This window comes from Dysidea avara, chromosome 2 (assembly GCF_963678975.1).
Source record: "Dysidea avara chromosome 2, odDysAvar1.4, whole genome shotgun sequence".
Taxonomy (NCBI): Eukaryota; Metazoa; Porifera; class Demospongiae; order Dictyoceratida; family Dysideidae; genus Dysidea; species Dysidea avara.
The window spans coordinates 27,055,532-27,116,479 of NC_089273.1; the positions used below are offsets into that span (position 1 = coordinate 27,055,532).

At 39.4% G+C, this 60,948-nt stretch overlaps 2 protein-coding genes and 2 long non-coding RNA genes across 4 annotated transcripts in view; 2 read left to right on the top strand and 2 right to left on the bottom strand.

Moving 5' to 3' along the window:
- LOC136246985 (uncharacterized) overlaps positions 1–265 on the bottom strand; it is a 23,696-nt gene extending 23,431 nt beyond the window's left edge. The window contains exon 1 of the mRNA XM_066038583.1: positions 19–265. The gene's annotated coding sequence lies outside the window, so the exon portion shown is untranslated. The remainder of the gene's footprint in view (positions 1–18) is intronic.
- Positions 266–34,132: 33,867 nt separating this feature from the next.
- LOC136244047 (uncharacterized) lies at positions 34,133–34,738 on the top strand. The gene is made up of 4 exons (XR_010695044.1): positions 34,133–34,227; positions 34,292–34,376; positions 34,431–34,570; positions 34,625–34,738. It is a non-coding gene; the product is annotated as an uncharacterized lncRNA (long non-coding RNA).
- Positions 34,739–45,625: 10,887 nt separating this feature from the next.
- On the top strand, positions 45,626–48,617 carry LOC136246988 (uncharacterized). The gene is made up of 9 exons (XM_066038588.1): positions 45,626–46,062; positions 46,120–46,200; positions 46,258–46,338; positions 46,405–46,482; positions 46,576–46,641; positions 46,707–46,772; positions 46,861–47,063; positions 47,118–47,228; positions 47,307–48,617. Exons 1-9 carry the CDS (start codon positions 45,801–45,803, stop codon positions 47,883–47,885), a joined length of 1,527 nt encoding a protein of 508 aa, XP_065894660.1. The 5' UTR covers positions 45,626–45,800; the 3' UTR covers positions 47,886–48,617.
- A 4,350-nt stretch (positions 48,618–52,967) lies between these two features.
- On the bottom strand, positions 52,968–55,772 carry LOC136247003 (uncharacterized). The gene is made up of 6 exons (XR_010696998.1): positions 55,524–55,772; positions 53,853–54,209; positions 53,656–53,745; positions 53,321–53,599; positions 53,206–53,267; positions 52,968–53,156 (listed from the first exon to the last, which is right to left on the bottom strand). It is a non-coding gene; the product is annotated as an uncharacterized lncRNA (long non-coding RNA).
- Positions 55,773–60,948: the final 5,176 nt, after the last annotated feature.

A 60,948-nucleotide genomic window follows, 5' to 3' on the forward strand; every position in this document is an offset into this window, starting at 1 on the left:
CACTGACTATAAACTTACCAGCTTAGTTATCCCATACCCACTTGGTTATTCAACTCAAATGTAATGCTCAAAACGTAGTCTAGCTTGCTCGAGACTACCGGAAACACAGCTCTTATTACACGCCTTGACTTTAATTAATCGAGATCAATCCGGGTCCCATTTGGGTCATATCCAGGTCTGATCCAGATTGCTTTCCGGGTCAGTGGGTCATCCAGGTCAGCAGTAGTAACCTGGTTTTAACACTGATATTTGACTGAATTTTGGAAAATCATCCATATGGCGCGCGTGACATAATTAGAATTTCCATATTTAGTGTAGAGGTGTACCGATAATCGGATCGGCTATAATATCGGCCACCAATATGGCAATTTTTACCAATATCGGTATCGGTACAGAACAGCAGGAGGACCGATATCGCTACCGATATTTATACACTAGCAATAGTTTGTACATAAACGGATTGTGCATTGGTTTTCTACATTATTCATGTGGCTCTTTAGTGCCAGTGGCTTATTATTCACTCTGAAACAAGCGCTACGCTACGAGAAGCCATATAAATACACGCGATTCTACTATCTGTTGCTGGAAAGCTTATCACAGTCTTTATAAATGAAGCAGTTATAGAGTACCTTGTAATAAAAATAAGGGTCACAGGATAACCAAGGAAACTTGCTGTACCAGCTTTCTCACAAACCATTAGAATGCAGAGTAATGTAAAAAAATATCCGTATAAGGCTTCATGGGAGTATACATAAAAATGTTTGTGGGTGCCTAATTGTCTGGATTGCACAATAGAAACCCAAGCTGTGTACCACCACAGGCAGAGTATAGCAATGAATACATGCACATGTTGTTGTAGGGTAGGTAAATGTACACTTTTAACTATAATGCAAATATCGGATCAATTATCGGTTATCGGCTTCTTTTGGTGACATCAATATCGGATATCGGTACATGCAAAAAAACCACATCGGTACACCTCTAATTTAGTGTGTTGCTAATAATATAAGGGCAGAGTTTTAAAATAGTTCAAAAATTTTCTTTTAATTTAAGGTATTGAAAATGGCTTACAACTATTAACAAATAGATTCACACTATGAAGTTTGCGATTTGATCAGTAAATATTTTAGGTGTCAAATGCACCCATATGGGTGATTTTCCAAAATTCGGTAACATATATCAAGACAAATGGTAGTGTGTCGTGCGGCCCAAGAAGCCGGCGCGTAACACCCGTGAGTTTATTGATAGGAAGAAAGAAAACGCAATTTTCGCACCTCCGTAGCTCTGTGCTGCCTTGATGAGACAAGACGATATTTGCTGTGGACACTCCCTCCAACTTCAGCACTCCACATTCAACGAAATCGCTTCAAGCGTTCCCGAGATATGCGACTTCAAAAATTGGCTTAGTTTCTTCGTTTTCTTCTTTTTCTTCCTCTTTTCGCACACTTACTAAAACTGCTATAAAACGCGAACGCCATACAACATCGCCTTGAAATTTGGCACACAGAAGGGGGGTATAAAGGCGCATCTGTATCAACTTTGGCTGGAATACGATAAACAGGCAAAGAGTTATGAGCGATTATTCATGAAAATTAACACCAATATGTTGTCACGCCTACAGGGTAAATCGCGTATGGGTAGAAGCTGAAAATAGGTGGGTGAATAGGTTAACTATTGAACCTCAAACCTTTTGGGGTTTGAAAGAAATCGAGCTAAAAACCAGGAAGATACAACAAAAAAACCAACAGTGTGTAACAATTACACAATCGAGATTAGCTAATAAAAACGACTACTTGCCACGCCTACCAGATAAACCGCTTGGGGTAATGCTTTGAAAATCGCTGTACAGATGGAGTTATCATCTTAGAAAGGCTCTTCAATGTTGTAGAAGAATCAGATTTAAAGCCACGGAGTTATAACACGAAATCCAACTTAGTGTAGCAAGTGCGAGATCGAGATACTCTAATAGAGCAGTCATCCTAATAGAGCAGTCATCCTAATAGAGCAGTCATCCTAATAGAGCAGTCATACTAATGGAGCAGCCGCCCGAAGAGAATTCAAGAGATCAGCTAGAAACAAGTAACCTGTAGAGAGATCAGCCACAAACAATTCACCCTGTAGAGAGATCAGCTAGAAGAAGTTACCTTGTAGGGAATTCATGCAACTATAGAAAGAGATAATTCAGCTAGAAGAAATCACCTTGTAGAGTTCAGCTACAAAGAAACCATCATGTAGAGAATTCATTTACAAACTAGTGACCCTGTAGAGACATCAGCTAGATGAAGTTACCTTGTAAAGAGTTCAGCTACAAAGAAACCATTCTGTAAAGAGCTCAGCTGCAAACAAATCACCTGTACAGAATTCAGCTACAAACAAATCACCCTGTAGAGAGATCAGCTAGAAGAAGTTACCTTGTAGAGAGTTCAGCTACAAAGAAACCATCATGTGGAGAGTTCAGCTGCAAACAAATCACCTTTACAGAATTCAGCTACAAACAAATCACCCTGTAGAAAGATCAGCTAGAAGAAGTCACCTTGTAGAGAGTTCAGCTACAAAGAAACCACCATGTAGGGAGTTCAGCTAGAAGAATTTACCTTGTAGAGAGTTCAGCTACAAAGAAACCATCATGAAGAGAATTCAGCTGCAAACAAATCTCCCTGTAGAGAGTTCAGTTAGAAGAAGTTACCTTGTAGAGAGTTCAGCTACAAAGAAACCACCATGTAGAGGGTTCAGCTGCAAACAAACACCCTGTAGAGAACTCAGCTACAAATAAACATGACCTGTAAAAAGATCAGCTAGAAGAAGTTACCTTGTAGAGAGTTCAGCTACAAAGAAACCACCATGTAGAGAGTTCAGCTGCTAACAATTCACCCAGTAGAAAGTTCAGCTATGAACAGATCACCCTGTTGAGAGTTCAGTTAGAAACAAGTCAATCTGTAGAGAGATCAGCTAGAAGTATCACCTTGTAGAGAGTTCAGCTACAAACAATCACCTGTAGAGAGTTCATGCAGCTACAAACAAATCACCATGTAGAGGGATCAGCTAGAAGAAGTCACCTTGTAGAGAGTTCAGCTATAAAGAAACCACCATGTAGAGAGTTCAGCTGCAAACAAATCCCCTGCAGAGAGTTCAGCTAAAAAGTCACCCTGTAGAGAGATCAGCTACAAACAAATCACCCTGTAAAGAGATCAGCTAGAAGAAGTCACCTTGTAGGGAGTTCAGCTACAAAGAAACTACCATGTAGAGAGTTCAGCTGCAAACAAATCACCCTGTAGAGAACTCAGCTACAAACAAATCACCCTGTAGAAAGATCAGCTAGAAGAAGTTACCTTGTAGGGAGTTCAGCTACGAACAAATCACCCTGTAGAGAGTTCAGCTGCAAACAAATTACCCTGTAGAGAGTTCGGTTACAAAGAAACCACCATGTAGAGAGTTCAGCTGCAAAAAATCAATCACTCTGTAGAGAGTTCAGCTAGAAGAAGTCACCTTGTAGAGAGTTCAGCTGCAAATAAATCACCCTGTAGAGAATTCAGCTGCAAACAAATCACCCTATAGAAAGATCAGCTAGCAGAAGTTACCTTGTAGAGAGTTCAGCTACAACGAAACCACCATGTAAAGAGTTCAGCTGCAAGCAAATCACCTGTAGAGAGTTCAGCTAGAAACAAGTCACACCCTGTAGAGAGATCAGCTAGAAACAAGTCAGAGTTCAGCTAGATTGTAGAGAGTTCAGCTACAAAGAAACCACCATGTAGAGAGTTCAGCTGCAAACAAATCACCCAGTAGATAGTTCAGCTATGAACAGATCACCCTGTTGAGAGTTCAGTTAGAAACAAGTCATCCTGTAGAGAGATCAGCTAGAAGTATCACCCTGCAGAGAGTTCAGCTGCAAACAAATCACCTGTAGAAAGTTCAGTTAAAAACAAATCACCCTGTAGAGAATTCAGCTACAAACAAATCGCCCTGTAGAGAGACCAGCTAGAAACAAGCCACCCTGTAATCAGATCAGCTAGGAGAAGATACCTTGTAGAGAGTTCAGCTGCAAACAAATCACCCTGTAGAGAATTCAACTACAAACAGATAACCCTGCAGAGAGTTCAGCTAGAGTCAAGTCATCCTGTAGAGAGAATCCTGTAAAGAGTTCATTTACGTACAAGCAAATCACCCTGTAGAGAGTTCAGCTACATTTCTAGTCCCCCAGTAGAGAGATCAGCTGCAAATTATCCTGTGGGGATTAATTGGCATGTAATAAATATGTGACCGGATCTTGGAAAACCTACCTTTTGGGCACAAGCAAACTTTCTGGGAAAACTCAAATGAAACTTTCAACACTTTTTTTAAAATTCTTTTTTTTTGCACATTTGGATAAAGCAACTATTAGACCTTCTTGCTGTGAAGTTTCACACCCATAGCTTCTTTTTCCTAGGAGATATGGATGATTATATCAGACCATGTAGTAATTTCACATGCGTGGGATAACAATTAACTTACAAATTGGGTGATTTGTTCAGGTGCTGGAATGGCTAAAATTTAGTCTTAGACAATGATACATGGCATTTAATTGCAGAAAAGTACCAATACTACTTTATTAATCTATCAGAAATGTATTTTAAAGTATTTTAGATGGTAACAATGGAATTTTGGTAAACAAAGTGATTTGTCACCATTTGTCAACCTAAATCACTCACAGAACTCAATACATTACCATAAAAGTTAGCTTGTAATGTACAGGACAGAAAATTGGCCGTATCTCAGGAATGCTTCAAGATATTAAGCTGAAATTGTAACACAAGATAGATGAGCACCCAGTACCTCATTTAAGCTACAAAACAGAAAATTGACCAATGTGCCAAAAAGGTAGGTTTTCCAAGATCAGGTCACATATATGCATTATATATATAATTTGTACATTTACTGATAAAATCAGAATGAGTTAAAGTATTTATAAAATCTGCTTCATCTTTTTCTTTTTCCTGTGGTAAAGAAAAATATATAGGTTAAAAAGCCCCAAAGCTGGCCATAGGCCGGCTTTGGGGTATACAAATACAAAAAGAAGTGAAATCTAATCAAAAACAGCCAAGCTGTAAAAAAAAGGAGTGCAGCCCTTGAAAAGGCTATGGAAAAAAAAGATGTGAAATCCAAGGTGGCGGCCAAGAAATGGCTGTGATGGTAGGTTAATGGTAAAAATTTTAATAACGACAATTCAGGTAAATTTGGTGCCACTTGACCCTCACCATAGCCTTTTCAAGGGCCGCATTCCTTTTTTACAGCTTGGCTGATTTTGATTAGATAGTCTATATCTAAACCAAAACAGCCAAGCTGTAAAAAAAGAGTGTGCCCCCCAAAAAAGCCAGGATGAAAAAAGATGTGAAATCCAAGGTGGCGGCCAAGAAATGGCTGTGATAGTAGGTTAATGGCAAAAATTTTAATTACAACAATTCAGGTGAATTTGCATTGCCTCTTCCACTAGGATTCGGCACCAAATTCACCTGAATTCTCGTAATTATTTTTTTTGTCATTAACCTACCATCACATCCATTTCTTGGCCGCCACCTTCGATTTCACATCTTTTCTCATCCTGGCCTTTTTGGGCGCTGCACTTTTTTTTGCAGCTTGGCTGTTTTAGTTTAGATATCACTTCCTTTTGTATTGCAAGCCACAAAACCAGCCATTAACTGGCTTTGGTGCTTCCTTCTAACTTGTTTTTTTTCTTTTCTGCAGGAATTGTGGAACAAAGGAAGAAATGTTGTGTACAGTTATTGTCTGATTAAAAATATTTGTATATTTAACACTGAAACACCGTGAAAAAAGAGGGATATAAGATGGTATTTCCAGTGGCTTATTGAATACAAAAAAGCTTGATATGACCTGTAGTATACTAACAATCACATGTAAGGCTTTAGTTAATGTGTTAAACATACTGAAACCATATATGTGATGGTATAGTGTGGGCATTATATTTGATATAAGCTATTTTAGTTAATGTGGTAAATAAACTGAAACCATATATGTAATAGTATAGTATGCATTATACTAAAGTATAACATGAGTATAATATAGGGTTTATATTAAGGCTTATTTGTATTCAATAAGCCACTGGAAATACCATCTCATATCCCACTTTTTTCACAGTGAAAGATAATCATACTGTAGGTAATAAAGTGACTTCTTATACATAACTGAATTGTAGCTGAAACTCCCATTGTTTGTAGCTGAACTCTTTTCAGAGTGACTTGTTTCTAGCTGAACTATCTAAATGGTGATTTGTATCCAACACATATTTCTAGAGGGTGATTTGTTTGAACTGATCCCTATAAGGTAACTTGCATCTAGCTGATATCTCTACAGGGTGACTTGTTTGTAGCTGATCTCTCTACAGGGTGATGTGTTCGTAGCTGAACTCTCTACATGATGGTTTCTTTGGAGCTGAACTCTCTACAAGGTAACTTCTTCTAGCTGATCTCTCTACAGGGTGACTTGTTTGTAGCTGAACTTACAACTTGATGGTTTCTTTGTAGCTGAATTCTCTACAAGGTAACTTCTTCTAGCTGATTTCTCTACAGGGTGACTTGTTTGTGGTCGAACTTTCTACATAATGGTTTCTTTGTAGCTGAACTCTCTACAAGGTTGCTTCTTCTAGCTGATCTTTCTACAGGGCAATTTATTTGTAGCTGAATTCTCTACAGGGTGATTTGTTTGCAGCTGAACTCTCTACATGGTGGTTTCTTTGTAGCTGAACTCTCTACAAGGTGACTTTATAGCTGAACTATCTACACAGTGATCTTTTCGTAGCTGAACTCTCTACAGTGTGATTTGTTTGTAGCTGAACTCTCTACAATATGATTTCTTTCTAGCTGACCTCTCAATAAGGGTAACTTGTTTGTAGCTGTACTATCTACAGGATGGTTTCTTTGTAGCTGATCTCTCTACAGGGTGACTTGTTTATAGCTGAACTCTCTACAAGGTGATTTGTTTGCAGCTGAACTCTCTACAGGGTGGTTTTTGTAGCTGAACTTTCTACAAGGTGACTTCTAGCTGATCTCTCTACAGGGCATTTTGTTTGTAGCTGAAATCTCTACAGGGTGATTTGTTTGCAGCTGAACTCTCTACATGATGATTTTTTGTAGCCAAAATCTATGCAGGGTGATGTGGTTATAGCTGAACTCTCTACAAGGTGACGTTTCCTAGCTGAGCTCTACAGAGTAACTTGTTAGTAAAGCTGAAGTCTATACATGGTGGATTTGGGTTGTTAAACTCTCTGCATGTAGACTGGTTTGTAGCAGAGCTTCTACAGAGTGAATTGTTTGTAGCTGGACTCTCTACAGGGTGCATGACTTGTTTATAGCTGAACTCTCTTCAGTGTGACTTGTAATGTTCTACATCTCAACAGCAACATATTTGTAGCTGAACTGTCTATAGGGTGACTTGCTTCTTGCTGAACTATCTATAAGATTAACTGTTTGCAGCTGAACTCCCTACAGAATAACTTGTAATGTAATAGAATTCTATAATGGAGTAAATAAATTAGCTGAATGCTCCATTAGTGACTGTTCTATTAGAGTATCTCGATGTCGCATTTGCTACACGGAGTTGGCTTTCGAATCATAATTCAGTGGTTTCTAATCCTATTTTTCTGTACTACTGCAAGGACTTTCTATGAAGATAATTCCAGCTATACACCGATTTTCAGCTCATTGCTCTAAGCGGTTTGCCTAGTAGGCGTAAAAACTAATACATTTTTATTCATAAAAATCGATCGCGTAATTGTGACACAGGTTGGGTTTTGTGTCATATCTCCATGGTCTTTATCTCGATTCCTTTTAAACCACCAAAAGGCACTCCTACGATGGTAACTCCATCTACATAGCAATTTTCAACTCATTCCATGAAGCGGTTTATCCTGTAGGCATGACAATAAATCAATCTTGTCTTACGCGAATAATCGGTCATAACTCCCAAACCATTCATCGGCTTTGCACCAAATTTGATGCTAGGATTTGCCTTTAGACTCCCTTTCCGTGTGCCAAATTTCAAGGCGATTGGAGTACGCATAAGCATTTTATAGCAATTTTTGCAAGTGTGCGAAAACACGAAGAAAGAAAAAGAAAACCAAGAATAAAATCGAAATTTGGCAGCTCGTATCTCGAAAAAAAAATTTTAATTAATTAATTAATTTTTGTTTTTTAAATCAAGACACACGATAGTGTGTCGTGCGGCCCAAGAAGCCGGCGCGCCACACCGTGAGTATATTAACAGGAAGAAAGAAAACGCAATTTTCACACCTATGTAGCTCTGTGATCCCTTATCCGATTGGAACCAAATTTGCTGGAGACGTGCCGCCCAGCTAGGGTAGTCTACATACCAAATTTGAAGAAAATCGCTCCAGCCATTTCCGAGATACGAGCGAACAAAATTTCGTTTTAATTTCTTCGTTTTTTTCTTCTTCTTCTTCTTCTTCTTCTTCTTCTTCTTCTTCATCTTCTTCATTTCGCACACTTCGCAAAATTCGCCATAAAACACGAATGCGTGCTCGGATTTGGCTGAAATTTGGCACACTTAAAGGGCTCATTAAGGCGGATCTCCGTACCAACTTTGGTAGGAATCCGATGAACAGTCACGGAGTTATGACCGATTATTTGCGTAAAATAAGGTCGAAGGTCTGTCACGCCTACAGGGTAAACGCCTTGGAGGAATCAGTTGAAAATTGATATGTAGATGGAGCAACCATCGTAGGAGTGCCTTTTTGTGGTTTGAAAGGAATCGGGATAAAGACCATGGAGATATGACACGAAACCCAACCTGTGTCAAAATTACGCGATCGATTTTTATGAATAAAAAAACTATTAGTTTTCGTATCTACCAGGCAAACCGCTTAGAGCAACGAGCTGAAAATCAGTATGTAGCTGGAATAATCATCATAGAAGGTCCTTGCAGTAGTACAGAAGAATCGGATTACAAATCACTGAGTTATGATTCGAAAGGCAACTAGGTGCAGCAAATGCGAGATCGAGATACTCTAATAGAACAGTCACCCTAATAAAGCATTCAGCTGCATTTATAATTTACTCAGTTATATTACATTGTAAGTTATTCTGTGGGGAATTCAGCTACAAACAAGTCACCCTGTAGTCAGATCAGCTAGAAGAAGGTACCTAATAGAGAGTTCAGCTACAAATAAACCATCATGTAGAGAGTTCAGCTCAAATAAATCACCCTGTAGAGAATTCAGCTACAAACAAATTGCCCTGTAGAGAGATCAGCTAGAAGAAGTTACCTTGTAGAGAGTTCAGTTACAAAGAAACAATCATGCAAAGAGTTTAGCTACAAACAAATCACCCAGTAAAAAGTTCCGCTATGAACAGATCACACTGTAGAGAGTTCAGTTAGAAACAAGTCATCCTGTAGAGAGATCAGCTAGAAGAAGTTACCTTGTAGAGAGTTCAGCTACAAACAAATCACCCTGTAGAGAGTTCAGCTACAAACAAGTCACCCTGTAGAGAGATCAGCTAGAAGAAGTTACCTTGTAGAGAGTTCAGCTACAAACAAATTACCCTGTAGAAAGTTCAGTTACAAACAAGTCACCCTGTAGAGAGATCAGCTAGAAACAAGTCATCCTGTAGAGAGTTCAGCTAGAAGAAGTTACGTTGTACAGAGTTCAGCTACAAAGAAACTACCATGTAGAGAGTTCAGCTGCAAATAAATCGCCCTGTAGAGAGTTCAGCTACAAACAAATCACCCTGTAGAAAGATCCGCTAGAAGAAGTTACCTTGTAGAGACTTCAGCTACAAACAAATCACCCTGTAGAAAGGTCAGCTAGAAGAAGTTACCTTGTAGAGAGTTCAGCTACAAACAAATCACCCTGTAGAGAGTTCAGCTAGAAACAAGTCACCCTGTAGAGAGATCAGCTAGAAACAAGCCACCCGTAGAGAGTTCAGCTAGAAGAAGTTGCATTGTAGAGAGTTCAGCTACAAAGAAGCTACCTTGTAGAGAGTTCAGCTGCAAACAAATCGCCCTGTAGAGAATTCAGCTACAAAAAAATCACCCTGTAGAAAGGTCAGCTAGAAGAAGTTACCTTGTAGAGAGTTCAGCTACAAACAAATCACCCTGTAGAGAGTTCAGCTTCAAACAAGTCACCATGTAGAGAGTTCAGCTAGAAGAAGTTACATTGTAGAGAGTTCAGCTACAAAGAAGCTACCTTGTAGAGAGTTCAGCTGCAAATAAATCGCCCTGTAGAGAGTTCAGCTACAAACAAATCACCCTGTAGAAAGATCCGCTAGAAGAAGTTACCTTGTAGAGAGTTCAGCTACAAACAAATCACCCTGTAGAGAGTTCAGCTTCAAACAAGTCACCATGTAGAGAGTTCAGCTAGAAGAAGTTACATTGTAGAGAGTTCAGCTACAAAGAAGCTACCTTGTAGAGAGTTCAGCTGCAAATAAATCGCCCTGTAGAGAGTTCAGCTACAGACAAATCACCCTGTAGAAAGATCCGCTAGAAGAAGTTACCTTGTAGAGAGTTCAGCTACAAACAAATCACCCTGTAGAGAGTTCAGCTTCAAACAAGTCACCATGTAGAGAGTTCAGCTAGAAGAAGTTACATTGTAGAGAGTTCAGCTACAAAGAAGCTACCTTGTAGAGAGTTCAGCTGCAAATAAATCGCCCTGTAGAGAGTTCAGCTACAAACAAATCACCCTGTAGAAAGATCCGCTAGAAGAAGTTACCTTGTAGAGAGTTCAGCTACAAACAAATCACCCTGTAGAAAGGTCAGCTAGAAGAAGTTACCTTGTAGTGAGTTCAGCTACAAACAAATCACCCTGTAGAGAGTTCAGCTAGAAACAAGCCACCCTGTAGAGAGATCAGCTAGAAACAAGCCACCCATAGAGAGTTCAGCTAGAAGAAGTTACCTTGTAGAGAGTTCAGCTACAAACAAGTCACCATGTAGAGAGTTCAGCTAGAAGAAATTACCTTGTAGAGAGTTCAGCTACAAACAAATCACCCTGTAGAGAGTTCAGCTACAAACAAGTCACCCTGCAGAGAGATCAGCTAGAAACAAGTCATCCTGTAGAGAGTTCAGCTAGAAGAAGTTACCTTGTAGAGAGTTCAGCTACAAACAAATCACCCTGTAGACAGTTCAGCTACAAACAAGTCACCCTGTAGAGAGATCAGCTAGAAACAAGTCATCCTGTAGAGAGTTCAGCTAGAAGAAGTTACATTGTAGAGAGTTCAGCTACAAAGAAACTACCATGTAGAGAATTCAGCTACAGAAGAAGTTACCTTGTAGAGGGTTCAGCTACAAACAAATCACCTTGTAGAGAGTTCAGATAGAAACAAGTCACCCTGTAGAGAGTTCAGCTAGAAACAAGCCACCCGTAGAGAGTTCAGCTAGAAGAAGTTACATTGTAGAGAGTTCAGCTACAAAGAAGCTACCTTGTAGAGAGTTCAGCTGCAAACAAATCGCCCTGTAGAGAATTCAGCTACAAACAAATCACCCTGTAGAAAGATCAGCTAGAAGAAGTTACCTTGTAGAGAGTTCAGCTACAAACAAATCACCCTGTAGAGAGTTCAGCTTCAAACAAGTCACCATGTAGAGAGTTCAGCTAGAAGAAGTTACATTGTAGAGAGTTCAGCTACAAAGAAACTACCATGTAAAGAGTTCAGCTGCAAACAAATCGCCCTGTAGAGAATTCAGCTACAAACAAATCACCCTGTAAAAAGATCAGCTAGAAGAAGTTACCTTGTAGAGAGTTCAGCTACAAACAAATCACCTTGCAGAGAGTTCAGCTAGAAACAAGTCACCCTGTAGAGAGATCAACTAGAAACAAGCCACCCGTAGATAGTTCAGCTAGAATAAGTTACACTGTAGAGAGTTCAGCTACAAAGAAACTACCATGTAGAGAGTTCAGCTGCAAACAAATTGCCCTGTAGAGAATTCAGCTACAAACAAATCACCCTGTAAAAAGATCAGCTAGAAGAAGTTACCTTGTAGAGAGTTCAGCTTCAAACAAATCACCTTGTAGAGAGTTCAGCTAGAAACAAGTCACCCTGTAGAGAGATCAACTAGAAACAAGCCACCCGTAGATAGTTCAGCTAGAATAAGTTACACTGTAGAGAGTTCGGCTACAAAGAAACTACCATGTAGAGAGTTCAGCTGCAAACAAATTGCCCTGTAGAGAATTCAGCTACAAACAAATCACCCTGTAGAAAGATCAGCTAGAAGAAGTTACCTTGTAGAGAGTTCAGCTACAAACAAATCACCCTGTAGAGAGTTCAGCTAGAAACAAGTCACCCTGTAGAGAGATCAGCTAGAAACAAGCCACCCATAGAGAGTTCAGCTAGAAGAAGTTACATTGTAGAGAGTTCAGCTACAAACAAGTCACCATGTAGAGAGTTCAGCTAGAAGAAGTTACCTTGTAGAGAGTTCAGCTACAAACAAATCACCCTGTAGAGAGTTCAGCTACAAACAAGTCACCCTGCAGAGAGATCAGCTAGAAACAAGTCATCCTGTAGAGAGTTCAGCTAGAAGAAGTTACCTTGTAGAGAGTTCAGCTACAAACAAATCACCCTGTAGACAGTTCAGCTACAAACAAGTCACCCTGTAGAGAGATCAGCTAGAAACAAGTCATCCTGTAGAGAGTTCAGCTAGAAGAAGTTACATTGTAGAGAGTTCAGCTACAAAGAAACTACCATGTAGAGAATTCAGCTACAGAAGAAGTTACCTTGTAGAGGGTTCAGCTACAAACAAATCACCTTGTAGAGAGTTCAGATAGAAACAAGTCACCCTGTAGAGAGTTCAGCTAGAAACAAGCCACCCGTAGAGAGTTCAGCTAGAAGAAGTTACATTGTAGAGAGTTCAGCTACAAAGAAGCTACCTTGTAGAGAATTCAGCTACAAACAAATCACCCTGTAAAAAGATCAGCTAGAAGAAGTTACCTTGTAGAGAGTTCAGCTACAAACAAATCACCTTGTAGAGAGTTCAGCTAGAAACAAGTCACCCTGTAGAGAGATCAACTAGAAACAAGCCACCCGTAGATAGTTCAGCTAGAATAAGTTACACTGTAGAGAGTTCGGCTACAAAGAAACTACCATGTAGAGAGTTCAGCTGCAAACAAATTGCCCTGTAGAGAATTCAGCTACAAACAAATCACCCTGTAGAAAGATCAGCTAGAAGAAGTTACCTTGTAGAGAGTTCAGCTACAAACAAATCACCCTGTAGAGAGTTCAGCTACAAACAAGTCACCCTGTAGAGAGATCAGCTAGAAACAAGTCATCCTTTAGAGAGTTCAGCTAGAAGAAGTTACATTGTAGAGAGTTCAGCTACAAAGAAACTACCATGTAGAGAGTTTAGCTGCAAACAAATCGTCCTGTAGAGAATTCAGCTACAAACAAATCACCCTGTAGAAAGATTAGCTAGAAGAAGTTACCTTGTAGAGAGTTCAGCTACAAACAAATCACCTTGTAGAGAGTTCAGCTACAAACAAGTCACCCTGTAGAGAGATTAGCTAGAAACAAGCCACCCGTAGAGAGTTTAGCTAGAAGAAGTTACATTGTAGAGAGTTCAGCAGTTTAGCTGCAAACAAATCACCCTGTAGAGAATTCAGCTACAAACAAATCACCCTGTAGAAAGATCAGCCAGAAGAAGTTACCTTGTAGAGAGTTCAGCTACAAACAAGTCACCCTGTAGAGAGATCAGCTAGAAACAAGCCACCCGTAGAGAGTTTAGCTAGAAGAAGTTACATTGTAGAGAGTTCAGCAGTTTAGCTGCAAACAAATCGCCCTGTAGAGAATTCAGCTACAAACAAATCACCCTGTAGAAAGATCAGCTAGAAGAAGTTACCTTGTAGAGAGTTCAGCTACAAACAAATCACCCTGTAGAGAGTTCAGCTACAAACAAGTTATCTGGTAGAGGGATCAGCTAGAAGGATCACCTTGCAGAGAGTTCAGCTACAAACAAGTTATCTGGTAGAGGGATCAGCTAGAAGGATCACCTTGCAGAGAGGTCAGCTACAAAGAAATCACCCTGCTTCATCTTTTCTTCTTCCTGTAGTAAAGAAAAAAATGACAGGTTAAAAAGCCCTAAAGCCGGCCATAGGTCGGCTTTGGGGTATACAAATGCAAAAAGAAGTGAAATCTAATCCAAAACAGCCAAGCTGTAAAAAAAGAGTGCGGCCCTGAGAAAGGCTATGGTGAAAAAAGATGTGAAATCCAAGGTGGCGGCCAAGAAATGGCTGTGATGGTAGGTTAATGGTAAAAATTTTAATAACAGCAATTCAGTGAATTTGGTGCCGCTTGGTCTTGGCACAAAATTCACTTGAATTGTCGTTATTAAAATTTTTACCATTAACCTACCATCACAGCCATTTCTTGGCCGCCACCTTGGATTTCACATCTTTTTTCACCATAGCCTTTCTCAGGGCCGCACTCTTTTTTTACAGCTTGGCTGTTTTGGATTAGATAACTATTACAGTTACAAACAACTATCAAGACTCACGGTAGTGAGTCGTACGGCCAGTAAAGCAGAAACGCGCCGCAGGCAATAAATGACGCGACCACTACGTGAGGATTTTACAAGAACGAACATTGTCAAATTCGGCCTTCCTGTAATCCACCCGTCACTTACGCTATCCCTCTGAAACTCTGGAGTTGAACTCATCGTGTCACTAGTAACTACCACACAAGCAGTGAAGCAAATCCATGCCGATTGTTTCGTGATCGAGGTTGCCGACATCAAAGGGGAAGTTTCATTTTTTATATTTTTTTATCGCATGCGGTTAGACGCAACCGCAGGTGTATGCCTTACGTTCCTTTGTGCATTCCGAACATTGATCGCCCTGTTATCGCTTCAGTATTCACCCAATCACCTCAAGATTCACATCATCGATTTCACCATGCATGATTACCCTACAGTCGTGATTTCAGCACCAAACGAAGTTTCAGTTGTCCTCAGTCGACCTATATAGAGGCCAAATACAAATCCCAGATTGTTGTTTTCCGCAATACTCGCTTGGCATGTAGGGCAATGTGTCTTTAAACTGTTCTAAAAGTTTCGTTCAGATTGAAACATTTGTTTTCGAGAATGGCTAGTTTGAAATTTGAATTTAGTCGCCCCCACGTCATTTGCTCTCTAAGAATTTTACTCGGAATTTAAAGAATGACGCAGAGCACAACTGCGGTCACTGGGTATTGATGAACTGGCGCTCTTTGTAGTTAATCAGTACATATAGCTACCAAGAAGTGTGCTGCCATAGATTATAGTCTATAGATATAATCTATGGTGCTGCATACCATCCTTCGTTTTGAAATTAGTCGCCCCCACATAATTTGTCCTCTAAGGGCGCGGCTTAAAGAATGACACAAGAGTACAACTGCGGTTACCAGTTGTTGACACAAGCTGTGAGTAATTAGCACATGTAGCTAGCTTAAAAGGAAGTGTGCAAAATCGCCTAATACAATTGTCACCATGCATTATTGCATTTTATAGCACCCCCACACAAAATTACACATGTAATTACAACATACAGAGGAGACACATGAATACCAAACACTTTTCACAACAATATTGTCAGAATTGTACAATAATGACTGTAATATAACTGCTATGCAAATGTTTTCCAGTGGCCCGCCATGGTAGCAAGTCTCACATGACGGCATGTATATTCATCCAAAAACAATGGGACTAACGAGTGAGTATGATGACAACAAGTTATTATGACTCCATTTGTGGAATCCAGATGAGTGGGTGTGGCTCCAGTATGTCTAAACAGTTAACAAACATTCCTGTTATAAATACGTGCTAGAGTTGCAATATAATAGTATAGTATTTAAATGCAATAATACATAGTCTCCATTGCATCACTATCAAATGACACTAAGTGGAGGATATTGTTGCATCTCTAGTATGTACACTCTATCAGCACAACCTGTCTTAATGGCCACTAGTATAGAAAGACAACCACTCTTGAAAAGCCAATTCCAATTGAGAATTTATACACTGTTACCTGCTGAATGAGTGAAGGTGGCAATAAACAAGTTCCACCCTAATTTATACAAGTGATCTGATCCTGTATTATTCTGTCAGTGCACTTGGCCAGGACAAAATGTGACTCAACTGCCCTGGATGATCCATACTCAACCAACTTATGACCCAGTGGCACAATGGAAGTGACTATTTGTGACCGGATTTCACATAACAAGGCTTCCACACACACAAAATCAAACTTACGTTTTTACCAGAAATGGATTGCTGGCCTAATACACTATCACATTCCACACTGTACTTCCTTCAGGACTGGCAAGTCTGGTTTCTGTGGCAGCTTTCTTCCGACCCTGTCAAAGCCACGAGTGGGAGATTGGCGCCATTGAATGGCCATGGCTTTGTGATAATGGTGTGTAGTGAGCTGGGACTTCACAGAGAGCTCACCAATAGTGTTCTCGGTCAATTTGGAGTGATTTTAGGGCCATGGAGAGCCCAAACTTGGCCTCTGGATTCCAATCATCTTCTTACTCCATTTTATACCCGTATATTAAGACCACCATCCATCCCCACCCTCCCACCCTATTACTATCACCTGTGATATTATTACCCACTCGAGAAAAGCTGCCCAAAACAGGGATAATTTTGGGTATCAGAAATGTATACACCCACTCAGTGATAGCTAGAAAATAGATGCATACTTGGTGCAAATTTTGTTTGCACAGCTGTAGGCACTGGGAAGTTATTACACAATGATTACTTAAAATCGCCATATCTCCTAACGAAGTTTTGTGCGTCGAAGCCGGGTTTTGTCAAATTCAGTCACATTTATAGAGAATACAATTATATTTATTTCTAAGATGTGTGAATGTGGGACACATTACAACGCATTACATGTACATACAAGACATGCTACGTACTGTTTTAGAATTTCAAGTCACCACATTATACACGTACCAGTCAACAATGCTTCATAGTGCCCATCAGTAAACCTGAAGAAAAGTTTCGAAAAATAAAAGTACAATGAAACCTCATTAATATGGCAGGCTGTGGGACCAAAAACTTTGGCCTGAATAACAAGGTGGCCTTATTAATGAGGTCATAAGTAATGCTTAGCTATATTTGGGACCTACTAGAGGTGGCCAATATAATGAGGTGGTCTTATTAAACAGGTGGCCACTAAGTGAGGTTTCACTGTACATATAGTTCACAATATTGTGAACAATATTAATGGTTAACAATATACACTGAAACCTGCAGGTCACTTCTTGTGGAAGATTGCTCTCTACACAAAATGACACATTCAGAGATTGTATTTAGATGGATGATACAGTAACGCATTGTGATTTCAATACTCGTGATGTGTCACTGCTAGGCAGCAACCATATACACGGCACTGCCACATCGCACTTGCTCACACACACAATTTTGCTAAAGATTTCCCAAATTGATAATTAAGGGGTGTGGCAACTAGCTGTTTCACTCGCAAGACTGTGTGGCAGCTGTTTCCCTTCTGTACAAGTGACCACCAAGACAGGTCCACTGTGGATGAAAGCCAGGCATTAGATATTTGGTATTTCATGTGCTGAAGACATTCCAGGATTTCTGGTAGTCTCAAATCTCACCACAGTTTAACTCAGGCAGTGTTGTGGTCACCACTAAACTACTGGAATGCTGTGTTATGTTCATCTTATGCATGGCTACTATATTGTAGAACTGAAATGGATACTCTGAAAAATATATCCTATGGATAATGACTTCATCACTTTCTTCATCAGGAGCTTATAAGGACCAACAGTGAAACTTTTTACACGTGGGGCTGACAGTCAACTACCTATGTCTGAAGCAGTGCTTTTGGTGCTCTAACAGATTGGCTGCCCCCTTGCTGCCAGCACTCACTATCTCATACGCTGTCATACACTAAATCCATCTCTGTAGCCAGTTAGAACAGCATGCTTCTTACCTTTTTTAAGGCCGCATAATGCAGCCACCTCTTTAAAAGGCAAGGTCAGAATATTTTGTCCCTACGGCCTGAATAATGACCAGTTTTCACTGTACTATTAGTGATTAGTCATCATGGGGGATTATTTATTAAGACACTAAGATATACAAATGCTACAACCTCTAAATATAGCAGTATATTTTTTACCCTGGTCCAATGTCTCGTAATAATCGTGACTTCGTGAGAGACTCTACTGTGACAAATACATGTTTATCATGATATGTGCTAATCGCCTTTTTACAATTAAGTTTTACAACACAAATACATGCATAGTTAAACTCACCAATTGCGACTAAATCCCTTCAACAGGAAAAGACAAGTAATGAGACAACCTTGGAGACAACAGCCACACAAGCCTATTCTGGTGCATTTATTTAGTAGTAATATAAATTTTAAAGGCATTTATTTACAACAGGACATAATTACGTGCCCCTCTATTGTCTCTGTACATACTTGCCTTTTCTTTACTATTCTCATTTCATTTCACAAAATCTCTTGGCAGGGGCGTAGCTTCTTCACTTGAATTAGTCAATGCTTGAAGTAGATCGAGATACTCTAATAGAACAGTCACATTTCTACAAGTGCCATATTTTTATATTGCAAAGTCTGTAAGTAGCTAGTAATTTAAACTATACAATCCGATGCTAAGCAGAAGTTGTAACTATGCTAAATATTGATTGTTGTGTTACAGCTGTTTTGTGACTGCTCTAATAGAGTATCTTGATCGTTTCAATGCAGTACAAGATGAAAGGCAAAGTGTTGTTAAGGGTTTACTAGTTAAAATGGGTGTTAGTTGACTGCAGTTGCATGCCACTAACAGGGCCGTCCAGAGAAATTAGAGGGCCCAGGGAAAAGAGTTAAAGAGGGGCCCAGGGGCAAGGAAGGGTCTAGATCCTGACTGCTCTATTAGAGTATATCGATCTTTCTTTAAACAGGTATTCAAGTGGCCCCTTTAGGGCTGTGGTAGGGGGATAAATACCCCAGTTATCCCCAATGTGGGCGGCCCTGGCCACTAAAATTACAGTTATATTTTAATATTCTGTCACTGTAATCTGGGGTTTCTGTCAAAACCATGGAAACTCACCTACTGTTATCAACAGTGCATTGCTTATTCTAACAAAAAGTATTGAAATCCCATCCAAAAACAGCTTATAGCTGTAAAAAGTGTGCGTCCAAGTAAAGCAGAGTTAACTGCGACAAAAAGTAATGATATCATAATGCGGCCATGTGCGAGGTGTGCAAGTTGTAAAATTAATATTAGCTAATCAGATAATACAATGTTATTGTTAAAGTGTTAATGAGAACTATGTGATGCTGCTAGTTTTTAAGTGTGTGAGCATCTTCATAAATGCCACATAAATTTAATTCTCAATAAAGCAATGTGTATAGATTCTCTGATAGTAATAAATAGTTTGAGTTTGGCCGCCTTTCCTGTATACAGCAATGCTACGAACAAAGGAAAGGTGGCCAAACTCAAACTATTTATTACTATCAGAGAATCTATACACATTGCTTTATTGAGAATTAAATTTATGTGGCATTTATGAAGATGCTCACGCACTTAAAAACTAGCAGCATCACATAGTTCTCATTAACACTTTAACAATAACATTGTATTATCTGATTAGCTAATAATAATTTTACAACTTGCACACCTCGCACATGGCCGCATTATGATATCATTACTTTTTGTCGCAGTTAACTCTGCTTTACTTGGACGCGCACTTTTTTTTACAGCAATAACCTGCTTTTGGATGGGATTACAACTACATAAACTACAGCTAGCTACAGGGGGAAAACTATTACTAGGGGAAAGGGGGATTGTCATCATCATCCAAGCCCTGAAGGGCCCAGTACACTGTTAAAAAGTCTGAGTGCATTTCATACCGAAAATGTATGCATTTCATACTGAGCTCGTACACTAGAAGGGTATCAAACTAATCTGTGTGCATTGCATGCTTAAAATGTTAGTATATCACACGAATATGGTCATTATGGTGGTATGAAATAAAACATACCTGTGAGCATACCGTGACACAATGGTGATGTCATATCCACAGGAATAAGCGCCTCTTATCTGGAACATTTATGAATAGGCGCTTGCAAGAGTGCCAGCATCAGGGAGTGGGGGAGAACTGAATACTCAAAGGAGTAAGGCTTAGAGACTGAAGGATCATGGTTTTGCACTCCATAAAGGTACATTTAGGGATGCACTGTGTCTACGATATGGTTGGTCGCCCAATAGTCTACCTGCTAAGTGTGTCTGTGGTCATGACGGCTTACTGTTGATCATGTAATGAATTGTGCTACAGGTGGTTTCCCTACTCTACGTCATAATGAACTTAGGGACTTCACTGCTGCTGCTCTGTCTGAAGTATGTCATAATGTGGCCATTGAACCAGTGCTGCAACCCCTGTCTGGTGAGTCCTTTCGCTATGCCACAGCTAATGTGGAGGATGAGGCACGTTTAGATGTAAGTGCACATGGTTTTTGGGGAAGTCGTCATCAGAAGGCTTTCTTTGATGTTAGAATTTTCAATCCAACTTCTCCCAGTTATCGAAACACAGCGGTTTCTTCCTTGTACAGAAGGTTTGAAAGAGATAAACAAAGGATGTATGAACAGAGAATAAGAGATGTTGAAATGGGCTCATTCACTCCATTGGTTTTCTCCACTTTTGGAGGAATGGGTAGTGCAGCTACAGTTGCTTATAAGCATCTAGCTTCTATGCTATCTACTCAACGGGGCCAATCTTACAGCAGTGTTGTATCATGGATTAGATGTTCCACCAGCTTCTCTTTGCTCAGGTCAGCAGTGACCTGCTTGCGTGGAGCAAGGTCACACCGTAGCAGCCCAGTGACTATTGGAGCACTTGACCTTGCTATTTCGGAAGGCCAAGTGTTGCCATCTTATTGATTTTTTAAGTTTACAGTCTTTTTGTCCAGCACTTTTACCATCTGGTGCTGGGGATGGTGGCAAGGGGTGCAGGCACCCCGGAAAAAAAAGGATCATGAAGAAACGAGTCGACTGAATTACACGCGGACTGGTATAGTAACAGGGTGAGTTTTTAGTATTCGATATCCGTGTAGAGAAAATCTATAGTAAAACCGAGGGTATCACTCACACGAGTGGGATTAATAACAATACAGGCCTTCATCTAGGAAATGACTGGAGGTGGAGGAGAGGAATAACCGTGGGTGGGAAATAATTAAAGATCCACGTGTTCATTCTTATGCACACGCCACCTAGGATGTATCCTACACTCTCAGGTGCTTTGTCGTGTACCTGAAGATGACCATGCCAGTCCAGAAATTTTAGGCTTTCTTGATTGCCTCTGGTGCATTCTCGAGTATCTCAGAGTGATGAAATTTTTGTATTTTTGTTTCAGATTTCTTATGGTGCATTCAACATGCCATTTTATATATTTTAGACTCTAAGATTACCTGTAGTTCATTCTCAGGTACAAAGCCACTCCATGACATTTTTTTTGTTTTAAACTCTCGTAGGTGGCTTCTTGTGCATTCTCAGGTACCCATTCCCACATGTCCGCCATGAAGTTTTTGTATTTTAGACTCTCAGATAGCTTCTGATACATTGCTAAAATTTAAGGGGGTGAGAGTTTGTCAGCAATGAAGCCCCGGTTTATATGCCGTGTGTTAAACTGTTCTAAAAGAGTTTTTTTTAATAGGTGTTTGCTAACATTGGTTCCTAGAGGGCGAAGTCTGCAAACATACATGGAAACAGTAGAGATGGTTAGAATGAAGAGACTGGTAAGTTATTTTAATTGATTGATGCAATGAAAATTTAGATCTGGGACAAAAAATTGTTCTAGCTGGGTCATTTTCAGTCAAACCAAATTTGTTCAGAACTCTGGCATTCAAAATATTATTGATCACTGACCAAAACTGTGGACCTATCTTAGTCAACCAATTTTGTGTTGGCAAATTTTGGACAAGTAAAGCAGCTTAAAAATTGTGTATGCATACTTAGTCAGTGACCCCTCACTTTCATTTATTGTACAAGTTTCCTCATTTTGACTCCCTTAGGTCTTGCCATCCTTGCTTAAATCAACTAGCTACTAAATTACCCATTGCATGAAGATGTTTTATTGTTAGTAAATCACCATAACAATCAAGCAGTAAACTAACAGATGGGAAAATTTTGGTTACTGATCATTTACTTGCAGTAAACCAACAGAAATGTGATTTACTAACAGTAAAATGTGGTAAAACAGCCTTCTTCAAGCAGTGATCATGAATGTTAATGATACACCATGGGCCCATGGCCAGTTGATATCTAGTTACAATAACTGTAGCTATGGGGTACCGTATGCAAGGAAATGTTGTTTGACAAATTCATACTTCATTAGATTTGAATTACGAAAATCAAGAAATTGTAGATAAAAGCATGTACTTTTTACAATTCTTATGGATATTTGACATTTAATTTTGACGAATTAAACTGATTTGTCATTTTTCTTAGATCAGAATTTCCTTGCATACAACGACTGTATGCATGCTTGTAACACTGCATTGTCTATTTGCTCTACCATGGACTGAAGCAATGCTGCATTACATATGCAAGAGCTAGTTGTTGACCAGTTATAAAATTTGTATATGCTTAGATCGTCAGTTTAGAATGCTAAAAATGGTTCAGCCAGAATAAATTTTGTTGAATGTAATCAGTCTGACAGTCTGTCAAAATGACAGACCAACATGCAACATGGTTGGCCACTGGTACATAATAGTAACAGTTTATATACGCAGTGTATTTTTAAATGCCTATTTTGACAGGTGATAATGTTTGACCATTTTAATTTGGTTGGTCATTGTGACTTTTGGGTCGGAAAATGACAGATTACAGGCTGTTATTTTGAGCTCTGCATCAAGTTCAACCAGTTTAATATCCTAATTTAGTCTGTTTACCTGGACTTTTTGTTTGTTTTTGTGGCAGTATGTCACACATGCACACACCACACATGCATGTGTGTGTGTGTGCGTGTGTGTGTGTGCGTGTGTGTGTGTGCCTGTGTGTGTGTGCGTGTGTGTGTGTGTGTCCAAGACTAGAAATTTGCTCACTGGTTTTGAAGTCTGAAATACAATACCAGTTCTTTACCCATTCATGCATACTGTATATCGGGAGAATAATTCATGGAAGAAAACATCCTCTATCCTTTCCTCGTTTGTGAGAAAATGTTTGCAGTTTATTTGTGAAGTAATTTACGGATTGGGCGCACACCTACAACCAGTAAGTCATGGATGCACACTTGATTGTTAAAGTAGGGCTGTGATGTGTTGCATAGATGGCTGTTTTTCAGCAGAGAAGCAGATAACATTCGCAATATAAATGGGCTGGGGGTACATCACAGTGAAATAACCCCCATATCTCTTGCAAGATTATATAACACTGGTTTCTTTCTTGCACCGTCACCTTATGTAACTACTGTCACTGAAGTTCATATCTCTGTTCAAATTGTGTCATGTTGTGCCTGACTGTAGTGTCATGCATACCAGGAGCCCATCGAATCCTATGGACAAGGGAGCATGTAACTCCTTACACTACCAATACTACGGGCAAAATTCAAACATGGCGTCCAATGTTACTATGTATATAACTGGTTACATCATTCTTATGCGCAACAGGGATACACTGAATGGGCTGCTACTCCAATACCAGAAATTTGAGGTTATGGGCCTACTAATTAAAAATTAAATTGACATACAGTGTTGTATTGGCAATACATCTCAAATAGCGGTGTACAATGTCCGCTCTGTAGTGAATGTAATGAAATATGTATTAATAGAGGCTAAACGACCGACTATGGTTCAGTAGGCCCCAATGTATGGGTTTAACATATAATAAACTCACTCACCCTACGAAGTAGGTTGAATCTGTATGTAACCAATCATTTTCACCTTATTATTAACGCGTAGGCTAAAACCTTCGCTAAATACAGCCATCTACTTGTGCTTCCAGGCCTTCCATAAATGTCCAGCAATGCTCCAACAAATTAGAAACTGCTTCAGTCTTTGACGTATTGCCTACGTCATTCGTCATTAATAGGCAAATCCAGCACTGACCTTACTTAGAAAGCTCAATCCAACTAATTATAGGTGTTCTGTTTTCTCCAGCACGTAAACTACGAAAGTAGTAGCTAGTTGAAACCGGCACCAAATAAGATAGTCTACTTTTCAGGGTATATTAAAATCACGTACATCGAACTAGAAAATGCTTGTAATAAAATCAGCAGATTATGATGGGTGTTCTTTTTTAAACTAAGGAGTTTTGAGCATATATGCACGTACACAGTGCCAAACCTAGAGCATGTTCTCGTCTAGGGGGGTCTGAGGGCATGCCCCCACAGAAGATTTTTTGAGAATTTACCCATCTAAGGTTAAATCAGGTGTAAATTTGGACCAAAAATTGCTCGACTAGTTATGCTAGCGATAATAACAAAGCAAAACGACTGAAATATGATGTGATAGACCAGCTTCCTACAGGACAAGACACTTATGGCATACGCGTTGTGATACAGACTACATTATAGTCAATCAACTCAATTAATTTAAAAATGCAATAACACGCACACATGCATGCACATTATGAACAATCATCAGTTTAGTCAGTGACTTGTGGCTTCCGGATGAATGGTTTTGTATAGACGAGCTGCAGACTATAAAGGAACATGTACTTGTAAATTACAACAGAAATTGAAAAAAAAAAAAACAAAGAAACAAACAGTTTATATCTCACACCATGTTCCTTAACTGAGAAAGTTTAAGCAAACAAACAGTTATTTCGAGTATCCCTTTGATGTGGTTAACACTCTAATTTATGAGGTATAAATGTGCCATGATTAATCCATGCACACACAGACACAGACACACACTACATACACAGTATGGCTTTGAAAGTGTACTAAATGGAAGCAAATTTTGAGGTTAGTGCAAGATAATATTGGGTGGGGTCTATTCTACGGAACGGAACGGAACGGAACGGAGTGATGGACTAAACTGCGGAACGGAATGCTTTCTCAGATTGAAGCTTGCAGCTAACCATTGCTGTACAAGTTATCAGTGGCACTTCCAGCAGGTAATCAAACGTACCCCAAGAAAGATAAAACGAATTTAAGGATCGATTGTGGGTTCTTGTTGGTTGTCATTAGTAACGAAGTACTAATTGTGGGAATAGCTGACTCAGTGTGTTCATCTTCGGATATATCAAGTAGGGAACTTAATGCATGACTTGTTTTTACTAGTATGTGAGTTATTTTTACTTACTTGACTTTAGAATGTACAGTCTGAGGCCCAGCCTTTCTAATCGGCATAAATCAGTATGTGTATAGCTACACTACAAAGGAAACAAGTATGGTGACAAGCTGAATCAACTCAGTCTAAGCAGAATCTAAAGGAATTTTGTGCAGTGTGTGAGGAGCAAACATTCAGATACCTCAAGGAGGCTATATTGTGTGAACATCAATGATTCATTAACAGAGTAGTGGACTATTGTCAGATATCGCAGCTGAGTACTGAGTTGAATTCTGGATGGGGTCTATTTTACAGAATGGAATGCTTTCTGAATCAACTTGCAGCTTGGATAGCTGCTATCATTGCTGAAATTGCATTTTATCAGTGGAACCTCCAGGAAAATGGAATAGGACAATTATAAAACATTAATTAAGTGATTGTTTAGGTAATCATGCCTTTATTCAGTCTAATAAACAGAATATATGGTTGATTGAGTGAAGTATCACTTTCAGAATATTCAGACGACCAGTGATGAGATGCATGGATTCATTGAATTTTTGTTGTGGTTGGAGACATTAAATATCCAAAAGCAAACTGACTGCATAATATTAATTCACTTCCTTTATATTTTCTCAATTTTGAGCCTGTATACAAATAATTGAATTTTCCTTATCAATAGAAATCCTAGAATAAGATGGGAGAGAAACTTATCTTTGTTTACCTATACTGTACAACCAAGAGTTCGTAATACTGATTTGTATGGGAGAGTATCTAACTCTCAGTATGGCCTGTACAAATACCCTGCGTAAAGTTCACCTTTCATCAAATCAATACCTTTACTGGGGGATAGAAAACTGTTGATTAGTGTTGCTGAAGAAGGTAAAGCCTTTGTTCTGAAATAAGGCCGAGGTGTTACTTTAAGCAGGGTGTTTGGTGAATGCATTCAAGTTAGACACTCTCCACCTTATTATGAACTCTTGGTACAACTTCAAAGGAAAATGAAGAAATTAAACATACAGATGAATCAATAAAATCACTACAGTAAGGTGAATTACAGACTAGTGAGATCTTGGATAATTAATGACAGTGGTTGGAGATTAAGTGTGGTAGCTTCTTGTTCTTGAATATGTTGCAAAGTGGAAGTACAAATCAAAATGGGATATCAATTTCATTATGAAAAATTTGTATACATAAATAATCTAGCATTATTATTTCATTTGTCCTCCACTTAAACATGTTACAACAGTACTAGTGTCAGTACATTAGCAGTGAGTCTACCTTGAAATTTCAACTCTAGAGTAGATCCAACACAGGACAGCCCGCACTGTAACAAATACATGTGATCCCATTGTAATTTCATGGACCAGCTGGACTGGGAATCACTTGAAAATAGACGAACAAATTTAACCTGTTTTGTTTGAAGTGAAGCATGTGAAATGTTACACTTAAGGAATCCTAGGATTCTTAGGTGGTACGTAATTAATGTGAGTGTTCCATTTCAGGTCTGACTAGATACATTGAAATTACACACACATCCTGGTCCAAATCACGTTTGCCTGGTGGCTACGGGCATGGTTTCACATGCGGCTTATAATAGAGATTTGGCTGATCTTAGAGTTTTGGCATTTAGCCTGATTCAAGGCTAGCAGTCAGACACATCCTTGAATTGTGCAACAGATAAAATCAGCTCACTATTGAATACGGCATTAGTCCACTGCACCAGCTGTTAATATATAAATAACTCCATGCATACACTTCAGTGATGTTTGCAGAATATACCCTCCTTGCGGTCTGCCAAAATATTTGCTCCTCACACACTGCACAAAATTCTTCAAGTTTTAATTCAGCTGGCTCTTTCTTGTTACCAGTATCTTCCTGCTTGCTTTATTTATACACTGACTTATGACTTGAAAGACCAGCCCAGACTGTTTTCTAAAGTCTAAATAAGAAAAACAGCTCACACAAAGTTCCCTTCCGTATAGATGAACATCACTGATACAGCTCATCCCACAATAATACTTCGTTACTAATGACAACCAACAAAAACCCACAATCGATCCGTTAATACTTTTATCTTATGTTTAATCACCCACTGGAGATGCCACTGCTAACTTATAAGGGAAGTTTCAGTAATGGTAAGTTGCAAGCTTCAATTTGAGAAAGCGTTCCGTTCCGTGGTTTAGTCCATCATTCCGTTCCGTTCCGTAGATTAGTCCCCACCATAATATTGTGGTTAGGGACTAAATGGCTTCAAACCCTTTGGAATGTGTTGGTTTCAATCATTAGACATTTATTCCAACATATGCATAGCTTTAAAAACATCGCATTCAAAAGTGATTGGATTATATGAATATTTACACAGGTTGTCTACACTAATGCACACGACCAAAAAATGTACTAAATTTCTGGTATTGCCATCATCTTACGACAAAGCTGCTTTGATAGGAAGATCGTCGAGTCGAAGGTAGAGCTTGGAATAGTCAAGTGTAGTAATTTTGTGTGGTTTCACATGATTAGTGATTGTAGAAAGACCGTCCAGCTGAGCCTGTGCTACTATTCCTCCATTATTATTGTTACTGAGCAGACAGCACAGCTGATATGCTCAGGAAAAGAAAAGCAATCATAAAATGAATTTAGCTACGTAGTTACAAAGATTACAGTTATTGAGTTCTATACAATGTTTGCAGTTCCGCTGAAAAGGAGTCAATATTGTTGCTCTCAATGATGGAAGATGGTAAGTTGTTCCAATCCATCGTGCAATTGATTTCATTTCCATAGCTTCGCTTCGTGGCAGCGGAAAAGTGACATACACAAGCATGCGCCTCCTCATAATATCCTAATTAGGAAGTTGTAAAAGTTACTTATTATAGTACATAGCAGCCATGTTTGAATTTCGCTGTTTACCGAGTTACATGCTCCCTTGTCTATAGGATTCAATGCGCTCTTGCGCATACATAGCAGTTTAGCAAGTAGCTACAACAAATCTTTATATATATATATATTTGTTAATGTACAAACTCAATCATGAGTATATTCGTACATATGTAGTTAGCTACTTATTTACAAATTTATATAATTGTTAAATAAATCAAGAGATGGAGCTTGGATAATATGATCATCTAGTTGGTTCCATAATTTTATTGTAAAAGGAAAGAAGGAGTTCATATAAGCATCTACCCTTGTTGGCAACTGCAGAAATCTTTGATGGTGACCTCTAGTTGTGGTGTTGCTTGGTCTAAACTGTTGGTGCACATTAATATCTACCATGTCATTAATTATTTTATACATTAGTGAGGCTCTCAAATTATTTCTTCGCTTCTCCAATGTCTGCCATTGTAAACTGTTCAACATTTCTGTCACACTAGCTGTTCTATTATAGTTATTCATCACAAACCTTGCTGCTCTTCTCTGTACCATTTCTAATTTATAGATGTTATGTTCATGGTATGGGGACCACACTGTACTGGCATATTCTAGAATGGGGCGAACAAATGTATTATAGCAGTAGCATTTAACTGTTGCAGGACACTTTGCTAGATTCCGTTGTAAAAGACTTCTTACTGAGTTTGCTTTTGCAGTGATCATGTTAACATGTTGTGTCCATTTAAGATTTTTGTCAATAATGACACCCAGATACTTTGTATGACTTACTGATGGTATTAAGGTATTAGATAGGTAATAGGATGATTGAACATAATTCATTTTATTGGTAATTCTCAAAAATTCAGTCTTTGAAGGATTAAATGACATCTGCCAAACATCAGCCCATTGTGATAAAGTATCCAAATCATTCTGAAGGGCTACCACATCTTGTTCAGAATGAATACTTCTGTAGAGTAAAGTATCATCTGCATACAACCGAATTTTTGATGAAATATTGTGTGCAATATCGTTAATGTAACATAGAAACAAGAGTGGTCCCAACACTGATCCCTGTGGCACTCCTGAAGTTACTTTACACAGTTGGCTATATTCACCATTCACAACAACTTGTTGGGATCTGTCTGTCAGGAAGCTCTTAATCCATCTTAATATATTTCCACAAATACCATAGTGACTAAGTTTGCTGCAGAGTCTGTTTATAGGTACGGTATCAAAGGCTTTGGACATATCTAAGAAAATTGCATCAATTTGTCCTGATAGGTTGAGAGTAGTGGCAAAGTCATCAATTGTTTCAATTAACTGGGTTTCACAAGATCTTCTGGATCTAAAGCCATGTTGTTGGTCAGCAAGAACATTGTGTTTATTTAAATGAGAGTAGATATTTGAAGATATTATATGTTCTAGGGTTTTGCACACAACACTGGTAAGAGAAATTGGTCTATAATTTGCTGGTAAACAGCGATCCCCTCTCTTAAAAACAGGTACCACAAAAGCTTTCCTCCAATCATCAGGGATAATTCCTTGTTCTAAGGATCCTTGGAATAACATTGTAAGGCAAGGTGCTAGTTCTGAAGAGAATTCTTTCAAAAATCTGGTTGGAATATTGTCAGGGCCACCAGCCTTTTGAGCATCCAAGTTAGACAGTAATTGTGTCACGCCTTCAACATTAACTTCAATACAGTCCATATCTGGAAAAAGTGGGCCTGGTACTTCTGGTGTTACTGAAGTATCTTCTATTGTAAACACAGACTTGAATTGATCATTAAGAGCATTAGCCTTATCTGTATCATCTGTGATTGTGTTCCCTTCAACTGTCAGGGTTGTGATTCCAGTAGTATCTTTACGACAATTTTTAATGAAAGACCAAAACTTTTTGTTGTTCACTCTAGGGTCAGATATTCTTGACACATAATTGTAGTATGCTCTGCGGCATTCATGCTGAGATAACTTTTTTATGTTTTTGTAGTTGGACCAATCACTTGCTAACCCAGTAGAACGGGCTTTATTATATAACCTTTTCTTTTTCCTACAGATACGTTTGGTTCTGGTGGTGACCCATGGTTGGTTGAATCTAGAACTAGGATATGTGTAAGGCACAAGCTCCATACAATCCACACACATTGCTTTGAAGTCATTCCACATCTTCTGTACACATGAAGTGGTTGTATTAGAGCTAGTGAAACTTGAAGTAAATTCTGTAATAACTTGTGACAACAGTTGGAAGTCAGCTTTTGCCCACTGATAAAGTTTTCTTTTAGCTGGACATCCACTCATGCATTCACTATGCTTGTCACTGTGTTAGTACTGCATGCAATAAGGTGTGAATCATATGGGGAAGGTTGGAGATTAGTACAAAAGCTTTTTTTGGGAAAGTGGGGGACATTTTTGTCAATTTAAAAACCTTTCATGAATGCATCTAAAATTGCAAATTCACAAACATTATCTTCCACGAATGATTCCCATTATGCAGTATTATTTCCATGCATGGTTAATCGTTATTAACACTCATACTAGCATGTAGCATGATAAATACTTTGTTGAAAAGTATGACTGCTCTATTAGAGTAGCTATTTGAATTTTTTGATGGTAAAATTATTTTTAGAAACTGTGGAAACACTCATTAAACATTTTTTGTGTGCATAATAATATTATGGTGTTGTGCATGCAGAGTGAAAGCTATCTCATTTGATAAGAGCTGATACTGGATCATCGTCAACCAGTTGAAATAGTGATACAAAAGATGGATCTTGTTCTTGTATTAATTTGTATGAACTGTACTGTTTGCAATATTATTTCAGTATGGAGATAACGATAGAGTACGTAGCTTTCAGTTTTGGTATCTTGTAGAGGCAAAGTTTCCCCGACCTGTGGTCAGTGTTTTTATGGATGTACCTTGGACCATACGGGCTTTATGTATGATGTTGGCAGCTGGCCCAACTAATGTGTACTCAACATACAGCAACTCTGTGCACAGGTATAAGTAAGGGATATTCTCTGAATCCCTATCATCAACCATACAAACATAAAAAATGGTGTTCTCAAGGTGTTCAGTCGTATTATCAATGTGCTGTGTTGTGTGTGGCACTCATGAACTTTTTGGTTGTGTACACATACTGTGCAGATAACCACACAAATGCAAATACATTGTTTGCAAAAGTTAACTATATATATTATCAAAACTGTGAAAATGAAATAAATGTATTGTATTATATATACATATAGGTTTTGCAGTACACATTCCTTAGCCATGTATGCACTGACTGTGGATAAAGAGTGGATCGAGGATTCTACATTGATTTTTAAAAGCACAAAGCAAGACGTTTTACTGGGATATGCTAAAAAGCCATTGTAACAAACGGCTATCTCTAGCAAATATGTATAACATTGGGGGTTGACATCTAGCTATGAATTTTGTAATGTATTGTGGGTTTTGGTATGTACATTCACCCACAATGTCTGCGCACAATTATGTGAACATTCCCTGCAAAACCTCTAACATGCATATCACTTCCTACCAATACAACTGGAAGATGAAACAATTAAAAGCTGCACTATACATAATTCCTCCCATGTTTGAATTTCTGGGTAATAAGCTGATGACGATCGTTACCAGAGTAGTGTATATTCATTGCTGGATATGCACAAGCAAGTGCAAGGAGAGTAATTATGTTGTGTTAGTGTACTATAGCTATATTCCTGCACTTATTAGTAACACGGGGTTACATTAGTTGACTAAAACACGTTGAGAACAATTTTTGATGTATATTGTCCAATGGTTTCATTGCACGGTGACAGAAACAAGGTAATGTTGGCCTATAGCCAAGTGTAGTCTTGCATGCGATACAGTTTGTGTGAGGTGGTAATAAACTATCTGGTCATTGTTGTACATTCTGTGACCACTGGTGACTGCCCATGCAGATGTTGGCAGATCCACCGCGCACTATATGATGAAAAATATTCTTCACATTCTAAAACTAGCTAACAGTCTGTTTGTACACAGTTTGAAAATGTCATGGGCATTATTCTTTAGCACACAACAATACGGTAATGTAAGTGTTTTCCAAGTCAAAGGATCTGCAGCTAGAAAAAAATCCTATACAAGATATCAAACTTTTAATCTAGCAAGATACCAAACATTATTATTTTTATGGCAATGATATTAAAAGCAAAATATTCAGAAAAGTTGAACCACAAGATATTTAGTATTTGGAAGCTCTTCACTAGGTAAAATTTCACACCTCAAATCTCTATTAACTGTACAAGAGTCACAAGGATACATGGGGATAGCACACATGATGCTGCATATATGTGACCGGATTTCATATAACAAGGCTTCCACACACACAAAATCAAACTTACGATTTTACCAGAAATGGATTGCTGGTCTAATACACTATCATATTTCACACTGTACTTACTTCAGCACTGGCAAGTCTGGTTTCTGTAGCAGCTTTCTTCCAACCCTGTCAAAGCCACGAGTGTGAGATTGGTACCATTAAATGGCCATGGCTTTGTGATAATGGTGTGTAGTGAGCTGGGACTTCACAGAGAGCTCGCCAATAGTGTTCTCAGTCAATTTGGAGTAATTTGAGGGCCGTGGAGGGCCATGGAGAGCCCAAACTTGGCCTCTGGATTCCAATCGTCTTCTTACTTCATTTTATACCTGTATACTAAGACCACCGTCCACCCTACCCTCCCACCCTATTACTACCACCTGTGATATTATTACCCACTCGAAAAAAGCTGCTCAAAACAGGGCAAATTTTGGGTATCAGAAATTTATACACCCACTCTGTGATAGCTAGTGAACAGATGAACAATTGGTGCAAATTTTGTTTGCACAGCTGTAGGCACTGGGAAGTTATTACACAATGATTCCTTAAAATCGCCATATCTCCTAACAAAGCTTTGTGCGTCAAAGCCTTGTTTTGTCAAATTCAGTCACATATGGAAGTATGCATACAAGATTTCAAAGGGAATGAGATTAGAATTTTAACAACATTTCAAAGAAGCTGTGTGTAATTTCAGAGAAGTTGCAGACCATTCATTCCAGGTGTTCACAGAAGTATTATGCATGGCACTCCCATCTGGCATGCAAAAACTAAGCAAAATATTAGATAGCTAGTTCTCTTGTTCAGACATCATGGTTTGGGACAACCACTGTTGAGCTTGGTGATGTATTTCATGATAAATTGAGTCACCCAGAGAGAAGGGCAACTGGGGCAGGCCTCAGCTTGTTTGAGGTGTGTACTGTTGGGCCCGTATTGCTTCTGGGCAGTCCTGATGGCAAACCTTTATCTGCATTCAGGTAGCCACAATGATCAGGATGAAAATTCTTAAAATACTGTATGAATACTGTATAGCTATACCTGTAGTAAACTTCTTTGTGATGCATTATCAGTCTTAGTGGTAGTCTCTGTTCTGTATATAAACGCGACTTCTAAGTGGTTGCTACGCTGATAAGTAAAGCATACAGAACATCCAACTTGAGGACATCTGACACTCGGAGATACTGTACGACACGCTATATTATATATCGCACTATCCCTCGGCTTAAGACGAAGTTAGATATGATCAGGAAACAGACGCAAAGATGTTTAAGCCTCGGTTTAAGCAGTCATCAGGTTAGACGTTCCATCCAAAAAGTTCTATTTAATTATCACCATATCACTCACGTGAGGGTGTCATAACTAGGCAACGGTAGTTTGAGTCAGCTGCTTCTGTTAACAATCGTTGAAGTTAAAAGTTTGTGTAGATACCTACGCAAAGAGCGAGGCTGGTAAAAGTCTGGTTGCTTCATGGCCGGTAGTGGTGAAAGACGGTCGGAGCTGCGCCGGCATCGACTAATGAATGCCAGCTGGGGTTTGTTCGCTGTTTCCTGTAATTGTTTAACTGTTACCTTTGTAGGCAACTACGGACTTTATTTGTCGTCCATGTGCTGATGACTCGTTTGTGCTAGTGCCTACTATGCCAGAGCCGACTATGCCTAAGTCGAGTTGCCATTTGCTGGGCTTCGCCGGCTCGTGATGGATGACAGGTTGGTAACACTGTGCTACTTGCTTTAGCTTATAGTTTTCATATAGGCAAGGTGGCAGAGAAGCAGCAGTAGACAGAAGTGACAGGATAGAGTGATGGTACGTACAAAAGTCTCTCTGAGGCCGAGTTCATCAATGGTCTTACTCTATCTATCCTTTGTAGTTCCAGTGACGTCGACATAGCATGCAGTGATAGACTGATACAAGTATGTACTGCTACAGAATTAATGGTCAGACTACCAAACATGGTAAAAATTGTAAAATATAATAATGTGTAGTGTATTCTGAACTTGACTTCACAGTCGGAACACTATAACTGATTTGGTGCAATCATATAGACATTATTGAGGTATGTCCATATGTATGTACTGTACAATATATAAAATACTTATTGACAGAATTATACATTGCTGCTGAAGGATGTTTATTACTGACAACTGTGGTGAGAACATTCTTTATTGGTTTCATTTGTTTACAGTATCATACTACCCTATAGACTTGCAACATTGGTTACAGAAATAGGAGAAACTGATGGTTGCAGTTCCCAGGGTTACCATTCATCTTCACATGATTGATTTATGCTGGATTAGCAAGACTTGAAACCCTGGAACAACAATTGTAATTGATGACATTTCAAAATGTACATTTATAATTGTAACAGTATTTAAATGTACAAATAATACCACAATAATGGTGTGCAATACATACATTGGGTAAAATGGTCAGTAATACACACAGAAAATGGTGTGCTCGGTGCGAGGAGGTATATCATACACACTTTGATGTAATATGCAGCCAACTGTTTTAACAGTGTACAGTACCTTAAGATCATCTTAGCATTGTTGGACCACAGTTGCACAGACAGTTGCTGTAGTAAGTTCTTTCTAGCAACTTTCCGAGGGACACCGCTGTGAGGAGTGGTATGGTCATCTATATTCTGTAAAGTTTTTAGAGCAAAAGTTGTCCAAATTCTAAATGTTTCCACAACTAAAGGAATGAAATCTGACCCCACCTTCTCCACAGCTGCCAAATGCTGCTCATCCTTGGCAACCTCTCCAGCAGCAGCAGCCACCCCAGCACATGAAGCACAAGAGGAGATAAAAGTAGGCTGAGTGGTGCAGCGTATGGAGACATCAAAGTAAGCTGGACGACCATGCTGGAAGTCAGAATGAAAAACATTGCCAGGGTGCAACCCATCATCATAAGAAGCTCTCTGTTCCCTAAGAACACCAGGGTGATCCTGTGAAAGGGCATTATAAATGATGTTTACCAGAGCATCATGTCGACATATTCTCATTGGGCCATGAGAGCAACCTAACAGATGGTCACCATAGTTATCAATGGTAGAAAGACAGGTACACAAAGGAGAGAGCGGAAACAAAGAACACCCAACCATATACGTAATCCAATAACAACTTCAGGCCCAGGATAGCCAAACCCAGACTGACTCGAGGAACAGCTTTGAGCCAACCGTTACTTGTGCCAGAATAGTGTGACAAAGCAGTCAAACGAGCTTGATCGCGAATGCCAAAGGATGCAAATAAGTCATCAAATAAATGTTTGTCTAATCTAGCTTGTGAGAGGCTGAGAAAAGCAAATGACCACTGGAAATACCCGATTCAGAAAGTAAGGTAGCAGCATCCTCCTCATTAGGGAAACTGAGCTGATTAATATCAACAGAAAGAAGGGTGGAGGCTAATTCACGAACACTGTTACATGAACCCAAAAATGCAGGTGAAGCAGAAAAAGGTGATTCACGTACCCCAGGCCTCCTAATCGAAAAGACAAAGATGCCTGTCTCCAAGAAGTGTTGGAAAAGACTGCACTGCATAATCCTACCAAGGCAGGAACGAAGATTATGATCAAATTGAAGAAGAAAGGGTTTCGGGATAGTAAAAGGCACAGTGCGAAGGAGGTGAATAATTTTACAACTACTGAGGCAACTACGTAAAAGATGGAGCTCTACCTGAGGGTCATCCAACAGAGAAAGCTTCTTCTGAGTTAATGCTACTTTGTCCATTCGAGAAGAAAGAAAATCATTTAAGAAAATGTCATCACCCCAAAGAGGAGAACCCAGCAGTTCCAAACTTGTGACTCGCTTGATGTCATTTGGGGGATTGAAAGTGGCTGAAGCGATTTCCTTCAAATTTGATATGTAAACTCCCCTGGCTGGCGGACAACTCTGTAGCAAATTTGGTTTCAATCGGATAAGGGATCACCAAGATACAAGAGTGAAAATGACCTTTTCTTCCTGTCAATATACCCAGGCTGTGGCGCGGCGGCTTCTTGGGCCGCACGACACACTATCGTGTGTCTTGATATATATACATCCTCCCCGATCTCTAGCTAGAAGTTAAACCTAATTTAATTTAAAAGGCAGAAAAAAGAAAAAGCAGCTAAACCTACACAGGCCTACAAAAACACTGCATGGACCGCCAGCATACACACAGCAAAACCCCCGGACAGGGGCCTTAACAAGAAAGCCCTGCAGTCTACTGGCCAAACTGCAGGGGGTGGGAGCATGAAACAGAGTTCAACTCCCACAAAGGACTGCCAGGCAACAGGCTAAATAGGTGTAAAATGTCCGGGAATTGTGGCGCCACAGACAAACAGAGAGTTGCTCTAGCAGATGGCGGTATGCTAGGCCACGAGAAATGCCACTTCTGGTGGTTGTCCTCAAAGCAATATCCTGCAAGACAGGACGACTAGCAGCAGACCACAAACCCAAGGACTCAACCACCAGGGGGACAAAAACACCTCCAGCAGCCTGTACAAACTCATCATGGTGAGCATCCTTATCTTCTTCTCCCTTAGCAGCAGCCACACCTGCTGAAACTGCAGACCGACCCAACAGAGATTCTTGTAATGGACAACATACAGTAACATCGAAGTACGCAGGCTTCCCATGCACAAAGTCAGGGTGAAAAACATCACCCGGGCGATCCAATCGGGAACCAGCACACCGTTGCTCTTTACGGCAACCAGTGTTGTCCTGAAGTAAAGCATGATATATTACATCACATAAAGCATCGTGCCTACGTATACGTATGGGTCCATGTCCACAGCCAAGCAGATGATCACCAAATTGATCAACAACAGTACCACATGGGCAGCGAACTGGAGAAGTGGCAGAAAAGAGAGGGACACCAAGCCAGTATCGAAGAGAACATACAAACTCCTGTGAGGACATGGATAGGCCTAAAGAATCACAAGGAATGGCCCGAAGCCATGAACTGGTACAGGGGTCAGCAGAAATTGAACGAATTCTGGCTTGGTCCCGAATGGTAAGTGAATTAAGCAAAAGGGTCTGACGAGCAATATCAAGTTCATGTTGGAAAACACGCTGCCCACAAGCTGGATGGATAAGATCAGGAAGGGAATCACTGTTAATCAAGGGCAACAGAATCGAGGTAGCAACATCCTGATCCGGGATGGAAGGAAACACGTCAGGACCCCACTAAAAGACTGGAGTAGACGATAACACAATTCTTGGGAGCTGAAACAAGAGCCTAAAAAGGCTGCTGAAGAGGTACTGGTAGCTTCACGCAAACCCAATCCTCCCATAGAACACGGTAGAGTGGCCTGCAGCCAAGATAAGTCAGATATAGAAGATTTGCAAATACGACCTAAAGCAGACCGAAGATTATAATCAAAACGTTCAAGTTGAGAAATAACACAATTTGGGGAAATAGTACGCAAGAGATGATTAAGTTTACAAACACCCAGACAACTTCGGAGAAGATGGAGTTCAACTTGAGGGTTCCCCAAACCCCCAAGACGGTCCTGAAGAGAAGCCACCTTATCAACAGCCTTGCCAACAAATGACAAGAAATAATCAGAGGATCCCCACACAGGGGAACCAAGAAAGGCAGCTCCTTCCTCTTGCAACAACGAAATACGGGTGACAGATGATGGAAACTCCGGAAACGACTGATTACCAGAAGACCAAAAGACCTCACATTTAGATAAATTAGGGTAGAGATCAAAACTCGGACCCCGCTGTACAAGCATTTGCAAAAAGGAGGCAAGGCTGGAGCGCGTACCCACCAGGGTTCCGTCATCCAAGTACCATAACTGAAAAGCCAGTCAGCTGGGAAAGTAACACTGGATAAGAAATCAATAAGGACAAGGGAAAACAGTAATGGTCCAAGGGGATCACCCTACTGTACGCCAGTTGAGGATGCAATCCGGTGGGAGCCAAAACGTAGTTCCCCAATGCAGCAGTAAGACCACTGCACCCAGCTAAACAGTTCTGGGAGATCAGATCGACAGCGTGATAGAAAGGAATCCCGGCTACACTCATTAAATGCATTGGTCATATCCACCTTTAAGCAACATAGTTCACAATTAGAGCCTACAGTAGCAAGGATGGTACGAAGTGAATGTACAGCAGCTTCTAATCCATTACGAATACCTACACCAACCTGACCACAAGGAAGTAGCAAACTAGGAAGTGAATCACGCACAGACACACAACATACCTTGCTGACCAGACGACGAAGGGTCTCACCAACAGCAATTGGACGAAAGGCACCAGAGCCCTTTACCAATGCAGTCAATGGTGCACCACAAAACCAAGGTGCAAGACGAGAATCAAGCTTACCAGCTAGCAAGGCATTAACAAATCTTGTCAGGTTGGCCAGACATTCAAAAGCAGCTGGTGAAGTTGAACCGCACACAGCATCCAATAAATGCTGAGGACGGAGAGCTGAGCTACCAGGGGAGGTTCCCTTGGGAAAGGAACGCAACGCATACAACACATTCGAGGGCTCAACTACAAGAGAAACAGGGACATCACTAGACCGGGAAGGAACTACATTCTGAGGATGACGATGGATCAAATCATCCCGAGCTGCAACATTGTCATAGGAAGCAACACCCCTAGCGCCTAGAGCACGTAGCGCATTACCATAACGTCCATCTGAGGCCCAGCGCAAAGCACGTCTAATGCTCCCCTTCTCCAAAGACTCAGCAGAAGTAGCGACAGAACGAGCTGATGAGCCCCGCTGCAGAGCACCTGCAGCTTGCCAAAGATCTAAGATACCACCAACACCAGATTTCCACTTGTTCAAACGATCACACAACAAAGAACTAACCAAATAGCGCTTCTTTTTACCAGCACGAGGGGGGAACAAAGAACAAGTTTTGGAAACAACAACAATCTTACAAACCCCCATAATTTATGCTGCAAGGAAAAACAAAGGTCTTTACTAAGCACTGAGGCTAACAGAGGCCAAACAGTACGGGGAATGTAACGAACTGTATGCACATTCAAATTGAGTAAGGAGCTCATCAGAGTATCAAAAATTAGGGTCTCGACAGATTTATATTCAGGAGGAAGAGAGCCATCTGCTGCAGCTCGGACAGCCAGGGAAACCATTTCAGTAGGTGTCAGACGGGAACTAAGCCTAGAACCAGAAACAGGTGGTGGGGGTGTGACACAAGCATGTGAATGTGTAGTAACAGTTGTAGTGGTGCTGTTGGTAGCACCCAGCACAGTAGAAGGATCAATAAGAGGGGCACCACACCGACGGGACCCACCTAAAGAACGTTGACATACTGACCATCTGCTCAAATAAACAAAGCGACATGATGACTGAGAGCAGATAAGGCGGTTAAACCTCTGGAAGAAGGAAGTTGGTGGAAAAACACCTTGGGAAATATGAATACTATTAATATGTTGCCAGAGGGAAGAAACAGTAGTGGTGGTTTTGTCGCACAAAGGACAGCAGACAACTCCAGGAGAAGAGCTAATGAGGCTAAGAGTATTAGTTGGTGATTCAACAACCAAGGTAGAATCAGTATCAGAACTAGTGTAAGATGGAATTGTGGTGGTAAAAGGGGGAAAGCTGATGAAGGGGTAACAGACCCTATTGAAGATAGTAAGCTCGTTGTGCCTGTAGAAGACGCACCATCAGCATTCAAACTTGGAGGGGGAGTGGACAACACATCAACATGGGGAACAACAAAACAATAACGCTTACCAGCTGCTGACTCCCGAATATAATCGCCAATGGGTGCGCCAAGATACTTAATTGACCTTTTCCAGTTTCGAGTAGCCGCGCGCCCTGCACGCCGCTCGAACTCACAGGGAGAGATTAAATTATCACCACAGTTAATCCGAATACAAAGACTCCTACCATTCTCCAGGAGCCGACAAAACAAGCTGACACTCACTGAGCCGCACGTGACTTGAACGGAGCGTCCAGAGTCCCCAGGAGGATCAGAAACATCAGTGGTGCCTCCAGGAAGTCCAGCCATCACGAAGAGAAGTTAAAAGTCCATAAAATGAAGTGAGTATGCTGACAAATCCATACGATGAGAAAGAGAAAAATCATTCAATAATCAACCCACAATCGAAAAAAATATATATACATATATATATACCATGATCACGTGAAACTTCAAAGGCGCCACTGGTTGCATACAGGACATATACACTCCAAACCCATAGGTGAGTATATATACACCTACCTGAGGTGAGTATATATATACTCACCTATATATGTGACCCAGTCTGGGAAAACCGGGCTTATCGCCTATTTTAAAGTATCGAGAAACGCCGGTTTAGAGTATTTAGCGTGTTGTAGCTCGCCAATGGTTGAAGCTATGTGCAACAAATTTTCACACGTTTTACACCAATTCCTTACCTTCCAGAGCACCCACTGTGCAAGTAGCCTACTACTAAGTTTCCCGCCATTTTAGATAGTTTTTAAACCGAGGTTGACTGTATAAGGCGAGCTGCAAAATGGGTGGGACGCGGAGGCCATGGAAGGCAGACACGATGGTGTTCAAAAATTGAAAAGGAAGGCATAGGGATGAATTAGGCTAAGTTTTGAGCCATTAAGGTCTCAAAAGTGGCTAAAATGAAAGGAAATTCACAGCAGAGGTACTTATTCACACCACAGAGCTGTACATCCACATACATTCATCCCCGGGGCTGACCAGAACTCCATTAAGGCCCCATAGCGTACGTACGGATCGCCACTGGGCTTGGGAAAAGCAGCCAGCAAAAACAAACCAATGAAGTCTAGCTGATTTTGATTATGGAATTAGATAGTTTATTCATGTATCTTTGTATCCTGGGTAAAAAATCGAATCTGCTGACATGGGTGATAAGACAGGTTTTCTCAGACTAGGTCATATATATACCCACCCAGGAAGTCTCATGACACATTACTGTGTGATGATTACGGATTGGTAGCCCAACGTTGGCGGACAAACGACGCCCACGCTAGCATGACTAATCACCCAGATGACTCAGGCTAATAGCCTTCGTCACGCTAGGCGATTAATCACCCCAGCCAGTAAGAGTCCAACCACTGGATTCATTTTATACCCATACCTCGTGACTTCGATGATGGGTGGCAACAAGTAACATTGCTCCTACGTTTGTTGATATGAACGGACAAGTCCTGGGGATATACGGAGATAAGTTTACTAAGCCCCACGATCAATTCAATTCTTTATTGTGTGCTGAATTGCGAGAGGAATGCTACCAGTGTGTCTACCATGCCAAACTATGGCGAATTAAGTGTAAATATATTCTTCAAGTTGGGTTGTTAGTAAGTAATGTAGTGCGGATTAATTTAGAAACATAGTATATATCATATGAACCATGGCTCACTTCAGTGTATTGCACTTATATACACACCTTCTCCTCAGTCATCGTAATTTTACTGTTGATAAACGCCTCGGCGAACACCTCATAGGCATGCTTTATATATTACACACATATACAGTGGAACCTCAGTTATCCGGAACCCACTTATCAGGATTTTTGGTTAATCAAACTACAGAAACGACTGCTCTATTAGAGTAGTGTCTGCTCTATTAGGGTAGTTCAAAATTTTGATATTTTAGATAAATTTTCTCTATGTTATCTTAAGGTTATTTATACACAGTTTCAGAGATACGGACTTTTCAGACTTATGGACCACCCCTGGTCCCGAAGTATTCGAATAACTGAGGTTTCCACTATATATAACACACCTGTGATTGAGATCAAAAGCGCCGCGCTTTGGTATATAACTGATATACCACGCTTTGTGGCTACGCTTACCATATAATGGTGTAACTTCACACATTCCGCGAAATCTTTATCTAAACGGTAAACAAGTCTCTAATAATAAGCGCCTAAATCAACCAACAATTATTCACCTCAGAAACTGGAACAAGTTTCGATGAACTCCTGTCTCCTTCGTGGATAACTCACTAATCGCGACTATGTGGGCGTTGCACCGTTAAATATGTAAAACGTTTGGTCCATTAAGAATTTCTATTGATTTCCATCTCCAGGAGGTGCTGTTTCACTATAACTTACAATCTATAATCGTTTTTATCTACTGGTGTGTAGAATATAACGGTTATAACACGATTACTCGGGATATGACTAAATATACGCACTCTCACTCGAGCGTTTCGCGCTCTCGTGAATCGTGCGTATATTTTAGTCATATCCCTCGTAAGCGTGTTATAACTATAAAATATATAATATACAGATATCATGGTATTCAAAATATATACCAAAATATACACAAACTTAGAAAGGATGTTACAGTGCGAGGCGAAGCCTTGCAATATAGCAGCCTTTCCTAAATATCTATATATTTTGGTATATATTTCAAATACCATGATATCTGTAGTATACCATATAGCAGGTAATTTTCGAAAGGTTTTTATTTTCGGATATTTCAAAGAGACCATTCCCTTCGAAAATATATTCCCACATTGGTTGTTCTATGAAAATAAATTCCCACAAGTAAAAGCAACGATTCAACTTTTAGCGATTCGCTTGTGTTTTCCTCTAGTTTTAACTCAGAATTGCTGATTATAATGGATAAGCTGTATCATTACTGTGCCAATAACCACAAAACAGGTGATCCATAATGGGAATTGATGCCTAAAATCTATGGTAGATAGCTAGCTACGATCGAGCATGATCGAGCGAATGAAGGGGTGGGGTAAAAGCGGGACGGGGACCGGAACGGGGACGAAAGGGGGTAAAAGCGGGACGGGGACGGAGACGAAGCCATGTTGACGTATCTGTGCTCACGTGTCACTGAGAGATTTCTGCAATAAGCCATAGTTGAGAGAGCATTCTTTACTTCAGAGGTGCTATTTATAATAAAGCTTGAGAGATTTAGCTACATTATACTCAAACTTACAAGACAGACTTATTGTAACGGTGACTTGAGCTACTTAGTATCTGCTGAGACTAATCTCTTTATGGATGACTCAGAAGATGGCTCGAATCACGACACAGATGACTGCACAGTGATTTCAAATGATGCCAATGGTGCCCTGGAAATGGAGGAGATTGTATCCTATTTAGAAGGAGCTGGAACCAACTACAAAGATTTTTTGAACACCTCTGTCAAGCCACCCGTGCAACCCCGAGGAGGAACACTGATATTGTTTGATTTAGGCCCAGATGAATCTCAATGGGAGAGCAACAAAAAGAAGCTAAGGTATAGTGAGCTATGCAATCATGAACATATAGAATTATATCAAGAGTTATTATTAACTCTTGCCTATACCTATATTGTTTGTGTATATTATACTGTGCTAAAATTACCTCTTTATCTACACAGATGTGACCAATATAGATGGGTCCATAAAGGCACTAGGACTTTTGACCGTGGGAATTAGGGACCCGCCGATTATGCTCATAATTTTACCTATTATGCTATGCTGCACTGCTCAAAAATTCACCTATTATGCTTAAATTAATGCTCAATATTTACCTATTATGCTCGATTATGCTCAGTGTTCATGCCTTAGTTCACATGCTTTGCTACTAGTTTAACACTATATAGAAAGAAAAAAAATGAGTGGCTGGAACACAAATAATAAATTCTTGCTGCATGCCTGCATGTAAGAGACAAGATCGATATACCCTAATAGAACAGTCAGTTTGATGATTGTTCTATTAGAGTTACTGACTGCTCTATTAGAGTATATCGATCTTATTTTGCAATTGTCATTTTTCCAGCAAGAATTTACACTATTGTACAAATATTTAACCTATTATGCTGGCATTATGCTCAATGCTTTTAGGTACCTATTATGCTCAAAATTATGCCAGCATAATCGGCGGGTCCCTAGTGGGAATTATTCTGTGAAGAAGAAGACTGGAGCTATTGATGTAGCAGGGATAGAAAAGCAAACTGGTGATAACTCCTTCAAGCGGTTGGAATATTGGGGTATTGGCTCAAGCTATTTAATTCACTATCTGGGAGATCACAATGCATTTGTACCATGTGCACACCGGAACAGCAAGAAAAGTACCAAACCATTTGTAAGGTCAGCACCTCACATTAAGGAAAAGGTATAGTGTAATAGTTAAGCATGAAATAGTTAGGGACCTGCCTATTATGTTCAAAATTTTGCAGGTTACTAATAAAGGACCAATGATGTCAGCACAGAAAGTTTATCAACAGTTAGTCAATGAAGATGAAGGTGGGCCTAGACATGTCATCAACACACCTAGAGACCAGAATCAAATCAAAAACTTCCAGAAAGATGAGAATTGCCAGTTCCGGATTTCACATGATGGTATTTACAACACATACCAACTATGTTTCCAGCTGCAACTGAAAGATCGTAAGGGAGAGCCCCAAAATTTTCTTCGAAATTTTCAAGTGTACCCAACAGTCTGTGTTCACATGGTACCACATCCTCTCTTGGAGAATTTAGAGATGCTTCTGAAAGTTTCCACGACCCCTGTAACCCTGCATTATGACACTGTTTTCAACATGGGAGATTTCTATCTGTCTACTCTAGTTTTCCGAAATGCTATTTTCAAGAAAGATCCTATCACACCAGTGGCTTTCTTTATCCATTCCAGGAGGTTTCAGGAAGACCACATGCTGTTTATGAAAACCATAGGAAAGTCACTACCTCTGCTTGCTTCAAAGAAGATTCTAATGGTTACTGATTGAGAATTTGATTTTTCTGATGTGTTTCCAATGTGTCTGAATGTTTTTTGTTGGAACCATCTAGAACGTGATTTGCATTTTTACTTGACGAATTCAGCCAATTGTAAGCCATCTGAGATTAGTTATTATGCCAACAGTTTCAAAGCTTTGATGATTGAAGAAAATGAAGATGATTTCGACAGTTCCTGGAGCATCAACAAGGCTTCCTTTACGAATCCAACTGTTCTGAGATATTTTGAACAAAAGCTTTTGCCAGCGTTTAAGGAGCATTCATCCATTTGGAAACTTAGAGAAATGGGGGTTTCTGATCCAGAGAATGGGCTAACAAATAATCCATCTGAATCCATGAATGCTGTTCTCCACAATCTGCAGCAATGGAAACAAGTTCCCCTTGATGTTATCTGTGTATCTCTATTTCATCTTTCAAGCTATTACCAGCAAGAAATTATTAGGGCTTACCATCTTTGTGGTTCATGGCAATTGAAAGAAGAACTCTCTTACTTGCAGCGAGATGCCAGTCTAATGCCATTCTTGCCAAAAGCAATAGACATCAAAGAAATTGTGGCCAAAGCCAGGGATAGAATTTTACCATCTTATGAAGAAGCCAGCCCTTGCTCTTTTCGTGATGACACTACTGCTTCAGTATCCAGTGACAAAGCCACTTGCAAGCTAAACAGTCAGCTAGCATTGGCACGAGAAGCAGTTCATGACAAGCGGGTTAGTTTGACTGAAATGGGATGTTGGATTGTAAGAGGTGCAGATAATGAGACACCGTATGCTGTCCGACTGTTTCCAAAAGAGACTTGCTCCTGTCCTTCAGTGAAAAAATGTTACCACATAATTGCCTGCAAGCTAATGATAGGGCAGGACATCAGTGACCACACCAAGCCTAATATGACACTGCTTACTCAGAGGGTGAGACAGAAGAACAAAGAAAGACCTTCTGGTATAAAACCTCCAAGAAAAAGAGATTTTGACCAGGTTGCTGCTAATAGTAAGTTTATAGTATTTCCAATAGATGTGTACATATTCTTGTATTTCCATATTACAGATGTCAATGACAGTGAAGGTGAAGGTGAAACAGTTCACAATAGCCATCAATCAATGGAACAAAAGGATGGCCGCAAAATAGGTAGTACATCAATTGTTTTGTCATATATATATGTATAGGTACTACCATTCAACACAGGCACAGACAATACTGCAGCTGGAAAAACCAATCACGTTGTTAGCCAACCTTCTAAGAAACACCGATGTGCTTCCATAGCAGGTCAGTTTATTATTAGAATATGGACTACATACATAATGTTAATATATAATTTAATTGTGAAATTAGAACCAAGTCAACCAACCACCTGCACTGAGGCAACTCCTGATCTTGATGAAAGTATTACTGAAAATGTGGAGAATGAAGGTACATAGACCCATACTTTAATGTTCACATGCTATGCAGTAGCTAAAATGATAATGCTGAATGATGTATTTCTTATCTTCATTATGATTGTAGATGTCAACACCAACTCAAATGTGGAAGATCATGAAGATCGGAACTGTATCTTGAATAATTCTAATGGTACGTGAGTTCACATGCATAGTACACTTATCCTAATACTGTCATAATTTCACACTACATAATAGGCAGCAATCACAACATAAGCAGACGGCTTAGTGACTATGTTTCACACACTTGTTTCGCATCTGAAGGTATACTTACACTCTAAAATGATTATAACATGCATACTTATTGCTCTGATCTGATGAGTGTACTTTGATTTTAATTTGTTAACAATAGATCTTAAAAGATTTACCAGAGTGAGTGAGTCACCTTATACTTCAAGAATATTACGGGAAAGGATGAGCAATGTTTCAGCTTCCAGAGACTTTGCCTGTTGCGATTCTACCAAGTTTAAGTGGTCTAGTATTCTGAAAAAGTTGCAGAAGATGTATCTTAAAACACTTCTTTGTCCACATGTCTGTAGAATAAGCTTGAAAGAGGTATGTACAACAGTTAAAAGACATGTACGTAGATGATTTTGCATTTGTTTGTAGCAAATTGCTGATTTAGTGGTGGGAAAGATAGTAGTTGTCCAGACTATGAGAAATAACCAAGTTGCATTTCTTAGACGGCTTCCTGATGAGAATAATGTACCAGCAGTTCAGGTGATTATTATAAAACATATTACACATATAATAGCTAAATGGTCAAATGAAATTAGTCAAAAGTACATTCATGCACAGGTGATTTGTACATATGATGAACCAGACATCATGGAATTGAATTATCATGCTGGGACAGCTTGTCGTTCACTTGCTCATGCAGTTTTAACTGTCTACACTGGAGTGAAATGCTGTAAACCAAATGATGCCGATGCAGTTACAGCAGTGCTTCTCATTGCGACATGCCTGGATGAGAATTTGGACCTAGCTAGAGCTTATGTGAATCTTCAAGACACATCACAATACCTCCACAGCTTCCTAAGCTTGAAAGCTCCAGATGTTGGCACATTACACCTATCTATGCAACAAAAACAGTTCTGCCAGACTACAATAGATCATGTTAATCTCTACTGTTTCTGCCAGACTCCTTGGATTGATGGGTCTACATCAAGAGTAATTTATGGAGATCACCAAAAGGAGTATAAAGCGTATCAATGCAGCAGATGCGAAGACTGGCTTCATAAAGCCTGCCTGAATGCTCTTGGCATACCAATACCTACACGCAAAAGTGATTTTATTTGCAGTAGATGTATTATACCAGCAACTATTCAATGGCACCATCGAGAATTCACCAACACATGTACATCAGACAACTTCTGACCATCTTTATGTTGTACTGCCTACAATACCCAAACTTCACAGAAAACCTTGGCACTGATGACATGGAAAACACCTTGAAGGCTTGTATCACATTGATGAAAAGAAAAAACATCGAAGAAGCAAAGTCACTTGCTCTGAAAGCAGCACACAGTAGACTCAATTTCACCAAAGCTGATAATGAAAAGATCGATTGCTTTGGAACGGAAGAGAATGCTTTTCTGTGTTTAATCTCACATGTATGGAAACTGCAGGTGTCGCAGCAATGCAAATCTCAATACTGTCCAGCCAACAACCCAGTGAAAACAGGCTACCAAACAACATTCTCATTGCCTCCGACTCTGTGTCCATCCAATGTTCAGAGAATCTTTCCAGTTCCAGGAGATGACATGGGATACTGTGGATCCGAGTTCCCTAAGAAACCACCTCGGAAAGCTCCTTATATTCTCAGTGACAGGATTAATACCACAGAAACTATCAAAACACAAAACAGTAGAGAGAAATTCTATTCCTGCAATGGAAAACCAAGAGTCCTTTCATCTGGTTTCATGAACAAGCATCCATGGCTGCTTCCTATTAGCATTGAATCTCTCAGCCTTCATCAGATCAACTGGATGCCACTGTCCATCACTGTTTACAATTATTGTTACCAACTTGGTGGTTGCACGATCAACACTGGAGGTCACTTTGTTTCAATTGTGTTGTGGCATGGACGACCATACTTTTATGATGGCATGAAATCAACCAACCAACAGCGTTTCATTAAATATAACCATTAAATGGTTATAAACTTAGAAAACTGCACAGGATCATATGCATATTATTTTCTGTTTAGCAAGTAATCTGTTTATTATTGTTGTTTTATCCATGTATAGCTGTATTTTGCGGTATGTATAACCTGTATACATGGTGGAAAACTGGTATTAATTTCTAGGCAGTATCATTAATGTATGGAGAAAAGGTTATAATCAGGATCAAAATCACATAGGCTCCCCTCTAGCTATATGAGGGTCATTATTATTTACCATTACTGCAATACAACTTCACTTTGAAGGATACAATACATATATATAGATCAAAAATACATTAGCTACATAAAATCATAATACAGTATTTAATAAGTACAAGTAAAACTGATCAAGAGATGGGGAGTTTACAATGTGGTCTGGTAATTTGTTTGACTATAAAAAAAGTTATATCGTATCAAGACTTCAATGAATAGTATTATAGGATATTTTTATTAAACACCATCAAATTATGATGAAACAACTACAAAGTAAATGCAAGTCAATCCTCGGACAACATGCGACCGTACAACTGACCGAAAATGAGGACAGTACACAGGCACGGCAAAGAGTATTTACAAAAACTAAACTTACAAAACAGGTTTATTAACTTCAACTTAAAACAGGTTAGCTGTCCACTCATTAAAATAGCAACAGAAGAATATTTGCTGAGAAGCAGATATTGAGGCTCTGGCCATCCTATTTATTATTGATTGTATGCAAATATTATACAGTAAAAATCACTATAATTGTGGGAGGGGAATAGCTAGTTCAGTGACTGAAGTACAATCAGGCATAGTGCTAGCACAACTATACTCTCAGTATATAAGAGAGGGAATACAGCATCCATAATGAACTAGCTTTTTATAGCTATGGAGGCAGAACTAGATTTAGGTAACCCCGTACAGTGATCTAACTCTAAAGTCACTTTGGTCCCCGTCCCCGTCCCGCTTTTACCCCCTTTCGTCCCCGTCTCCGTCCCGGTCCCCGTCCCGCTTTTACCCCACCCCCGAATGAATATGTTCCACTCGAGACTCCTTCAGCCTTCTCTCCAGTGCACAGGGATGGGGAATATTCCATCAGTAAGTTATTTTTTGGCAAACATTTGCACATCCTTAATAATCCGTGCCACAAATTTCCGTTTATTTGAAATCCATCAGGACTTCGAAGTATGCGCTGTTCGAAATTAAAATCCTTCGAAATTCAGATATTGCATCTTGTGGGAAAATTTCTGTTTCGAAAATAACCCGCTATACAGTAATGTTATTACAAAATCTCGTCTGACACTTGGAAGCAGTAGCAGCAATTTCTACTGTTTTTACACCATTATCAGCAAAATTGGACATTCTTCATCAAACACAGAGTATTATTTCTCATCCAAAAATGAAGCAAATATGATCTCCATGGTTGTGGAGGAAAAAGATCTGGGTGTAGTATTTGATAAAGATTTGAAGTTTACATCTCATGTTAATCAAATTGTAATGAAAGCTAACAAGGTATTGGGAATTATTAAACGTACCTTTGCCTCCAGGGATGCCAACACGTTAAGATTATTATACGTTACTCTTGTTCGCCCAATTTTGGACTATGCGTCAACTGTCTGGAACCCTCATCTTATGAAAAACATCCGTAAATTAGAAGCAGTTCAAAGAAGAGCCACAAAACTTATACCCTCCTTCTATAATTTGACATACTCTGAACGACTCCAAGAACTTAATCTACCCAGCTTACTTTACCGTCGAACCAGAATGGATCTGATTATGACTTACAAAATCTTGAACAATTTAGTATCTGTGGACAAAGAATATTTTTTTACTGTTAATACCAACCCCACCCGATCTAATGGACTCAAACTTTACAAAAATCGCTTCAACACTGCTATTAGAGGTCATAGTTTTTCACAGAGAATCGTCAATGATTGGAACACCTTACCCCATGAAATTGTATCTGCACCTAATGTACTGATCTTTAAGACTAAATTAGATGTATTTTTATAGGACCGCCGGTTTGATTTTATTTAGATGTAATTGAGATTGGTTTTTATAAGACTTTGTCTTCCTTATACCAATTAACTAATAACAATAATAATAATAATTTCTAGCTGATCTCTCTACAGGGAGATTTGATTGTAGCTGAACTCTCTACAGGTGATTTGTTTGAAGTTGAACTCTCTAAATGATGGTTTCTTTGTAGCTGAACTCGCTATTCCTTGTGATTACTGTGCTCAAGAAGAATGAAAAATCAATAGCAACAGTTGCTAGGCAACAAAATTTAAACCTGATCTAGTTACATGACTTTTGGTGGTTAATTAGCAACCGTTGCTATGGTGTTAAAATCGTTTTAGAATTAGTAGTGGTTGCCTAGCAACGGATTCATTTTTTGTGACACTGATCATTTATTCAATAAATCAAATCTTGAAATGTGTTTTCAAAAACTCGCGACACAGCGGAACGAGAGGCATAGACTGATCAGTATAGTAGCGTCCGCAACACGTATACAAACAAAGACTGTTTATACTTACGTGTAGCGTCAATCCAAACGTATAGATCAGTCTATCCCGAACCTGGATTCTTAACTTAGACGACACCTCTGTATATGTCAGGAGTATAATCGTATTATAGACCCACACAGTCACACATACCACAATACGGCTGCATACTATCCTCTATACGGCTGTATACGCTTCTGCTAGACCCACGCCTTGCCCTCAAGACGGCCCATATCTAGGGGCCAGTCTATTTTGCTTTTTTAAACCTATTTTTCTTTCCAGCAATTCTTTTATTTTTCACCTATTATGCTCCATATTTTGCTCAAGAATTATAAATTTTGTTCAGCACTGATCTTTGTTAATTGAATATTTCCGGTTGCAAAGCTACAGTTTCGCCTTAAAGTGACTGTTCTATTAGAGTATAGACTTGATATTCTTTCGTATCCTGTTCTTCGTCACTGAAAGGGACTGTAGAGTAGACTCGATGCGGCGAGGACGGTGACGGCAGTTTCCGCGGCAGTATAGCGATTTAGTGAGTCCATATTCCAATAGGAGATCACCCACGATATTGGAAAACTGTTCCGCCGCTTCAATAGGGGGTAAACCATCGCTGCTAAGGGAGTGGTGAAGCCAAGCCAATCTATCACGTAGAATTCCGTCGAGTTGTGACCAGCAAAGCTAGGTGGCATACCGTCGCTGCTACCACTTCAGTACTATTATTGATAAATCCATCACGTGATGTGACGAGCATGGTGGCTGAATTCTCTCGCCATGGGCAACATGCCACCTCGCTTTGCTGGTCACAACTCGACGGAATTCTACGTGATAGATTGGCTTGGCTTCACCACTCCCTTGGCAGCGATGGTTTACCCCCTACTGAAGAGGCGGAACAGTTTTCCAATATCGTGGGTGATCTCCTATTGGAATATGGACTCACTAAATCGTCCTACTGCCGCGGCAACGGCCGTCACCATCCTCGCCGCATCGAGTCTACTCTACAGTCCCTTTCAGTGACGAAGAACAGGTTACGAAAGAATATCAAGTCTAATACAGAAGATTTCATTGATGTTGTTAGGGCTCACAATAAAGTGCTTTGGTGTTACCGTCGTCAGCAGCGAACTAATTAAGTGTGCAAAAATGAACGGGATCTAGTTTGTTAAACCTCGTTCAAGCTGATATAAGGATTTCGAAGCACATTATTAAGGAATGGTTAGATGCTGCTGCCTCTGCCAGTATCTCTGCCTCTCAGAGAATTTTTCTAGCACGAAACTGTACAGAGTGGTGCACAAATTAGACAGTTTTATTTTTGTAATTACAGTAATTAGTCTTTTTTGTTGTTGTTGTTTTGCCTTGCCATACCCACAGTGTAGTCCTCTACTTTTTGTGTTCGCATGCTGTCCGAGGTTTCACATGCCTATTTGTTTTGTTGTACATCTTTTCATCACAATTGTCAATGATGGTTCTCTCTCTCTCGTTCAGCAATTACTTATAACATGTAAAGCAAGAAGCTAGCTAATATTGCTTAACAAGTGTGACTGTTTTATTAGGGTATCTCGATGGTCACTTGTTGTTCCTGTTACAATTAGCTATGCATTGTCGATACTTTAGCGCGTCTGACTGTTCTATTAGAGTATCTCGATCTTTGTGCAATTTTTATGTCCACTTCACATAAATTGCACCTATTATGCTAGCATTTTGCTTACCCACCCATTTTGCCAAAAAATTCACTAGCGAAATCAACGGGACCCTACCCATATCCCTTCCGAAATACCCTTTTAATTAATAACGTCGCTTTCGATTTATTGTTGCTATTTCACGTGAGCCAAAACAAAGTACTGTCGTACAATAATGAAACTGAAAAAAGGTAAAATAACCTCATAGTCAATGAGTTTTCAGTTATAACAGTTCTGCCTGATCATTACTGAACTGTGTAGCAAGAACCCACAACACTACCCAATCCTTGCTTTCTTCATACTGAGAACAATCACATCACTTCTTCATCTGCAAATAGTCAACATTAATGCTCATACTTTGCATGTTGTAAATATACTTATCAATGCCAGTTTCAAGGTGAGTAGGTGCATTGAACTTGTGGAGTCATTGATGGGACTGCTGTAGTGCATGAGATAAAAATTAGCAAAACCATACAGTATAACTCTACTCACATCGGTATCTCTCAAACTAACTGCTCTTGGAGTGCTCTATATAAAAACATACATGTGACCCACATCTTACATGCCACGTACCACACTGTGATATTCAGTCCTTGTGCACCTTGAAGATTCAAGATTGCTAGAATCACAGGGTCAATGTAGCACAAATAACTTAATGCATCACCCAAGCTGGTACATCATACAGAGTTTACAAAGGAGTAGACAATATCCACTTTCCTTCAATGCTTTATTCAATGTTCCAGCATTTCAAAACTGTAGGCAGTCCAAAGTCTATATTGCATAAGAGCACAGTCACCAATTATTATAGGGTACACATATACACATACCGTCAGATCTCCACAGTGGTTAGCAGGACGTGTAACACCTGAATACTTTCATTGTCCCTCTTCTCTTAGGTCCATGTCCTGCATGTAATTCTATGAAAGGACATATGCAGTCAACATAACACAGCTTGTGTATTACAGTATCTGACTATCTGGATATTATGTGCACCTCTTTTTAACTGTTTGTGCAATTAACTCACTCCTTCATGGTTGATGCTGTAAACACTGGTGTCATAGTGTCGATGTGCTGCTCTGTGAACAGAATTAGAGATATAAGGCAAAATTACAACTTAAGAAATAGTCATCAGCTTTCTTTCTCATCTTGAGTAAATTCGTTAGCAAGTAGTTGAATATAATAGTCAAAAAACCTATAATATTTATGCAGTTGTTGTAAATTAAAAAATTGTGATAATAACACTGATTGGTAATGGCTCACTGCATGGACTTCCCTTACTGCAATTTCATGTTGGTCATCTGACTTCACAGCTCACCAACATCTTTCCTAAGAGTTAAAATTGCCTGTATCATCATTTGGCATTCTTGAGACCCACATGCAGCTATATAAGTAGAGGATATTGTACACAGGACATGGTATACACAAATAAAATTCATACCAATACCTACAGTAAATTATTGCCAATACTATTAGCACACAAAGCTAAGGGGTATACATGGCCACATGTTGTCTTGGGCTTGGGCTAGGCCAGTCACATGCATCACACCCAAGAAAGAGAGATGAGACAAAGATGCAACAGTTACACTTTTGTCTGTAACCGTAGTTATTATATTAATAACAAGCTGGGCACTTTATAATAACATGGTACAGAGATTTAAAATAAAGCACACTACAGGAAAATCACAATAATTAATATTTGTATGGGACTTATCTGATACAGATGGGTCTCTCAATACATTGCACCAGCTCCCACAGAATGCCCATGCAAGAGACCAAACGAGTAGAACTGGTAAGTAAAGCATGTCGACAGTTTTATGTATGTGTAAAGAATGACTCTTACAACCCCACACTCAAACAATCCCGTGTGTACTACTGCATGTGTGCAAGCTTCTGTTGTTCTTTTTGAAGGGGTGAACATTTCCAGACTGACTCAACAAAATTTAATTCTGTCATGGATCCACCTTCATTGCCCACCAGGACTTTTACACCTCTGTTCCAGGACCACAGAAATCAGGCCAGCCCAGATTCTATGCTGGGACCATTGGATTGACTCTACTAGTCTGTTGTGGCCATGCCACTTTCTCTTCAGACAACAGATGAAGTATGCTGCCATATATGGATTGGCGGTGAGCAACTAGTCTACAGCCAGAGCACTGTTTTGTCATTGGGTCAGCAAAAAACAGATGTTTTACTATGTGATAGCAGTGTTGGGCCACTACTAAATAACTACCATCAAGAATCTGCTAACATTTGCACCTTGAATCAAATTTACTAATAACATGATGCTGATATTTCGTACATCACAAAGAATCTCTCTGGCTAAAGTTTGTAAAGAGTGGCTAGGAATTCATATTGTCTAACCAAATTCATACAAACTGAAAATAATTATAACTGATATACGATCTGTAGCATTTAAGTCTGTTCCATGTCCACCCAGACTGTAGCTACATGACACCGTTTGTGGCAGCATGTTACCCAAAGACCTTTTCTTTCTGAGTGTAGCTAGACGCATGATTTTTCATTCATTGTTCATTCTCTTTTCCCGACCCATCGACAAAAAGAATAAAAGGGAAAAGCGAACAAGAGCGCCTGAGTTACACAAAAGTGTGCGTCTTCCTTTCCGTTGGGCCGCTGGTAGCTCAACAAGGACGGCGGCTAACTGCTGTTATATTTATACATACAAACTAGTACTCACTCGAAACATCAGTCACTTCTACCATCTGTGCTTCGGCTGCACCATACTGCCACTCGAGCGTCAGTCATTCAGTAGCTGCGGCTGGTTCTTTGTCACAATAGCGATTCGCCCCTGACGACGTTTCACACGATGCAGTCAGTCTTGACCACAATTATGTGAACAGAAGAAGGCGTTCACGTATATGTAACGTCATTTATTGGCAAGTTATACACCTGTATACGGCCTGCCATCTTGCTCCGTCTCTGTATTTGTCTGTATATTCTCCGTATACGTCTGAAAATGACGATTTTGTATATATCCGTATATGCTTCCAGTTGCGCTGTGTGAAAGGCAATACAAATCCACCACTTTATTAGAGAAAATACGACACATGAAGCTGGCAATAAAGTATGTGATCCATGCTGAGGATTTTATGATGACAAATAAAGAACTATTAATTTTATTAAAGGAAGTAGATTGCTAGAGTTATTGACACAGTGGTGCCTTTCTCTGTCCAAAGCAATTGCTTTACAGCGACAACAGCATTCTCTCACAGTCACTGAACAATTACCATTAGTGTTAGATCCACAGGAATTTTAGACAACAAAAAGGTATGGAGTAAAATGGTGATAGTGGTCACAGCTGATCAAATCATTTTTATACATCCACAGGTTCAACATAAAGTGCAAGAAGCAAGAACAGTATTGAGTGAAGGATTTGATAAACCAGCTGCTAAAATTCTGACTGCATATGCTGCTGCATGCATAGTCTATGGAAATGGACAAAGGTCTGGAGTTGTTACAAATTTGAGGATTGTAGAATTCAACCAATGCCAACCGTATGATCATGACATTGATGAAGTGGTGATAAATTGCCTGCACCATAAGACTGGACCTCAAGGGATTGCACATCTAGTAGTGACTCATGATATTGAACAGTTGTTGGTTGACTATTACAACAAAGTTCAGCGGAAGATAAGGGCATTTGACTTTTCTAATTCAAATAGATTTTTCTTAACAATCAATGGCTCTCTTTATATGCAAGTGTATCATAGGATGAAGGAGGCTCTATCTGTGGGACGTTTAAAACCTCCCAGGCCAAAAGACTACAGAATGTTGGTAGCTACAGATGCTGCAAGGGAGCTGAATGATGCAGATTTAAGAAGAGTAGCAAGACACTTTTGCCGCAGTACAGAAACAAGTAGGCAATATTACCAGTTTAGCAACACAAATGATTCAGTGCTAGCTTATCAAGCTCTACAAAATCTTTCTGAAAGACAAAAGTGGTCTACACAACATATCACACCATTGCTTAAAGAATGGCCATTAAACAATAGTCCACCAGGTTTAATGGTGTGTAGAAAGATTATCAAGAACCATAAATGAATTGAACTGGAAAAGATGTTCTGGACAATTGGAGACAATTGAGAAAATCTATGCAGCAATTCTATGTTCATGTTCACAGCACTCATTATAATATTGTCTGCTGAATCAATTGTCCTGTACTAAAAAGATTACATGTAGCATATTGTATAAAAGGCTGGGTATGTATGGTTAATTTATCAATCTAGAAAGCTAAATGTAGTCTGCATTGTGTGAGACCTTCAATACAATGCATATGTCATGGTGATCATACACATTACAACACAGTAACTTTTAAAGTGTTTGGCTTGAATATTCTTAAAAGCTTAATTCATGAAATACTCTAATACAACATACACCTGTTGTTAGTATGCAGCTGGGTGATGAACCAATTATTTTATAACCAACAAAGAATAAAATTATTAGGTTCAAATGTGTATTTTTAATGGGTTTAAGTGTAATGTAGACAGGAAGAAAAGTTGCATTTCAAGTATTCAGAAATCCCCAGTAAATTTACAGAAATTCCATATTTCTGTGCATTTCCGTTGTTCATGAAATTTGCACATTTCCTGAAGTAATATAGGGCGCAATTTTCATGACATTTCCTAATAGCAGGATTGATGGTATTTCTTGACATTTCCTAATGCAGGATAGATGAAATTTACTGACATTTCTGAAACACAGGAAAGATCAAATTTCCATAAATTTCTTGACATTTCCTGCATTCAGGATAGGTATTGTCAAAATGCAAATTTTCTGTCTAGGAAATGTCAGTAAATGTCACGTGTCAATACATTTCCTAAACACAGTTCCTAAACACAGTATAGATGGGAACAATATGGTACCAATGTGCATTATCCTCTCCACCAGTTCAGGACACATAACATTTCATGATATTTATGGCTTTTCCTAAATGGAAAGAAACAGACAGCATTTTACATTACAACTAGCTAGCTTACCTACTTTAATAGAGTTCGCAAAATGTATAAGAAACTTATATTACCAAAGTATTATTTCATTGTGGGTTTGGGTTATCACATTTCCTGTTAATGTAGGTAATGTAGAGTAAATATAATAATATTTCTTGAAATTTACAAGACGTGTCCTTGGCCTCTATAATGTACCATATATATTGCATTTCCAAATACACAGGTTACACAGAGACCTTATCCTGATCTGTAAAGTGATACAGTAGTCAAGTATGACAGCAGCTGGAGTGACAATCTCGAACTAAAATGTCACTACATGCTATGTGTCATTGACTTAGGAAATTTCATGTAAATTTGAAATTTCTGAATAGTATAGGAAATCTCACTGCAAGCCATGTGTCCTTGACTTAGGAAATCTCATGTAAATGTCAAATTTCTGAATAGTTTAGAAAATATCACTGCATGCCATGTGTCCTTGACTTTGGAAATCTCATGTAAATGTCAAATTTCTGAATGGTGTAGAAAATGTCACTGCATGCCATGTGTCCTTGAATAAGGAAATCTCATGTAAATGTCAAATTTCTGAATAGTGTAGGAAATGTCACTGCATACCACGTGCCCTTGACTTAGGAAATCTTATGTAAATGTCAAATTTCTGAATAGTGTAGGAAATTTCACTGCATACCGTGTGTCCTTAAATTAGGAAATCTCATGTAAATGTCAAATTTCTGAATAGTGTAGGAAATGTCACTGCATACCATGTGCCCTTTACTTAGGAAATCTTATGTAAATGTCAAATTTCTGAATAGTGTAGGAAATTTCACTGCATACCGTGTGTCCTTAAATTAGGAAATCTCATGTAAATGTCAAATTTCTGAATAGTGTAGGAAATTTCACTGTATTCCATGTGTCCTTGACTTAGGAAATCTTGTGTAAATGTCAAATTTCTGAATACATGAAGGAAACCTAACAACATGTCAACTTTTTGGCTGAGGAAATGTCCAGACACATGAAATTTCTAATGTTTTAGGAAATGTCACAACATGTGACATTTACGGTATACAGGTTTACTCCAGGTTTGATATAGTAAAGTCAACAGTGACATTTCCTGTACATTTCCAAACTGATTTTTGGTCCAGAAATGTCACTTTTTTCCAGGCAGACCACAGCTGGGTTATTAATGTTATTTGCAAATATTAAATATTTCACTTAAAGCAGGTTGTCTGAGCTCAATCCGGGTCACATTGTATAGCCAATTAGTGATCACCATTTGGAGTTACACACCCCAAAAGTTTGAGGCTAGACCCCAAACTGTGAAATCTTTAACATGCTCTACACACTTGTAGCCTATCATATCAGCAAAATCTGCAAGCTAGCCTTGATTAGGGTTAGTTGGAGATAACCAGGGTCATATTGAAAAACATAATGGTGATCATTAATTGGAGTAATCAATGCAAGTTTATGAAAGCTAGTGTTACTAATGCACTCTAGATGCATGCTGATAAAATGCAGTAAATGGTTTTAGAATAAGATCATGATCACATGCACACTTGTGCAAATATTTATGAGCTTTACTGCTTTACTACACAAGTTAGTCTATAGATAGCCTACCCTGGCTGACCTGCATTACCACAACATTCTCAATACCTACATTCCTACAAGACATTTATACTTATAATTAACTGGGCAAAAGGTAATACACTCCAAGACATTTCAAAAGTAATTTGTGTTATTCAGTTCAATGAAGATAAACATTTTTGCTACCCATTCTCAGCACTAGCTAGCTATATGACTAGCAAGCTCCTGTTTCACCCTCCATTGCGTTGGATGTGCATTGAGCAATGGCGGATCCAGGATGGGGAATTTGGGGCAAATGCCCCCCCCCCCCCCCCCCCCCCCACTCACCTTGTGGAGGAGCCATATTTCTGATTAAAACACTAAACTTTATGCCAGGCAAGATCAGCTTATTAAACTCACGAAATAAACACATTTTACTAGCATTTATTACGAATTCTCCTGCTACTAAAGTGAACCAAAGTCAAACTAACTATGAAATGCGTCACCCAGCACCTTTGTGCGTACTAAGCGCCTCTAAAAATAATTATCGTGTTGCTGTTGTTTAAGAAAGACTTCACAGCCTTCTGCAAAGGCCAAAATGGTAAAAAATCAACAGTGAGATACTACTAAGAGGTGTATTATTTGCTGCTCCAAAAATGCAACAATTAACAAGATGATCTGGCCTATAAACGTGATTACCTACAAGTGACTTGCCCGTTTGTGCCCCTCCCCTTGCCAGGTCCTGGATCCGCTCCTGTTGAGAATAACTATCACGCTGATTTTACAGCTTTGTATCCATGCTAATGCAGCGTGCACCACTAAAACCCTTTTATACTTTAAACTCATTGTTAGGGACCCGCCGATTATGCTGGCATAATTATGAGCATAATAGGTGTCTGAAAGCATTGAGCATAATGCTAGCATAATAGGTAGAATATTTGTGTAATGGTATGAATTCTTGCTTATCAAAATAGCTATCACAAAAAGATCGATATACTCTAATAGAACAGTCAGTAACTCTAATAGAACAATCATATAGCTGACTGTTCTATTAGAATATATCGATCTTTTCTGTGATATGCATTTTTACAAGTAGGTTTGTGCTTCAGCCACTTATTAAATTGGAAATTATTACTAGAGCATGGGAACTGAAGCATAAATAATTGGGCATAATTTGAGCATAATGGGTAAGTATTGAGCATATATTTAAGCATAATAGGTAAATTTTTGAGCAGTGCAGCATAGCATAATAGGCAAAATTATGAGCATAATCGGCGGGTCCCTACTCATTGTAGAGCAGGAGCAGTCAAGTGCTTTAATTATCCGGCGCTTACTACTGGAAGTTGATACAACTGACCCACACACCATGCATTCTGTAAGTAATTAACTAGCTACCGCAAGCTATTGCCATCAATACCACCTCCCGCATATAGTACTGCAAAGTAGACTCACTTCATCATCCTGTAGTGTACGGATAATCTGTGATAAATAATTCATTCGGCGCTGGTGTGTCTACGGCTCATACACACATGCAGGGTTTAATGATGCTAACCGGAAGTCAATTGAAATTGCCAACAAAGTGTATTAAGCCGCTAATTT

Excerpts from the sequence above, each read along its gene's own strand:
- LOC136246988 (XM_066038588.1), top strand. The coding sequence starts at position 45,801 with ATGGGATGTTGGATTGTAAGAGGTGCAGATAATGAGACACCGTATGCT. Across the intron at positions 46,339-46,404 it reads CCGATGTGCTTCCATAGCAG|AACCAAGTCAACCAACCACC; the intron begins GTCAGTTTATTA and ends TTGTGAAATTAG. Across the intron at positions 46,773-46,860 it reads CACTTGTTTCGCATCTGAAG|ATCTTAAAAGATTTACCAGA; the intron begins GTATACTTACAC and ends TGTTAACAATAG.